Source organism: Schistocerca nitens, chromosome 1 (genome assembly GCF_023898315.1).
Source record: "Schistocerca nitens isolate TAMUIC-IGC-003100 chromosome 1, iqSchNite1.1, whole genome shotgun sequence".
In the NCBI taxonomy this organism is placed as follows: domain Eukaryota; kingdom Metazoa; phylum Arthropoda; class Insecta; order Orthoptera; family Acrididae; genus Schistocerca; species Schistocerca nitens.
Window position 1 is genome coordinate 422,997,698 of NC_064614.1, and position 72,089 is coordinate 423,069,786.

At 41.0% G+C, this 72,089-nt stretch overlaps 1 pseudogene; it reads left to right on the top strand.

Moving 5' to 3' along the window:
• The first annotated feature begins 16,608 nt into the window (after positions 1-16,608).
• LOC126251373 (RNA exonuclease 4-like) lies at positions 16,609-45,006 on the top strand (annotated as a pseudogene).
• Positions 45,007-72,089: the final 27,083 nt, after the last annotated feature.

The window sequence follows — 72,089 nt, forward strand, 5'->3', positions numbered from 1 at the left end:
AATAACTCTCAGTAAGTAAGGACGAGTACGGAGTGTGAATGATCGTAATATTTTACAGTGTGTACACCACTTCAAGAATCAGGGCAAAACAGAATTAAACATGTGAAGTATTTCTTGTGTCAAGTGTCACTTGCTATTTCAATTGCTCACGAAGAATGCAGTGTAATAACTGTCAATGGTCTAAACCTGGTGTTGGTATTTCATGTCGTTAGCTTCCTTTCTATTAGCATAAATTTATACAGCTTCGATAAAACCTTCAGCTCATGTGACTTCAATGAAGTTTCTTGTACCAGTGTCGTTCGTAGAATTATAGCAGTTCATTTTCTTATCTTAAAATATAAAGCACTGTGCGTAAGCAAAACATACAATAGCGAGTAAATATACCAGTAGAGAACAGAATGTTAACAAGTGGATGTTGCACAATCCCTACAACGAGGCTCTGCCAAGCAAACAATCTATAATTAATAACATAGTGTGACATAAACTCCATGTTCGTACACAGTATATCAGCATTTCTATATACCAAAATAAAGAGTAGTTATGACAACAAAACAAAAATGTGTAAATATGCAATCTATACGCAAAGCAGCAAATATATATCTTACATAATAAACAGATCATTAGCATCATATCAGCATAAGCAAATAAATGTTCATATGTAATCTTAATAAGTAAACATGAAGGCGCAAGCAGATAAATCACAAAGTATGACTTACATAATCATATCAGCACAACTAATCAGGTGACAATTATAGTTTAAATAAATAAGCAGTGTAGGCATATAATTAAAAAAAATATGAGATCAGTGAAAAGGCAGAGCAGCCAAGCGATGCCTAATACACATAAGTAACAACCCTGTTCATTAATCAATCAATTTCAAAATCAGTTAACACAAAGCATAAATCACGTAATCGCGAGCAGCAAATTACGTATAAAGTACGTACCTAAGTGGAAATATGTTACCTGAAAAACAAACTCAATTAATAGTTACCTTTTTAGTTTATTACTTTCTTCTTCGAAATTACATTCTTCCTGAAATTTTCTCGATAGCAAATCCTCTTAACGTCGGACACACGCATAATTTACCTGAAGTTCTTAAATATTTTATACAACTGTATCCTGAAAAAAACTGAACGTTAATAACATAATTTATCAAGTCACTATAGCTTTATACTGAATTTATTCGGAGAAATTAGACTGTGTATTTGTTTACGGCTGTCAGTGCATTTGTACTGAGCGCTCGATCAGCTGTAGGTACGCGTGACGTAGGAAGTAATTGTTTGCGGTCAACGACTGCCTTGTGCAGCGCGCAGACTTGACTGTTGCTTTGAGTATGTGCCGCCGCCAGAACACGGCGCGGTATCCTTGTATTCTCTGCGTGTTTACGTAAACTCTTAGTTTCTCAAAAGTATGTCATTCCATAAAAATTTTAACGTTCGATATATGATGTATTCCCTTAGAGCGTCGAGATTAAAGAGTTTGTACTTCGACAGTGTTATCATGAATAGTTTTGCGAACTCTATATGGACCGTTATAAAGCAGAAAAAATTTGCGACACAAGCCTTTTCCTTTGTGAGACAAACGATGAGACTTAATTAACACCTTCTGACCAACTGACAAGGTTTTTAAACGACCAGGACGTTTAGCTGATTTCTCTCTTCTAGCAGCCACAGATGCAATATTTTGTAGAGCCAGGTTGACAACTTCAGAATGCCGCGATTTCCGTGTAGGCGGAAAAGGAACGATTTCAGAAATGCCATTTGTCGGTGCTTTATTTTTTAATATCAATATCGGCGGTAAAGAAGTTGAATCATTATGGAGTTCATTCAAAATGTTTTGAAAAATATGAAGATACTGATCCCACGCTCTGTGATTATGATGACAATAAAGTCGACACAATTTATTGGTTTCCTTCATCCATCTCTCTGAAGCGTTAGATTGAGGGTGAAAAAGTGAAATGAAAATTGGTTTAATCTTACGATGCCGTAGAGTACGAAGCCAAATTTTAGAGCGAAACTGTGATCCATTATCTGATATAACCTTATCAACATGACTCACTTCTTGAAGAAAATGTTTGCTGAAATCATTTGATACTGAACGAGCTGTTCCTTTACGTAAAGATGTAAAACACACATATTTTGATGTCAATTCCACTGCTACAAAAATGTACGCAAAACCATTAGTAGAACGAACCACTGGACCGAACAAATCGACTGCAGCCATCTCCTTGAATTTCGCTGGAATGATAGGAAACAACGGTGCTCTGTGAGAAATAGTAGACGGCTTAGCCTTTTGACATAATTTGCATTTGGCAAGAACAAATCGAATACGTTTTTCCATATTACTGAAGTAGCAACTTTCTCGTAATTTATGAAAGCATTTTCTGGGACCAAAGTGTGCATAACTGAAATGTGTATACCAAATCAATTTATTAACCCACACATCAGGAATGCAAACTAACCAAACAGAGATGTCAACCGATTTTCGTTTAAAAAGAATATCATTACGAACCAAATAATACTGTCTAATCGTTACGCTTTCCTTTCTCCTCCACTTCTCCTTAATGTCCTTCCAGATTTGATCCTTGTTTTGCTCCTTAGCGATGTCCTGGAGCGAAGGCGAAATAAAATTTTCAAACGCAACACCTTGAATGTACATCAAACAATAATTGTTTTCTTTGCAGTCCTCCTCAGCACTTTGTTTCAAACCCATAGGTGCACGTGATAAAGCATCAGCAATAATATTTGAAGAACCCTGTATGTAAACTATACTAAAATCAAATTCCTGTAGATACAGCGCCCATCGTGACAATCTTCCATGTGTTAATTTTGTTGACATAAGAAATTCCAGAGCTCGATGATCGGTGTAAACCTTAGTATGTCTGCCATACAAAAATATGCGAAATTCTGTGAAAGCCCATACAACAGCCAAAGCTTCAAGTTCCGTAATCGAATAATTCTTTTCTGATTTAGAGAGAACACGACTTCCAAATGCAATAGTTTTCTGTACTACAACGCCGTTTTCTTCTATCTCTTGAAGTACGTGGGCACCTAGTCCTTTGTATGATGAGTCCGTCGCCAAACAAAAATCTTTAGATAAATCCGGATGTGAAAGAAGTGGAGCAGCAACTAAAGCATCACGAAGTTTTTCAAATTCTGATTGAGCTTCCTCATCCCAACACCAATTAGAATTCTTTCCAGATAGTTCACATTAACGAGTTGTGGCCAAATTGTCCAATCTAACAAAGCGTCTAAGAAAATTACAGACACCAAGGAAACTACGAACATCACGTTTTGTAGTAGGAACAGCATAATTATGAATATCGTCTAGTTTCTCTGGTTCAGGAAGAATATCTTCTGTAGAAATAATATGACCAAGAAATTTCACCTGAGAACGACCAAATTCAGATTTTTCCAAGTTCACTGTAATGCCAACTCTTACAAAAATACGTAATAATGAACCCAAAATTTTGTTATGCTCACTCCAAGCACGTTAAGCAATAAGAATATCGTCAACATATGAAGTAATATTAACGAGAAATAGGTAAAATTTCGTTTAAACTACGAATGAATGCTGCAGAAGATATAGTAAGTCCAAACGGTAATTTCCTAAATTGATAGCAGTTACCTAAGGCTAAAAACGCAGTGTATTTTCTACAATCAGGGTGGAGTTCTATTTGCCAAAATCTTGAGCGCATGTCAGTTGTGGATAAAACTTTAATTCCATGGAAATGTTGAAGAATTTCATCTAAATTTTGTGGACGGTCAGTTTCAGGAATGATGATATTATTTATCTGTCTGGAATCCAGAACCAAACGAATTGACCCATCCTTCTTAAGAACGACATGTAATGGGCTGGTCTAAGGACTGACTGCTGGCTCAATAATGCCTTGATCTAACATGCATTGAAGTTCACTCTTAACCTTGTCTCTATAAGCCAAAGGAATAGCGTACGTTTTTTCTCGAAATGGGGTGTGTTCTTTTACTTTAAATAAATATTGTAAGCCTTTTAGAGTTCCTGTGTGATGACTAAATACTGTAGCATGTGAAGTCAAAATTTGGTGCAATTCTTCTCTTGCAACGTCATCTGTCACTTCAGCTTTGTTAACCTTTTCATTAATTAATTCTTCACTATTAATTATATCATCCGTCGCCTCTCTGTATCTATTATCGTTGCCATGAATGAACACATTGTCGTCATAATACTCAGCGAAAACATCAGAAGTAAGAAACTTTAAACACTTTGTGTCTGATTCACATTTCGTTACACACTCGAAAAATTTCAAACATCTCGGCATTCCGGCAACAGTCAAGTTCACACTTCTTTCCTTAAAGTTTAAAATTGCCTTATATGTGTTAAGAAACTCCATACCTAATATAATTTGTGTACTGAGTAATGGAACAATAATAAAATTAGCAGAAAATTCATATCCTTGACAAACGAACTTTAAGTTGGTCTGTTGTTTGACTTCGCCGGCCGGTGTGGCCAAGCGGTTAAAGGCGCTACAGTCTGGAACCGCGTGGCCGCTACGGTCGCAGGTTCGAATCCTGCCTCGGGCATGGATGTGTGTGATGTCCTTAGGTTAGTTAGGTTTAAGTAGTTCTAAGTTCTAGGGGACTGATGACCTTAGAAGTTAAGTCCCATAGTGCTCAAAGCCATTTGAACCATTTTGTTGTTTGACTTCCACACTTTTTCCAGAAATAGCTCCTCGAATTGTAGTTTTAGAAACAGGTAACACAGGACAAGCAATAGTTCTTACACATATACGAAAAACTGATTCACTAATAACATTCAATGGGCTCCCAGAATCTAAAACCGCAGTGAACTTAGTCTTACTCACACATACTTCAATAACAGGATGTAAAAATGCGTCTACATTATTTTCCTTTTCGTCTGGCAAAATATCTCTCATGTCTTCCAGGCGTACGTAGTGTAAAGTCGTAGTGTCATTACTTTCTGAATCGTCTATATTGCTGCCAGAAGCCGATGCTACAAGTCATTGTCGATTGTTTGCGTCACGTCTTTGATTATTCGCGTCATTTTGCGGATCAGTTTCTACGATTTGCACTTGTCTCTCTGAATTTCTGTCACGTAGAGAATGCCAATTAGATCCCTCCTGTCTGTTACATGTAAATTCTTGGTTGTGTCTGTTATTAAAATTTCTATTTTCCTGGCTATCTACATGACCACTTCTTGTGTAATTTCGACTGTCACTTCTGAAATTATTGTTATATCTACTACTCTGGTTATTTCTGTAGTAAGAATTTCTATTATTGTATGAATAATTTATGTCTTGATGATACCGATTACTGTTTCCGTAAGATTGATCATTCCGGTAGGAGTTTCCGTTATTATAATTGCCTGTGTAATTTCTGTTAGAACGTCTGTTATTGTCATAAGGCTGGTATGTATTGCCCTGTCTGTTTCGTCTGTCATTTTCAAAATTACCGCTATAACATCCGTCCCGATCACTCTCACTTCTTGTTGCATCTCGTAAATGAAATAAATTATTTTCTTCAAAACCCGCTGCTATCTGTGATTCTAAGTTTCTTCTACTGTCTTTTCCTACGATTTCGCTTTCAATTTGTTTAACTTGCTTTCGTAACGCCTCAAATTCCCTTTTAACGCGTTAATTAATTTTTCCTTGATTTTCAACATGTTTATTTATATTCTGGTACTCTTCTGTTTCTGCAAATGGCAATGGAACTGTATCATCTGAATCTCTGTCCCCATTTAAACTAAGACTTGTCAATTTATCTGAAATCTCCTCAACTCTTTCCGATAAGTCACCTATTTGTTCATACTGTTTATTTACGTCTTCCGTAAGTGTCGCGACTCGGGTTTCAGCATTGACACATTTAATAGTGAACTGTTCATATTGTTGTGTTAGGTTATTTATTCTGCAATTTGGTACGGATTAATCGATTCTTTCAAATATTTCTTCCTTATCCTTGTAAATTTAACTCTGAAAATTTTTGTACTATCACGCGATCTCTTTCTTCCTGTTCTCTATCCTGTTCCTTTTGCCTAATTTCTATTGAAATTAATCTATTATTGTGAGAATTCAAAATCGGTTGTACTTCTTCTCTAATTTCTTTCTTTAATTCATCTTTCATGTTTTTGAAACATGTCCCTATTCGTGAGTCTAACCGTGTTGCCAATGTTCCCATCTCTGTTTTTAATTCAGATCTTAACTGTATTTCCATTGTTCCCATATAAGTTTTAGTTGTTCCTATTTGTGAGTCTAACCGTGTTGCCAATATTCCCATCTGTGATCCGAAATTTAATATAGCACCCATCAACTGCTCCATGTTAACTGGTTCAACATTATTTTCGCCCATAACATGTCCCGTGAAACTAACTTTCTTCGTCATAGCTGTAAAGCTATCTGTGTTCGATACTATTTAAGAATCTTCTATTGTTAATCTCATATTCTGAAAATTTTTCGATTGTGAAAAATTTTGAACTGGTTCCGGACTATTTTCCCGGCTTATTAAATTGTTTTCTACTTCATTATTCATCCTACTTTTCTCCTGTGTGGGCGAATTCGCCATGTTAACAATTTCGTCATTCTGACTATCCATCATTTTTGCCTTTTTCATCGATCGCGCAATCATTAACAAAACATACAAAACTCGTCACAATACGAAAAATTACACACAATATAACACTTTATCACCAACAATCCCATTCACACAAAATGCTTCCCGACAAACACGATTAACGAACAATTGAAATCTTCATAATTGCACAAAATTGTCAAACCCGTATACGAGACATCAAAAATTAAATTCTGCAAAAATACCATTGAAAGAATTACAAGACAACTACAAATGTTCAATTACCAAATCTACAGATGCAATATAGACTACATTTACTAAACTACAAATTACTACAACAATACTACTGTCTGCTATTTTTACTGTCAAAAGAATTCCAAGGGACGATCCGAAGCAGCGGTCGCCACGTGCATGGGGGCTTAATTATTACAAAGCAAATAATTTTAGTAGCTGTGTGTCCGGTTACGAAGTCTCGTAACCGGTTGGCCCTGAGTAGTATTACCACGCAATCTGACTGCATAAAATAACAATAAAGGATGACAAGAAATTTCCGTTAACACAATTGATTAATTAAGACCTCTGCAACTATAAAAGCTACGAAACAATAAAGCACAAGTGTAACTATTCTGTGTGAGTTTGTGTGACTCAACGTACATGTATCTGGCACGGTTCTTACTCAATACGACAAGATATTTTAAACACCATTTACAATGAACTAATTGAAAAACCAGAAATACGATAATTGCACATAGAAACCAGAATTACAAGTCTAATACATGAACACGAGCCAGATGCTTTGTTGACTGAACCTGTGACCAAGACGCATTATTATTAAGGAGACTGAAATAAAAAAAGTTTTGTTACCTCCATATATATTGACGAAAAATACACTGTGATCATTGCAACATCTTCCACATACACATTACACCAACTGAACAGCATCTACTCTCTCACCCAGCAGAACAATAACTGCACACGACATGCTCTCAAATAGTACAGCTCTCGACATCCTCTCAACAAGCACTGCCCACGGCAACCTCTGAACTACAACTGCCCTCGACTTTCTCTGAACAACTACTGCCAGTGGAGGCGGCGGAATACTCTTTGGTGCAATCTCTGTCGCTGTGACTCAGTGTAGCCACCTTTCATAGAGTCAAACGCTTCAGGACAGAAAAAACTGGAGATCAATGCAGGCCTGCTGTCGGTCCCTCGTGTTATTTAATGATCCATGTCTAGAAAACTTCAAATATATTCGAATTTTTCCTTCTGCGACGATCAGTTACACTGGTTTTACAGTAGGCTACACTTGACAATATGAAACGCAGGCATTTATTTGTTATCAACGTCCTACAATTAGTAGAGTGTACATTTCGTATTTGGAACTAGAAGAGAAAAATAAATGAATCTAAGACGTTGGCGTGCAAGGACTATGATTTTACTTTATTGTTTTCTAATTGGAGATGAAACAGACAGAGGCCAAAAAGTAGTTGGTTCTGCATCTGACTTGAGTGATGCACAAGTTGTTTTCTTTTGAATTTTCACTTTCGTGTTCTGTGAACGTGTATAATCATAAGTTGTCAACAATTACATCTCATCCCTAAAGAGAGTCGATTTACATTTCTCTGTTTTTACAAAAAGAATGAAGGAAGATCATGATGTAATGTTCTGACGATATCAAGGTCAAAAAACGAGACAGTTTTAACAATAAGAATAATTGGTAGGTTTAGCATACCCTCGAACACTGCAGGGCAGGTGAACGGATTACTGTCGACCGATGCAGGTGTGCCAGGGTGTATGCTGGGACACAGGGCAGGGAGCTCGGGCGGCGCGAGGAGAGGGAGGGTAGCAGAGCATTGTGTTCTTGGGCACAGGCAGGTGGCAGCGCAGGCGGGTCATGTGGCATTACTCCGCAGTTTGCTGCTGCCAGAAATTCACTGCTGGAAGCAAGTTCGTTACTATCTAAAGCAAGACACTCGCCATTATAGAATGTCTTGCATCTCTGAATGCAAATCTGATTTTCTCACTGCAGGTCCGCTTTTGCTGTATCGTCTCTCATATTCTAACCAGAGATCTTTTTTTCGCGGAGATAGTACTTGAAGAAATGTAGCTTTCGTGGATAGTTTGTGTTAGCATATAATTTTACCAATACCCAGTTTAAAAATTACTCTGCACTTAACAGACAGCAATAGGTTGACAAGCGACAGTATTTAAAAATGAGATTGTAATAGTTCGAAAAGAATTAAACACTGCTTTATTTTCGTAGCTCCATGGTATGTAAATACAACAAACAGAACCACTTTTATTTCTTTTCCTTCTACGTTCATTTCTGTCACAATTTCATCGATGCAACTTTGGCTGACAAACCGTTGTAAGAGATTAGCTTTTTTGGGGGTACCTCACTTCCAGTGAGTTGTAAATTAGTGTTGGCTACAACTACAAAGTGAATGATAGAAGTCTCTCACGAACTGTACGTGAAGCAACGCGTGCAATATGGAAATATATGCAGAGGCGGACAAAAGTATTTAGACACTGGGAGTAATCAGAGAAGTAAACCTTAAATGTGTTTTAACTCAAAACATATATTTTATTCTTTACAAATGTGTAATAAATATGTCAATCTGAACACATGCGGTATAACAAGTAACAAAAGCCGGCCGGAGTGGCCAAGCGGTTCTAGGCGCACTGTTTGGAACCGCGGGACCGCTACTGTCGCAGGTTCGAATCCTGCCTCGGGCATGGGTGTGTGTGGTGTCCTTAGGTTAGTTATGTTTAAGTAGTTTTAAGTTCTAGGGGACTGATGACCTCAGAAGTTAAGTCCAATAGTCCTCAGAGACATCTGAACCATTTTTGAAGTAACAAAACAGGCCTAATGTAAACAAAAAGAAAGAAAATCGAAATATACAATGGGCAAAAATATTCAGACACTCAGCAGTCAGTATTTGATAATGCGTCCCTTACAGGTATTACAGCCCTCACTCTTTGTGGGATAGAGTAAACAACCTTTTTCGTTATATCCGAACCGATATTCACCCATTCTTCTCCTATCAGTGCACGCAAAGGTGTCAAATTGCTCAAATGTCGTTTGTGTAGTCTCATTTTCTGTTCATTCCAAATGTTTTCAATGTGACTGAAGTCCGGAGACTGCTGTTGGGTAATGAGGCGATGAGGTGTGTTGTATAGGATCCACAGTTTGACAATTTCCTCCGTATACTTAGGATCATTATCTTGTTGGAAATAAAAAAGTCATCTCCAAGATCCAACTTCGCAGTACTTTTCGCAAGACTTTGAGAATATCGAAATAGACAAATTTGTCCACGGTGCCTTCAAGCTCGCCAACACCTCTGGAAGACATGCAACCCTACACCATCACACTGCCGTCTCCACCTTTGATGGCTGCTTGGATATTTTTGCGCCCCCACGCTGTGTTTGCTTGACGTCACGCTAAACTGCGACCATACACGTGGCTCAAAGTACATTTGCATTCATCACTCCACAGAATCTTGTCCCAAAAGATCACATCCTTACCTAGAAATTCTTCTGCAAATACCATCCGCTTTTCTTTGCGTTACACTTACTGACGAACGGTTTGCGCCTTGACACTCTGGCATTGTACCTAGCACTGTTCAGGCATCTGGGCACTGTTCTTACACTAACTTCGGTACCAAAGCCTTCTGCCAGTTCTGCAGCTATAGCAGGGGCCCTTGTCCGCGGGTCGTTTTTCACAATTCGAACTATCTTCCTTTTTTCGCTGTTCGTGAGTTTCTGAAGACGCTCCTGTCGTGGACGATTGACGAGAGTTTGTTCTTCTTTTCATTTCTGAAAGATGCTAAATATAATTTTTCTACTTCGGTTGAGGACCCTGCATATTTTTTCATATGATTTTCCCGCACTATGCATCCGCACAATAAGCCTTCGCTCTTCCGCTGTTGTTTCCCTACCTTTATGGGGCAAGGCGCTAAGTTGGTCTTTTTTTGACGAGACCTATGCTTTCCTGTAGTACGAGAGAGTTGCCTTGTGTACACTGACTGCTTGCTGTCGCTGAGTTGTACCTTCAGACAGCGCTTACCTTGTCAAGCGGGGTGTGTCTGTTACTTTTGTCCCACGTGGAACACACGCCTGTGATGGTAACACAGAACTAATCGTTCCAGGTAGAGGGTACGGTGACATACACATAGTCGACATCTTTCGAAATATTCCCTGCATTATGGCACTAAGCAGATACATATTCCGTGTATCCATTAGTCACAATTGACCATAGGATATGCATATGACTTGTGTCAGAATACTTTTGTCCGCCTCTGTACACTGCCTACCAGAGTAGAATCAACATACCTGGAAAACAATTACTTCCGTGTTCTAAATGAAGGGGATGTTCCACATTGCTCGGGTGTAATAGATGACAAATATATAGCCATAACTAAATCTGCTAAGACCAGCTCCTCTTGATATAACAAGCAAAATTATTTTCCAAAAATGCCTATAACACCGGTCATTCTGAATTAAACATTTAATATAATCGATGTAGGCTCAGTCGGTCGATTTCGTGATTAAAAAGTATTCGCAAGTAGCGTGTTGGAGGCAAAAATTAGTAACAGCTGAATTTCCCGTACTGGGATGGTGTAAGTTGCGTTCAAATGTTTCAAATGGCTCTGAGCACTACGGGACTTAACATCTGAGGTCATCAGTCCAAAAAAATGTTCAAATGTGTGTGAAATCGTATGGGACTTAACTGCCAAGGTCATCAGTCCCTGAGCTTACACACTACTTAACCTAAATTATCCTAAGGACAAACACACACACCCATGCCCGAGGGAGGATTCGAACCTCCGCCGGGACCAGCCGCACAGTCCATGACTGCAGCGCCTCAGACCGCTCGGCAGGTCATCAGCCCCCTAGAACTACTTAAACTACTTAAACCAAACTAACCTAAGGACATCACACACATCCATGCCCGACGCAGGATTCGAACCTACGACCGTTGCGGTCGCGCGGTTCCAGACTGAAGCGCCTAGAAGCGCTCGGCCACTCCGGCCGGCTGTAAGTTGCATTTAGTGACTTAAATTCTAAGACAAAGAAAATCACCACGAAATAATTATCCGAATAGGGTGGATATCGGTAGGTGTGATGTATATATGTACTTGTATAGGCGAACAAATAATTACAATTTCAGAAAGATTGTATGATTTATTAAAGAGAAATAAATTCACAAACTGAGCAAATCTAGGTCGTTGATCCATCCCTGGTCCTCATAAAAGCAGTTGTTCGGCTCGGTATTGATTGATAGAGTTGTTGGATAGCCTCTTGAGATATATAGCGCCAAATTCTGTCCCTGGAATGTTAGATCGTGAAAATCCCAAACTGGTTGTAGCGCCCTGCCCATAATGCTCCACACACTCTCAACTGGGGGGGGGGGGGGGGGCGGGAGACCCAGAGACCTTATTAGTCAAGGTAGGGTTTGACAAGGGCAAAGACAAGCAGTAGTGGTTCAAATGGCTTTGAGCACTATGGGACTTAACTTCTGAGGTCATCAGTCCCCTAGAACTTAAAACTACTTAAACCAAACTAACCTAAGAACATCACACACATCCACGCCCGAGGCAGGATTCGAACCTGCGACCGTAGCGGTCGCGCGGTTCCAGACTGTAGCGCCTAGAACCGCTCGGCCACTCCGGCCGGCAAGCAGTAGTGAACCTCGCCTTGTGCCGAGGGAAATTATCTTGCTGAAATGTAAGCCCAGAATGGCTTGCCATGAAGGGAAACAAAACGGAGCGTAGAATTTCTTCTACGTATCGGTGTGCTGTAAGGGTGCCGCAGATGACAACCAAAGCGATCCTGGTATGAAATAAAATGGAATTGCAGACCATCACTCTTGGTTGATCGGCAGTATGGGGGGCGATAGTCGGACTGTTAACCCACTACTGCTCCGAGCGTCTCCAGACACTTCTTCGACCTGAAATCTAATTGACTGGAGTAGAATTGTCGCCAGTGATGGTTGCTGCTTTACAGTGAGCCCCGACAACCAGCGAACATGTGTCTGGAGGCGTCCTGGACAGTGGTGGGCTACCAACCTCACTGTTCCCCACCATATGGCCTGATAATAATAAGTGACGGTCTAGGGTGCGATTTCTCTTCAAAGCAGGACTCCTTTGGCTGGCATCGGCGGCACCCTTACAGTACAACATTAAGTCAACGATATTCTACGCCCATTTTGTTCCCCTTCATGGCAAGCCATCCTGGGCTTACATTTCAGCAAGATAATGCATTCGCATACATGGAGGGGGTTTCTACTACTCGTCTTCGTGCTTTCTAAACCCTACCTTGTCCACCAGAGTCACTGGCTCTGTCCCAAATTGAGAACGCTTAGATCATTGTGGACAGAGACCTGCAACCTGCTAGGGATTTTGGCGATCTAGAGCGCCAGTTGGACAGAATTTGGCATGAAATCCTCAGGAGGACATTAAAAAACACTCTCAAACAACGCCAAGCCGAATAACTGCTTGCGTAAGGGCCAGAGGTGGACCAATATATTATTGACTTGCTCAGTTTGTGAAATTCTCTTCACTGGCCGGAGTGGCACTTCAGTCTGGAACCGCGCGACCGCTACGGTCGCAGGTGTTCGAATCCTGCCTCGGGCATGGATGTGTGTGATGGCCTTAGGTTAGTTAGGTTTAAGTAGTTCTAAGTTCTAGGGGACTGATGACCTCAGAAGTTAAGTCCCATAGTGCTCAGAGCCATTTGAACCATTTTGAATCACTAAGAAATTCCGCGTTCTGGCCTCAGACCGGCCAATCGGGCGAGACGACCGCCAGTCTCCTTCTGCAGTGCCCTCACTGGTAGCTGTATGGGGGAGCATGTGGTCAGCACACCGCTTTCCCGCTCTTTATCGGGTTCCTTTACCTCTGGACCGCTGCTAAGCAGTCTAGTAGCTCCTCAGTTGGCCTAAAGAGACTGAGTGCATCCCGTGCCAGTTCTCTCACCAAGGAAAGGCCCCTGACAGTACCGGGAATCGAAACCGGTTCCCCACATGGTAGTGAGCTAACGCCTCATCTACGGAGACGGATTCCATTACAGTAACGGATCAAATAAACCATCAAAGGGGAGTTCTAGTGGGAGATGAGACTTTTGCGCTGCTTAGCAATATACGGTGATTTTTCCGCATAGCTGTCTGATGAATATAGCAATGGTGATGAATTAAGGATTGCTGCGAGGACGACAAATGGCTGAATGCATGTTTGAATTGTTGTCGAATCCGTTTAGAGTTGTCCGGAAATCTTTAGAAGTTAAAGAGGAGACTGGGTGCCTCATGTCGTGCAGAAGAGGTTCTCTACACACTAGCACTATCAATTCTTCCGACATCATAGCAGACAGTTGTAGAGCAAGACAGGAACCTGTGCCTCAGCCACAAGTCCCTCGCAGCCAGGCGCAAGTAGCCGGGACAGGTGGCGGGCCAGCGTTTCTGCGTACATTGCGACATTAGAAAGCACGCCACAGCGAAACCTACAGAACAGAGTAGTCCGATCGGAATTACTTGATGGTTGACACCTCACGCTCCCCGCCAATGAGAGCGCTCTGCGTCATGGCCAGACATTCGCCGTTGCCTAACTTCCACAACAGTCATTTTACTTCCAGTTACTTGTCTGCTTTCTTTCCTGATGCGTTTGGATTCCGGATTCTGAGTCTAGGCCTATTATTTAGTATTTCATCACACGCCATAGCCCAGGGCTGGTGCAAGGCACGAGCGAAACGTCCGGCCGCAGGGGGCGGCCACTTTCCGAGGGGCGGCAAAGCAAATCTGCCGCTCCCTTCCCCCCCTTTCTAAAACGAAACTCCATAGACAGAACATTGTTTCTAAGGGTTTCCTTGCTAGCTTTGAAGTTCATTTCTGTTTGACAGAAGTTGTGCAGTTTTCGCAGAGTTCGTATTTCCTTTTATTGTTCGTAATGCCATAGAAATAGCTGCTTGAAAATACATTTACCACATCATCGGTCACATACTTATTGTGAGCTTCTTGCTTCTTCTTCATGGGCGCTAGTTTAACCGTAGCCTCGCTGTACCTCGTCACGTGACCTGGTTCCTGGTGCTGCCGCGTCACCAAAAAAATGTTCAAATGTGTGTGAAATCTTATGGGACTTAACTGCTAAGGTTATCAGTCCCCAAGATTACACACTACTTTAACCTAAATTAACACCCATGCCCGAGGGAGGACTCGAACCTCCGCCGGGACCAGCCGCACAGTCCATGACTGCAGCGCCGTAGACCGCTCGGCTAATCCCGGGCGGCGCCGCGTAACCACTTCGCCTTTCCAAGCAATAGGTATTGTTGCGTTCTCTGCAGCGAAAACTACAGAATTCGTTTCGGTAGTTGGTCGAGGGAGCCAAGATTGGTCAGAAGCACTTTCATTGCGTTTCGTAAGAACAGAATAATTAGTGCGTCCGAATTTCTTGTAACTTGGGATGTAATAGGTAAGTGCTTTTCATATGACGTACAATTACTATTACGCATGCACGTTATTCATAAGTTAGAATTTTTCTCCTTCAAGATTGCAGAATAGGAAAATTTATTTTTCTTATGATCTGTTACTTCAAAAACTGTAAAGTCGGCAAATAAGCACGCGAAAATAAATCGAAGAAAAGTGAAGTGTTACGGCGATGAATAATTTGTTACCCCTTATTCCATAATCAGACACGAAAGAAGTGACACATAGAAATTACGACAGATGTCGAGTGTCAGTTCTTTGAAATGAACAACCGCAGTGCAGTGAGTTAATTTATTTCGACTAGCATTAGTACCCGTCGATGCCCGGGTGTGTATTTATTACACTATTATGTTACTCCAACTCCTTATTCTTCCTCTCTCCATTGCCTTCTGCCCCACTCTTTGACCGTTTTACCTGCGTCTGTAGTGAAACTCGGCCTGAAATTCAATTTCACTTGGCTCAATTCTTACGACTTCATCTCCTGAACAGTGTATCCTACAACAACATGATTCTCCGTTTACGTGCAGTGGAACATCAGGAAATTGTCTGCGAAGTGTGTTGCAAATAAAGTCAGTACACTGACCTCAATAGTTTGTTTCACGTAATCGTTCTTTACAGACTGGATCGAAACATGTCCGACGGTAGAAAAAGACTGCCTGGCTGTGAATATAGGAAAAGACGGGCGCTGAAGGAAGATGACGATAAGAAGGAAAAGGATGCACTACAACGATATTTCAAGCCAAAGAGAGAACGACCTAGCAACGGTGAGGGTGGAAAAATAGATCCTGAAAGCACAGAAACTAGTTTAGCTACTGCAGCTACATCTTTATTATCAGGACATGACCAGAATGTTGACGAACACAGCACTGCGACCACCGCATACAGTAGCAATGCTGACGGTGGTCCACCCACAACATGTTCAACAGACTTCGTCTAGACTCAAGACCTGCTTTGTTACGAAAGCTCCGAGATTGAAACATCAGGCAGAATTGAAATTAGGCGATCCGATTCAGAAAATACCGGAGGAACATCAGCCGAGGTGCTCACCACCGGAAAAGGGATTGAAGGCGAGCTTAAACTGCAAGGCACAATTGACTCAGATCCCGGAAGATGGCAGGAAATTATTACCGACTGCATTCGAACGACTTTGGTCATGCGAGGTCCTCCCGAGCGCATTAAGGAAGCTGAAGAATGTCATAAAAACGCGGACCACCGGCGTTTCAGCTCTGTGCACTACAGCTATTCTTTGAAGAATTTAGAAGAAGCAAGGATGCTGTGTTCTGCTTTTGTTGCAAATTTTTTTCGTCAACTACAGTAAAAATTGCAAAGAACGGTATAAGAGACTGGCAGCACCTTGCTTCGTATCTCGAAAGTCACGGGAAGTCTGCCAAGCATTTTAATTCACATAAAAAATGGATCGTGTTTTCCTAGGGACCGAAAAAGTCACGAACTGTCATCGTCCATTATCAAAGGCTTCTGAATACCGAAAGTGAACATTGGAAAAATGTTCTTGAGCGCTTAATAGCAATAATTCATTTCCCAGGTCGGCAATGTCTGCCTTTCAGAGGAATTATGATGGGAGCACCTGCACAGAACAAAGCAAGGTGAGAACAGGGGTCTTCATTATCTTGGAAAAGAAACACAGAATGACCTAATTCATGTTATTGTATCATCTAAAACTCACAACATTCTGTTAATGATGAAATCTGCAAAGTATTACAGTATAATTCTATACTGCACACCAGATATTCCAAAAGCTGAGCAGATGACTGTTGTGGTACGTTTCGTCCAGGAGACAAGATTCGACGGGGTATACGATGTCAGAATTCGGGAGCATTTCCTGGGATTTCTTCCAGTGCCCGATTCTTCAAGCTCCACTTTGACGCAGGTTATACTCAAGTTCTTGGAAGATAAAAAAATCCTATTGTGTAATATCAAAGGGCAAGGATACGACACTCGAGCAAACATGAAAGGAAAGAAGTCTGGTCTCCAGAAAAGAATTTCAGATATGAACAAGAGAGCATTTTAGGTACCATGTAGCAGTCACTCATTGAATCTTGTTGTAAACGATGCCACTATGTCTTCTAAATATGCTGTTTCCGTTTTTTCGACAGTGAAAAGCTTGCATGACTTCTTATCGTCCTCCATTCGACGTTGGGATGTCTTGAAGAAGTATCTGCCTAACCTGTCACTGAAGCCACTGAGCGTTGCTAGGTGAGAAAGTCACATCGATGCACTTACTCCCCTGAGGTTTCAAATTGGAGACGTTTATGATGCACTGGTTCAGATATCAAAAGAATTCGATAGTATGACCGCTCGCGAAGCAACGTCACTTGCGAATCCAAGAATTACACCTTTATCACTTCTCTGGTAACCTGGTACGACGTTCTTCTTCACATCAGTGTAATCAGTAGGACCCTCGAGATCATTGACATAAACGTTTCTTGGGCCGTGGAAATGCTTGAAAAAACGAAAGCATATTTTGGGACCTGCAGAACAGAAGAAAAGATTGTGTCTTTCTAGACGAATTCCAAAGAATTGGCTAGAGAATTAGAGCTAGAAGATCTAATGTTACCACGGATAAGTGTTTCCTGGCGCAAAGTAAGAAGCCAATACACTTTACATATGAAGGAGGGGATAAGACAACAGATGACCCAACAAAACGTTACAAGATTGAATTCTACTATTATCTTTAAGATATAGTAACCACATCTTTGGATGAGAGATTCAATCAACTAAAATCTCATTGTGATTATTTTGATTTTCTCTACGACATCGGCGAGCTGAAGAATGCACCTCTTGACAGCCTGGACACAAAGTGTAGAAACCGCGCAGCGATTTTGCAAGATCATGAGTCAAGCGACATTGATGCACTGGACTTGATGGAAGAATTAAAAGTGCTTTCAACGTTGTTGAAACCTGGAATAGGTCCAAAAGAGGCTCTGAAATTTATAGGAAGACATAATTTTTGCCCTAATGTTAACATTGCTCTGAGAATTCTCCTAACACTCCCAGTGACAGTTGTGAGTAGAGAGAGGAGTTTCTCAAAACTGAAATTGATAAACACATACCTCCGATCAACGATTAGCCAAACTCGTTTGAATGATCTTGCAACAATATTGATTGATCACGAGCTTGCAGAGGACTTAAATTACACAGATCGTGTGAAAGAGTTTGCACAAGCAACAGCCAGGAGAGCACTTGCTCGCGAAAGGCAAATGTCCCGAGTTCGAGTCTCGGTCCGGCAGACAGTTTTAATCTGCCAGGAAGTTTCATATCAGCGCACACTCCGCTGCAGAGTGAAAATCTCATTCTGAAAAGCCAAGGAGGTTCGATTTTTCTAGTATTTTTTAAATTTTTTTACTATGTCCAGTTTCTTGGTTATTTACTGTGTTGTTTCTTATTTTGTTCAACATTAAATAGTTATTGTAAATATATTTTGTTTTCCGTTGAATAAATTATCTTCTCACAACCATTGAAAAATGTTTATTTACGTTAACTGTAAGTTCATGCAGCGCGGGATTAGCCGAGCGGTCACCTGGCACGGAAACTCAGCGTGTTCGGTCAGAGAGCTGATTGGCATCTGTAATAAAAAAAACTGAATGAAAGGGTTAACAACGAACTTAAACGGATGTCATGTGACGTCCGCAACGATCGAAAAAAAAACAACAGCGTTGCAGATATGGAGTGTGTGGCTGGTCCAGGCGGAGGTTCGAGTCCTCGAGTCCCCCTCGGGCATGGGTGTGTGAGATTGTCCTTAGGATAATTTAGGTTAAGTAGTGTGCAAGCTTAGGGACTGATGACCTTAGCAGTTAAGTCCCATAAGATTTCACGCACATTTGAACATTTTTTGTAAATTCACAAGGCTTATTAAAATTAGCTAGATTTCTTCAATCAGATTTGACTCCATTTTTGAGCTGGTGTCCAGCGACTGTTTTGTAAAAGTCTGTAGAGAATGTCACCAGTCAGTCGCAATTTTTGTTTTTATTTTCCAGATTTACATAGATTTCGGGACAGTGTGGCTATTCTTAATGCTTTGAGTTATGTTTACATATGTACCGTCATGCTGAACGTTACTTACAATATGACGGTTTACATGTAATCACATATTCTACATCTACATCTACATGATTACTCTGCAATTCAAATTTAAGTGCTTGGCAGAAGGTTCATCTAACCACAATCATACTACCTCCCTACCATTCCACTCCCGAACAGCGCGCGGGAAAAACAAACACCTAAACCTTTCTGTTCGAGCTCTGATTTTTTTTTTTTTTCATTCCTACCTATGTAGGTTGGGCTCAACAAAATATTTTCGCATTCGGAAGAGAAAGTTGGTGACTGAAATTTCGTAAATAGATCTCGCCGCGACGAAAAACGTCTTTGCTTTAATGACTTTGTAGGGAAGCAGCCTACTCACGCCGTAGTAAATTCACATCAGTCTTTCAATTGTGTGCCAGCCAGTCCGCTGTAACTAGCTGACGTCATAAATGTTGTGCAATACTTTAAAAATCAAGTGAATAACCTGAAACGGTTCTAGCATGTCAGGAGTAATACTAAATTAATATGTGTTGAATATCAGTTCGATAACTTTAACCATTTTCGAAATTTGGACGTTTTTCTGTAAAAATCATTGGCGCAACAGAAAAGACCTAGAGACTTAAAAATTTATATTTAGATTCCTTTTCCATAAGAATTTAATAGAAACAGTACTTTGGATCTCACAAATTAAGATTTTAGTTGAAATTCATAATTTTCTGGTTTTTGTTTTAAAAATTAAGGAAGCAAGATAGATTAAGTAGGCTAATAACTAAGGCTAGGATGTTTATATTTAAGTAGAATGGAGATCCGCTATAACCATGAAGATGTGAGAAGTTTCACTTGAATAACTATAAAACTATAGCGATAGCGTATCTCCAAAGGGCAAGTTCAGAGCTCGTCTACTGCGTGCAGTGTAATTAAATTAATTCTCTCGCCCAAAATATTTAACTTAGTCACGTCAAACTTTTATTATGATTACTTACCTGTGCGTTGAATGCAGATTTAAATTGAGAGTTTCATCGGCCATCAGCAAAAGAAGCTATGATTTATTCGGCAACTTAAGGTGGTGCATTACTAGCCCAGCGGCTAGTCGGGAGAGCCGATTTGATCAGGCGTTCCCTTAGCCGTCCGCACCGCGGCTTTCTATATAAGAACGCTGCGCGAGAGAGTAAGGCCCCAGTTCTCTCCAGACGCTGAATAGCACACCATCTGTGTCGGGAGTCGCGTCGCGTCGGTATCATTGCTATAAACAGCCTCGGATGCCGTATTAAGTTACTCAGGATACGCGTAACCATGAAATCATTTTCGAGTGAGGTGTTAATTCTGGGATGACATTAATTATCGATTTTCAGTTTGCGTATGTCGTATTTTCACGTGCCGCCGCGGGACAAAGATTCTACCATTATTTAGCGTGGCGTTTGATGAGCATTATCATCAAATTATGGCGAGAATTCACTTAAACATTTAATTTGGACAGTTATAGTAGCATCAGCGCACTAGACTCTGAACTTCTCTGTTAGTCAGATTGTGTGGATTCTTTTTTTTTTTCATCTGTGACTTTCAGAAAATAGAGAACTTTTTTTTTAACGATCGTTTTTGATTATGAATCCCAGACAATTTCCTAATTCCTCAGAGCTTTAAGCTGTAGCTCTAAGTGTATTTCTCAGATGAAGTGGACACTAGGAATTCTAATTACAGGCTTCACGTTTTGCTAATCACTTTCTGGTTGCCAATATTGTAGTTAGAGAGCCAGTGTTGAGAAGGGCAAAAGACAGCATAAATAATAGGAACATTTAACAAACAATAATTCCACCCGCCGCCCCACATATGGTTAATCGGCCGGGAAAACAAACAAAACTTAAATAACAAAATAAATTCCTACCAGCCGCCCCACATACGGTTAATCGGCCGGGAAATGCATAATTTCCACATTACATTTAAATAACAACAAATATTCCACCGCCGCCCCACAATTGGTGCATCGGCCGGGAAATGCATCTATTCTACATTTAAATTATTAACTATGAATTCCACCGCCGCCCCACAACTTCCATCCCAACTCGCGTATCACATCTGCCACACTCTCTCCCCTATTACGTGATAATACAAAACGAGCTGCCCTTTTTCGCACCCTTCCGATGTCCTCCGTCAACCCCACCTGGTAAGGATCCCTCACCGCGCAGCAATATTCTAACAGAGGACGAACGAGTGTAGTGTAAGCTGTCTCTTTAGTAGACTTGTTGCATCTTCTAAGTGTCCTGCCAATGTAACGCAACCTTTCGCTCGCCTTCCCCACAATATTATCTTGACCGGATTATATTAGATAAGCTTCACAAGAAATTACGTGATGCCGCATTTTTCAGTGCTACAATTCATCGTTGCAACTGAGTGATAAGTATAACAACATAACGGAATGTAGTGCCACAGCCCAGTGATTAATGTAGAGACTTGGCGTTTAGAAGACTGTAGATCTGAATCACGTTAAATACAGGGACTTTCTTTAAATTTCTAAAACTAATCAGAAGATCTCTATTATTACTTTTATTCAGTTAATTGGTTTAAATGTAACTTTTTCATTTATAATACTTTATCTTGTCAATTTCGTCATCGTATTGACCTTTTTTTGCTATTATTTGTCTTCCTGTAATTCTTCTTTACACTGAAAGTATTAATTAAAAAACGCCTTTAGTCACAAATTATCGTGTTTTATTAAATACACGATGTATTTCGGATGCTATGGGTCCAACGTAAGGTGTAGCTTGTTTTCATAGATGACTTATTTTTTCTTTTGAATGAGGTGAACTGCATAATCTTGTCATGAAAAGGTTCGATGTTAGGTTATGAATTTCGTGAGTCAAACACAGAAAATAAGTGCAACACAGTGCAAAAGACGAAAAGTGTAAATGTACCTCATAATCCAAGAATAGCACTTTTAACTTTGTAGCACTATTACACATTTTTTTCTCCATCCTGTTCATACATGTCACTTCTCTCAAGAGGCACATTTGCATACACATGCTTGTAAAAACCTCACAGATGTTGTCGTACAGAGTATGTATGATCAAAGATGAATTTCTGCCATATATATAATTATTAAACAATTGACCTATCCAGGGAATAACTTTAGACTAGGTCTTTAAAACTACTAAAATAACTGGCTTGCGAAATCTGTTTGTTCATTTAACATAGATTCTGGTTTTTTGATTTTATGGAGGTGTATCTCCAGTTGTTCTAACATATCTCATCGGTTCACAACGCAACAGCAGGTGTTCCCAGTGTGACGGTAGTTTCAGGTAATTAATGATAGTGAGAAATTAAAGTTTTCTGATTAGCTTTCATAGCCGTGAACAAAGGAATCATGATTTTAGTTCTGCTGCAGATTGCTGTATTGCACATCGCGACGTTGCAGCTAGCTTAGGTTAGCTTAGGACAAAAGTATAAATCAATTGCTAGAAAACGTGTCGCCCGTCGCAGTTCACTCATTGGTCACTTAAAATCAGCTTCCGAGCAGCCCATCACCTGTTTCCATTCGCACACCTCGCAGCGGCCGCTTCCAACATTGCTTCGCATTACACATTAACAGTATTTATGAAATGACCCGCCACGTTCGTGTGCCGCCTGTAACCGAGCGGTAGGCGGCAGCCGATTTGGCAACGCTGTAGTGACAAGTGACAGACGTCAACTGTCAAGAAATTTTAATCGGACTATAAGCTGCACTGCGCCGCCCAACCTGCGCCTCCTATATCCCAGTAATCGCCCTGCAGCAAGATGCAATCTGCCAGCAGCGAGGCTGTAGCGTTAACGTACACAGGATTTTGTATTGTAGTGTATCATATGGTACAAATGTAAGCCGTTTCAAAGTGCTAACGTATTGAGGATGTCTCGAAAACATTTCGTTTTAGGTACGATTTGGTATTAGAAATCACACGAGACTTGATATCGCTATTTAAAGGCTTCACTTTTCTGTTGCATTTTGTGTTATGCTTGTATGGTATGAAAGTCTGTCGTTCCCATGATATGGCAGGATGTCGATGAATCAAGAGCATGTCGATTTGGTACAACTTGCCATAGTTAAATGTCAATAATGACATTTTTGGTAGAAATCGTCTATCATTTAATTTGGACAATGCGGTTACTTTGAAGCAGTAGTGTAAACGATAGTGTCACAGACTATAAATAGAAAGTTGGCAGGTTTGCATCATCTGCTTCCAACTTTTTCTAAAGGACTCGGTGACTTTCTTATGAATTCAATAGAAGTTTTATCTGCATTACTAAGTGTCATGTATTTTAAACAATGTACCTGCTGAAATTGTTCTTGCACAGATGGATGGGCGTCACTGCCAGGGATGATAGGGGGGACGCTTCCCCCATTTCCCAATATTTTTTGAAAAGCAAGTTCAATTTTTTGAGTTGAACGAATATATCCAAGTTAAACTAACTGCACATGCTAAAAGGTCTTATGCAGTAAGAATTAATGTACATATTATTTTAAATCGCGAGAAACGGCAGTAATATGCCCAAATTTTTATAAGAAGGCAAAAAACACCGCTGTGGCTGTTAGAAGTTACTTATTAAAAACACGACCAGTTTCACACCAATTTAGGCGCATCCTCAGGTGATGTAAACTGTGTCTACGACATTATTTACAGGGCAGCGTTGAATAACGTCGTTTACACCATTTATATCACGTGAGGATATGCATAAGTTGATGTGAAACCGGTCGTGGTTTTAATTTAAAAGAACATTCTACAGTCAGAGCTGTGTTTCTTGCCTTCTTATAAAAATGAGGATCAATGGTTTACAGGATTTCCCAATTGCCAGTAAATCACGTCCACTTGTATTATTCACAAAAAGGGCATTGCTCAAAGTTTTAACGCGTTGTGTTGGTATGACTGTGGATGATGAAACAAGCTGAATTTAGGGCAATATATTGTACACAAGAAGCATAAACACGCTGTCGATAAATTTAAATTTTAGTGTTATGTAACTTTTTTATACTCGGTAATCGCAAAACAAACTTTAATCCGGGCTGAAATTGGCATGCTTTAGATGTTTTAAATGCCACTGAAATACATGGTGCGTGACATTCAGAACGTTTCAAAAAGTGTTTTACATCTTAAGTTTTTTCAATTTTTATGAAGGCTATTAAAGCCATCGACGAATCCTGAATCTTCTTCGTGATTTTCTCCTGTCTTCTCTGACAATTTGCGACGGTACCTAACGGTTACTGTTGAGTAGTTGCTCTTCTAAACAGCAGTCCATACGAGCAAACGAATTGCGTCTTTACCTGTGGTTTCTCGTACTTTAGGCGCTGATGCTATGTACGGCTTTGTTTAAAAAGAATAGCTCGGTGTAGTCATAGCGTCAAGGCGAGCACGTCTGCTGTCATGCCCCACAGCTAATTCGCTGCAGATAATAACCTGTAGGTGTGATCCCGCAGTCAAATAGTCTATGCACCGACTCAAATTCCGAATTAATAAAATACACAGAAATACCAAACTAGGTTAAATGAATAATTTAATAAGAACGGCTCTATTCTAACGTCTGTAATTGATGTAGATGGCAGAGAATTATACTGAATAATGTACATTCTAGAATGGCCATCGTAAATGAATGGGAAGTGGACTTGTGACATTGAATTAAAATACAGACAGAAAATGCCCTTATCAAATGAGTAAAGTTATGGTGAGAGCGTTACGAGAAGGATAGCAAAATCCCAAACTAAATAGTCATCAAAAACTCGCGGAAACTAATTCCATTCCGTGATCACAATACACGTAAGATTCTCCTGCTCAAAATAGTTCAGAGTTCACGCCTTACGAAGAATAGTTACTCAACTCTGTGTATTTTCAGTTCCGTAAATCAAGCGGCAAAAGTAAGTGTCCTACTCTGGATCATATTGCGACCTCTGGGAATATAAAGACCCTTCAAAAGGTTGAGTATTGTAGCGCCCGCTCACTGCCCTGAAACAATCACCTATGCGACTGAATCGCGCACGATACCCTACACAGGTGTGTCTTCTTCTAGAGCGCGCCACCAGTTGCATATTCCCGTACAGGTCAGACATTATACTTGAAAGTGGCTTGCCCGGTATCGGCAGATAAATACGATATTGCAGTGCCTGTGTTATTCTGCATGCATGTCCACAGGAACTTTGCGTCGTATTCAGAATAACACAGCCACTGCTTTATCATATTTATCTGCCGATATCGCGCAAGCGACTTTCAAGTACAACGTCTGACCTGTATGGGAATATACACAATAGATGTACGAGTACAAGTAGTAGATGGATTGTTAACGACATATGGAAATTTGGGTCTGGCGGCGATTCGTGCACTGTAAGCCCCTCGCGATAAGTGGGTAATTTGGGTTCGAGTCCCCAACCAGGACAAATTTTCATTGTGATCATTCCATTCTACAGCTGATGGTAGTCCTTATTCGCAATTGCAAATTGATTTGATGTGAAAATTTACATGGGTGGTAATGTACAAGGGGAAAGGGGGGAGATGAGGGCGCCAAATGGTAAGTCGCTTTTGTGGAAAAATGTTCTCGAACCGGACCTGGTGCAGGGAGAGAATAAACAGAATAAAAAGACATACAAGACGAACTACATTTGAATAGAATTTAAATACAATGTGCTTTTCGAAATGTCTTTTTAGTGTTGAACCTGGAATACTAGAGGAAACCATTATACATTACATTTAATTAAAGCTACAAGGTGTTCACTAAATTACAGTCTTTACCAATAAATTAGAGTTTTGAAATGGAAAAAGTGGGTTTTGTGGAAACATCCGAAATACGCCAGTTCCATCTAGCGCTTGAGCGCAAACAATTTGTCGGAGAATAAACCCAAACTCTGAAATTTGTAGGATATTTTGTGCTCTCATATTGAATAGGATGGTTACCTACGAAAAGCTGATATTTTCTGAGTTATAAACAAAAAAGCACCAAAAAATGAGACTTTTTTACTGTTTTGCATTTTTCAATGTTGCGTCACTAATTTTGTTGGCAAACCTTATATTCGGATTCAGCGCAAAAAAAAGAAGGAAAAAAAGAGGGTGGAAGAAACAAAAACTACCTGACAGTTTCCCGCTAGGGGCCCTTTTGAATACAAATTGATCGTATTATTCTGGCTAATTCAAACTTTTAAACAGAGGTGCGTGTTCCACATGCAATTCCGTGGAGTTTAAAATACACAAAGACGGAAAAAAATCCGTAGCACTAGCGGCTGGTAATCCCTGGTTAGATTTGCACTTCGCTCATTACATTTTTCATTTTTACCGACGCCATTTAAATATAAAATTCATCATATATATGCTAATTAGCAAATATCTAATAGTTATTTTCGTGAAAAATGCCCGGTTTCTTATTTCTAATTTCATATCACACACAAAAGGCCAGTTTTCGAGCCAAATATAAACTCTTAATTTTGTTAAAGATCGTTAAATTAAAACACAAACATTACGGATTAAATTCCTTTTCATCTTTTCAGAGAAATTTTCATAAAACGTGCACCTTCGTTTAAGATTTTCTCAGGCCTGGAAATTGAGCCAGCGCCACCCGCGTGCGAGACGAGCGTTCTACTACTGTCACACGGCCTGTCGAGGATAATCGACCTCGCTTTAGCATATTAATGACGATCGGAAAACTTCAGAGTTGTTTTTATCGAGAATGTTTGACATTTGCGTCGAACTGCTTTGGCTAATAGATATTTGATTTCTGAATTTCACGTACCATAAATTTAAAAAAAAATAAAAAAAAGTGACTACCATGTGTACCCGCTGTTAGTTGTGGTTGTCCCTCACTTGTTTACTTGTGAATGTGTGAGCTCGTTCAGTATCGCGAGACGTCCCACTGGCCACTCCGCAGTGTGTCTGGAACAGTCAGGCGCGTCAAATTCACGTACCAACCCGACCGATGGGCAATTAACGTCCAATTTCGCGCGTCAGTGGCCTTTATGGACCCAAAAACCCGTTCGCCTCGAAATATAATTACAGGGAGAAAATGAGTACTGGAAAACGTGGGAGGGCCACTTTCTGGAAAAAAAATTGACAGTTACTCTAATTTAATTTGAGAGATTTGATTTCGTTAACAGGTTTTAACTAGGAAAAATGACGCTGACTTTATACAGAGTGTAACACTTTCAGGTAACTTTCATCACACGTAGATGAACAAAATATGCCGTGTGGACGTGGGACAGGAAACGCTTGATTTCCACGTTAAAGGTCATATTTTACTTCTCTTCATAATCACATTAAACAGGGGAAATACACAAGAACCATCACAGTATTAAAAACTTTTCTAAATTAAATATCCCTTGGAGAATCGCTTATTGTTTCGCAGCCTACCACAACACGGGCTTGAAGACTGTACATTCTGTACCGGGGTTCCGTATTACCTTTTGTTTGTGGGGGCATTTGATAGCTCTTGTGTACGAAAACCTGATACAAGATTTATAGAATATTCGTGCCCGTATTGCATAGGATGTGAAACAATACGCATTTCTCCAGCGATAAATTAGCGCATCAATGATTCAATGTGACAGTGGATTGACGCTTGTACTCTAGCTAACGGAGGGCACTTTGAACATTTCAGTTAGGTAAGTGTTTCAAACTGTGCTGATACGTTCTTTTCCTGTATGTGTTCCATGATACATGTGATTATGAAGAGAAGCAGAAAATGAGTTCTAACATGCAAATAAAGCGTTTTTGGCCCCGTTTTCATATAACATTTTTTGTTCCTCAATGTGTGAAAAATGTTTCCTGGTAGTTGGACATGCCCTTTTGTACACCCAGTGTACCGGAATATTCTCACATTTTTGTTTTAAGTGGTGACCTGATACCTGATGATGTTTCACTTGGAGTATTTATTGGTAGCATTTGATTCACTTGCCAAGTATTGAGGATGGAGTGACACAAAAACTATTAGTTTCCTAGCCAGAGCTCCATCACTTGTTTCTTGGAAGTCCAGAGCATTAATCATGATCATCCGCACCTTAGAATCGCTTTTTCTGAGACTCTCTTAATATAATGTCAGACAATTTAGCACACAGTTTCCGCGATGTTGTGCTTTTCATTGTAAAAGAGGGTAAGTGGTGTTTAATAATATTATAAATACTGGATTGAAAAGCATTTACTGCCGGATAACGAAAACACCTTAAGTAGCGGTGCGAGATGAAGTGTGGATACTTAATAAAAGAATTACACTTCAGGATTATTAAAGGGGGCACAGAAAGTAATCTAGACAAATAAAAAGGTAAATATTCGTTTGTTCAAAATCGTGTACCTCCGAGAGCTCTTGACCGATTGTTTTGAAAGTGAATTCTAATACTACAGGCGTGTTTTTGGGTACTTAATTCTTGTTACCAAAAATCTCAAAATGTACCTTCAAATTTATACTCGTTATTCTAATAGAGTGTTTAGACACATATAAACTACATACTTTCGAATACAGCGTTGTTAGCAAACAGGACAGTTGCATTTATGGTTGATTGGTTTATGATTACAATACTATTACAAAATCTGAATTTGCAATAACAATAAACAAGGCTCAAGGTCGGGGGAGATGGACAGAGCGGTGAGAGGAAACGGTCATAGAAAACGGGATGGAGAAAATGGACAGAGAGGGGCGGGGGGCAGCAGGAGGAGATGGAGTGGGTAGGAGAAGAAGATGGACAGAGAGAGGGAGAGGAAGTGATGGACAGAGAGAAGAAGGAGGAGATGGACAAGGAAAGGGAGAGAGGGAGATGGATAGATATGGGGGAGAGAAGGCGATTAGGACGCATATTCATATTTCTTTCTTTTCAATTTAAGTAGACCGAGCAACAGTAAAGCATGGCTGGAAACGGCTAGTATCAAACAATTGGAAATATTTTAACATACATTCATAGCATTGTGTAAATTCCACTGAGCTTGTCTGAAGTATGTGGATTTATAAAAGATCTGAATCGATTTTAATTAAACTGACTCATTAAAGTCATTAACGTCGCTTCTATGCACAACAGATAAACTTCATTAAGACAAGAACTCAATGGTATTTGTTGGTACATGTAATGATCCAATACTCATTGCAGTAATTAATTTTATTTCCTTTTCCAAGCACTAGTTATGTCATTGGAACAGGTTTAAGCTACGAGAGGGGATGAAGTCTAGATCCTCATAGACATTATAAGAGACACTCAAATGAAAAAGTGACAGATGGGAATAAGCAAGTAACTGTTAATTATTTCAAAAGTAATCGACATAACCATATAGTATTCCACTGTAAGACAAAACGGTCAATGTCTTAATGGAAAAATGTTTGCAGTTACCTATGGATGCATTATTGTCCGAAGAAAATCGGTGGCTACGACCCCAAAAATACGAGAATCCCATGTGGAGGGATCAGACTGTATGGGGGATGTGTAATGGCTTCCCAGAGAAATTTCTGCCGCGTACTCGAAACAGTCTTGGCTAAGTGTTACCATTCGCAAGGACGACTGTTCAGATACACGTTCGGCCATCCAGATTTAGGTTTCCATGATTTCCCTAAATTGCTCAAGGCAAATTCCGGGATGGTTCCTTTGAAAATGGCCGGCCGGTGTGGCCGAGCGGTTCTAGGTGCCTCAGTCTGGAACGGTGCGACCGCTACGGTCACAGGTTCAAATCCTGCCTCGGGCATGGCTGTGTGTGATGTCCTTAGGTTAGTTAGGTTCAAGTAGTTCTAAGTTCTAGGGGACTGATGACCTCAGATGTTAAGTCCCATAGTGCTCAGAGCCATTTGATCCTTTGAAAGTGCTCGGCCGATTTCCTTTCCCATACTTGAAACATTCCGAGACTGTGAACGGTAGTTAATCAAGTCGATGTCAACGGGACGTTAAATCTCTTCTTCCATCGGTCCTTCGCTTGAATGGCTGTTCATAATCGCTACTTTACATGCTTGTATATAATGAGTCACATTCCTCACTCAAAACCGTTGCACATTCCAAAGAGTATGATCTAGCAAGCGTTTCGTACAGCTCTCAGACTCTGATGTTATGGAAACCCTATTTAAGAAATACATCAACAAAATGAAATGACAAAAAGGAAACTTAAATGTACGCTATCATAATACTTCTAGACAAAACTGTTTCACATCCTCATTCGCTCCACATGATTAATATCACATTTAGACAATGTGCCACACCCCTTTCTTATGATAAGAGATATTGCTCATATTAAAACATGTGCAAACACAATCTTATGTTATATATTCTCTTAACGCTGAGCTTACCTGCCTTAAATTGAACCTCATTTTTCTTCTCCTTATCATGGGTTAGAAATTTTGTTTTCTTGTGTAAGTGAAATTTTCTCTTACCTCTATAAACGGATATAATAATCTGCCTCCGAAAGGTGTTATTTGTAATGACAAATAAGGAAAAAATGAGCATAGAATTGGTATGTTAGAATTTCGGAGGAATGTGTGGAATGATAGGATCGTCTCTGTAAATTAATGCTCGTCTTCTGACTGACATCCTTTACCTGTCACTTCCTTCTTCACCTTTCCTCCTCCTGGCCTTGTACGGTAAAGACGTGTATGTTAATATAAGTGTGTTTTAACAATAATAGCCGGCCGAAGTGGCCGTGCGGTTAAAGGCGCTGCAGTCTGGAACCGCAAGACCGCTACGGTCGCAGGTTCGAATCCTGCCCCGGGCATGGATGTTTGTGATGTCCTTAGGTTAGTTAGGTTTAACTAGTTCTAAGTTCTAGGGGACTAATGACCTCAGCAGTTGAGTCCCATAGTGCCCAGAGCCAGCCAACAATAATAATCACAAAATTGATTTCATACAGTGTTTGATACTTCTTATCTCCCCTTTGTATGTTGTCAGCAGGTTTTTTAGTGTAAAAGTGGGAGAGTCTTGCATTGTATGACGGAAATAACCTTCTTGGCCGAAGTTTGCTTGGTCACCATTCCGGCCGTCTCACTGTTCTTTAACTTGCGAAGTCCGATTTGCCAGTGTGAACAATATTGACTCACTTGAGATATTCAAAAGTTCTCAGGGTGCGAAACTATGAAACCAAGCCAGTTGGTCCACTAACACTTAATATTTCCTTCAGGCTTAGAATTTTCAGTTACTCGTTAATTTAACTCTCAGGCTTTGGAGAGCTAAACTGCCCGTTCCGTTTACTAAACCTATAAATACAATATAAGCTCCGGCAAAAGAACGACTGACTTGCTATGACACTTGCAGTCAAAGAAAAACACAAAGAACACTGGACTCACACCACTGCATGTCGACGAGGGTCCTGGTCCAGCTGAAAACATCGACCCCACTTGTGGCATCAGCATGGAGAGGCTCCATGTGGATAGCCTGTACGGTGGCAACGTTGAGTTGAGGCTGTGGGTTGACATCAGGATGCTAGCTGGTGATTGCTCAAGGGAACATCAAAAATAGTCATCCATTTTACTATCAAATTTCCTCTTCCGGTTCTTCACCAATTAACTTGTTAACTTGCAATTAATTTGTGAAAAACTAGACAAGGAAACTGGACGAGGAAGCTTTGTCGCCATGTGCTGAAGTCGACGTCCTTTTTATTCAATTCCAATTTTTTTGAACAAACTGACGGAGTGGTTATGGAGAGCTCATCGTCCCCAGTAGTCGCTAGTTTTGTATGGAAGATTTTCAAGACACGACGCTGCGGACGGCGTTTCTAAAACCTGTAACAACATAGTTGATATTACCCTAAACTCATCTGACCAGAAATCCTTGTCTTCCTTCCACTTCACTTCACTGACCCCCTACTATATCTAGATTGAGCCTTTGCATTTCCCTTTTCAGATTTTCTAGTTTCCCTACCACGTTCAAGCTTCTGACATTCCACGCCCCGACTCGTAGAACGTTATCCTTTCGTTGATTATTCAGTCTTTTTCTCATGGTAGCCTCCCCCTTGGCAGTCCCCTCCCGGAGATCCGAATGGGGGACTATTCCGGAATCTTTTGCCAACGGAGAGATCATCACGACACTTCTTCAATTACAGGCCACATGTCCTGCGGATACACGTTACGTGTCTTTAATGCAGTGGTTTCCATTGCCTTCTGCATCCTCATGTCGTTGATCATTGCTGATTCTTCCGCCTTTAGGGGCAATTTCCCACCCCTAAGACAAGAGAGTGCCCTGAACCTCTATCCGCTCCTCCGCCCTCTTTGACAAGGCCGTTGGCAGAATGAGGCTGACTTCTTATACCGGAAGTCTTCGGCCGCCAATGCTGATTATTTATCAAAATTTAGGCAGTGCGGGGATCGAACCCGGGACCGAAGACGTTTTGATTATGAATCAAAGACGCTACCCCTAGACCACGGGTCTACCTTTAACTCTGCCTTACGTCCACTTTTACCTCCGTCTTTGAGCTTCTCATGGTTAAAGTTGCAATGTAAGCGCTGACGAGTGAAGAAAACGTTGATGCACGATTATAACTTCTGATTGTATCGATTGCTCACGACGTCCTTGTCAGACGGACGCTTGTCCAATGGCATCGGTAGGTTTGGGAGGCTGAACGGAGCCTGGGACTTGCATGTGGGGCGGGTCGAGAATGGTTGCGGTAGTTGACCTTGGCTCTGTTTCCCTGTCGAGCGCTGGGACCAGCTACGGTGACGACTCGACTTGCAGCCCTTCACCTTGGAAAGTCGATTGGAAACGTCAGGTGATGTGATTATTGCTACCATCTTTTCGAACATCGGTATCGCAAATGCAATATACTTATGTAGTGAAATGTGTCCGCTCGATAGAGAAAATTCTGTAGTGGATATTTCTCCAGCTAAACGACATTAAGAAATGTACTTAATACTTATTTTCACTTGGGTACTTTTGTCACGTTAAGGAGGCGACACCAATAACACTTGAATTGTGGTGTGAACGTGCCATTAATGATTTTCATGTGCACCTGTCTGAAGCTGCAAAAAATGACAGATTATCATAAATGGTTCCCATCGCCATATAAGTACAGTGTGTATTTGAGATGAATGCAGAAATAGGGTCGGTGGAGTGTGTCACAACAAGCATATTTCACATAGAAACCCATGTCGGCATCCGTTGGCGTACGGCGCTAGGCGTCGTTGAACAGCGGTGGGGCCGCCAAAGAGGGCAGGCACACGATATGTCATCCAAGCCATCGTGGTAGTAGGCCTGCAGGGCAAAGGTTTCGGTGTATTTGTCATATCAAATAGAAGAGACGTCGGGTTGAAGTTTTATGACCTTCATTTGCAAATACTGTAGTCGACATAGCTGCAGATATTCCAGGTGGGACAACAGTACGGGTTTCCCGCCTCTTACTGGGACGTGAGCGCGTTGCTTTTGGCTGTGCACTTGTCTGTCTGATAGGTGTTGCATAGAGGGCAGCATGTGGGCACACTGCGGAGTCTGGTTCGCCCTGTGTCTACATCTACATCCATACTCCGCAAGCCACCTGACGGGGTGTGGTGGAGGGTACCTTGAGTACCTCTATCGGTTCTCGCTTCTATTCCAGTTCGTGGAAAGAAAGATTGTCGGTATGCCTCTGTGTGGGCTCTGATCTCTCTGATTTTATCCTCATGGTCTCTTCGATAGATATACGTAGGAGGGAGCAGTATACTGCTTGACTCTTCGGTGAAGATATGTTCACGAAACTTCAACAAAAGCCCGTACCGAGCTATTGAGCGTCTCTCTTGCAGAGTCTTCCACTGGCATCTGTCTATAATCTCCGTAACGCTTTCGCGATTACTAAATGACACTGTAACGAAGAGCGCTGTTCTCCGTTGGATCTTCTCTATCTCTTCTATCAACCCATCTCGTACGGATCCCACTTCGGTCAGCAGTATTCAAGCAGTGGGCGAACAAGTGTACTGTAAGCTACTTCCTTTGTTTTCCGACTGAATTCCCTACGGATTCTTCCAATGAATTTGTCTGGTTTCTGCTTAACCGACGATTAATTTTATATGGTCACTCCATTTTAAATCAATCCTAATGCCTACTCCCAGATAATTTATGGAATTAACTGCTTCCAGTTGATGACCTGCTATATTGTAGCTAAATGATAAAGGGCGTTTCTTTCTATGAATTCGCAGCACATTACACCTGTCTATATTGAGATTCAATTGCCGTTCCCTGGACCATGCGTTAATCCGTTGCAGATCCTCCTGTATTTCAGTACAATTTTCCATTGTTACAACCTTTCGATATACTACAGCATCATCCGCAAAAAGCCTCAGTGAACTTCCGATGTTATCCATGAGGTCATTTATATATACATTGTGAATAGCATCGGTCCTATGACACTCCCTGCGGCACACCTGAAATCACTCTTACTTCGGAAGACTTCTCTCCATTGAGAATGACATGCTGCGTTTTGTTATCTAGGAACTCCTCAATCCAATCACACAATTGTTCTAATAGTCCATATGCTCTTACTTTGTTCATTAAGCAACTGTGGGGAACTGTATCATACGCCTTGCGGAAGTCAAGAAACACGGCATCTACCTGGGAACCCGTGTCTACGGCCCTCTGAGTCTCGTGGACGAATAGCATAAGCTGGGTTTCACACGATCGTCGTTTTCGAAAGCCATGTGTCAGTTTGTCACCAAACGGGGACACGCTTGTGTTTGTTACTGCGTGGCCGGCCGTGGTGAGCGAGCGGTTCTAGGCGCTACAGCCTGGAACCGAGCGACTGCTACGGTCGCAGGTTCGAATCCTGCCTCGGGCATGGAAGTGTGTGATGTCCTTAGGTAAGTTAGGGTTAAGTAGTGCTAAGTTCTAGGGGACTGATGACCTCAGTTGTTGAGTCCCATAGTGCTCAGAGCCATATCTAACTGTGTGGAGTAAATAGGAAATAAAGCGATGTTCTTGGGAGGAAAAGGCAGACGTATTTTGCTTACGTGTCAACGGATGGAAATGCTCACGTTGCCCAGTGTTTGTACATTCGGCTGATTCTGAATCGTCGAGTGCCAGATCCATGCACATTTACTGCCTTCCACAGGTTCCCACGAAGGACAGGTTCACTTGAGCTACGTTTTCCACTGCCACGTTCTCGTAATGGCACATTTACATTTAAGACCTAATTCGAACCGTGGTGTATCTTTGGTGTTGTAGGTGCGAAGGCCTGGCGGCGCTGTCGTCAACGCACAGTGCGTACACCAGGACTTGAATAGGAGGTGTTAGCACTGCTAGAAAACACACTTTCAACAAGCTCGTGGCGTGTTGCACGGGAAATGGGAATAAGCCATTCCACAATTTAGCGCGAGTGGCATGAAGATTTATTTGAACCCGTACCGCCATCAGAAGGTTCACGCCCTTAAGGCAGACGATGTTACTCGTTGAATTGAATTCTGTCAGTGTTTTTTTTTTTTGCAAAGGTGCGCCATTTAACCTGACTTTACGAACCGTGTACTTTTCACGGATGAGGCACCCTTTACACGAAAAAGGATGTTCAACAGCGACAGTCAACACGTGTGAGCACGGAAAACTGCAAGCCGCCTTTATTCGTGGTCATTAAAATAGCTTCGGATTCAACATCTGGTCCGGCTTGGTAGTTGATAATCTGGTCGGTCCATACTTGCTCCTCACGCGAGTTAATCTCCGCACGAGAAATTCTGCCAGAGTTGTTGGAACATGTTCCACTCAATGTGCAGTAGCGAATGTAATACAACACGATGGTGCAGTTGTGAACTTCGCACTTGCAGCGCGAATTGGTTTGGATTAAACCTTTCGAGACAACTGTATAGGTCGCGGCGCGCTAGTGGCATGGCCTGCAAGTTCCCCGTCTTACCGTTCACTGATTCTTTTCTTCTAGGGCCACCTGAAACCTATTGTCTGTGAAACACCCGTTGATACTGATAAAGAGCTGACAGCGCATTACGGCAGCCTCCGATGCAATTTGAAAGATTTCGACAGTAACTCCATCGTCGTTGCACGGTGTGCATATGAGAGGGAGCGGGAAATTTCGAGCACTTTTTGTACCTGTTTTCAAATAAAGGTTATAAAACTTCGCCGCGACTTCTCATTTACCTTGTGCCACAAATCCATTGAAAACTTGCTCTGCAGACCTGCTACCATGATGGTAGGGATGGCATTTGCGTGTCCATTGGCGGTGCGCGATATTCTTCAACGACGCCTATCGCCGTACGCTAGGGGTTGCGGACATGGATTGCTGCGTGAAAAATTGTTGTTATGACCCACCTTACCAGCCCACTCATTTTATATATATTCTTCGTTTCAGGCAATAAGTTTTGGTTTTTTTTAAAGACGCTGACCATGAAAGCTTAATAGAATTCTTATATTCGCGTAACGTAGGAAATGTGTTAACCACACTTCGATATTTCGAAGATAGGTCCTTTCTCTATTAAAAGACTCAGTAACGATAGAGCACTAACAATTCTCAGAAAATATCATTGCCGATTGAAATGGCTTGTGCCGGACTTGTTGTAGAAGACAGACAAAAAAACCATAGACTTTTTAATAACGACAATAATTCACCTTTCTCTGTCATAAAGCATTTATGAACAAGAACAGAAAATAGTTTACCATTCGAAGTAACTGTCTTGATTTGGCCCTTCCGGTAGAAGAAACCGAAGCTAGATAGTTCGCCTAGAATGACTAGTTCACTATCAGATAAAGTCTACGTCTTAGGGCCATAAGGTGAGACGACAGTCTCTGAGCACAAACACGGTAACAAAATTAGAATTATATATTAATACCCTCAGCTGCTGACGGGCGTTTGATATATACACTCCTGGAAATTGAAATAAGAACACCGTGAATTCATTGTCCCAGGAAGGGGAAACTTTATTGACACATTCCTGGGGTCAGATACATCACATGATCACACTGACAGAACCACAGGCACATAGACACAGGCAACAGATCATGCACAATGTCGGCACTAGTACAGTGTATATCCACCTTTCGCAGCAATGCAGGCTGCTATTCTCCCATGGAGACGATCGTAGAGATGCTGGATGTAGTCCTGTGGAACGGCTTGCCATGCCATTTCCACCTGGCGCCTCAGTTGGACCAGCGTTAGTGCTGGACGTGCAGACCGCGTGAGACGACGCTTCATCCAGTCCGAAACATGCTCAATGGGGGACAGATCCGGAGATCTTGCTGGCCGGGGTAGTTGACTTACACCTTCTAGAGCACGTTGGGTGGCACGGGATACATGCGGACGTGCATTGTCCTGTTGGAACAGCAAGTTCCCTTGCCGGTCTAGGAATGGTAGAACGATGGGTTCGATGACGGTTTGGATGTACCGTGCACTATTCTGTGTCCCCTCGACGATCACCAGTGGTGTACGGACAGTGTAGGAGATCGCTCCCCACACCATGATGCCGGGTGTTGGCCCTGTGTGCCTCGGTCGTATGCAGTCCTGATTGTGGCGCTCACCTGCACGGCGCCAAACACGCATACGACCATCATTGGCACCAAGGCAGAAGCGACTCTCATCGCTGAAGACGACACGTCTCCATTCGTCCCTCCATTCACGCCTGTCGCGACACCACTGGAGGCGGGCTGCACGATGTTGGGGCGTGAGCGGAAGACGGCCTAACGGTGTGCGGGACCGTAGCCCAGCTTCATGGAGACGGTTGCGAATGGTCCTCGCCGATACCCCAGGAGCAACAGTGTCCCTAATTTGCTGGGAAGTGGCGGTGCGGTCCCCTACGGCACTGCGTAGGATCCTACGGTCTTGGCGTGCATCCGTGCGTCGCTGCGGTCCAGTCCCAGGTCGACGGGCACGTGCACCTTCCGCCGACCACTGGCGACAACATCGATGTACTGTGGAGACCTCACGCCCCACGTGTTGAGCAATTCGGCGGTACGTCCACCCGGCCTCCCGCATGCCCACTATACGCCCTCGCTCAAAGTCCGTCAACTGCACATACGGTTCACGTCCACGCTGTCGCGGCATGCTACCAGTGTTAAAGACTGCGATGGAGCTCCGTATGCCACGGCAAACTGGCTGACACTGACGGCGGCGGTGCACAAATTCTGCGCAGCTAGCGCCATTCGACGGCCAATACCGCGGTTCCTGGTGTGTCCGCTGTGCCGTGCGTGTGATCATTTCTTGTACAGCCCTCTCGCAGTGTCCGGAGCAAGTATGGTGGGTCTGACACACCGGTGTCAATGTGTCCTTTTTTCCATTTCCAGGAGTGTATATCAACGGGGACAGGTGAAAATGTGTACCCCGATCGGGACTCGAATCCGGGATCTCCTACTTACATGGCAGACGCTCTATCCTTTTTTATTTTTTTACTTTTTTTTGTTTTGTGTGTATGTGTGTGTGTGTGTGTGTGTGTGTGTGTGTGTGTGTGTGTGTGTGTGTTTGGTCGTTGCGGACGTCACATGACATCCATTCAAGTTCGTTGTTGATGCTTTCACTCAGTTTTTTATTACAGAGGCCAACCAGCTTTCTGACCGAACACGCTGAGCTACAGTGCCGGCAAAGTCCATGGTATAAACGGTCCATCTGAGCCACTGAGGGCACAGAGGATAGTGCGACTGCAGGCACTATCTCGCGCAAGGCCCCCGCGAGACCCCCATTCTCACCTTATATGTCCACATACTACATTCGTAGTGTCCTTACGCAACACACTCATTACTCTCATTACTCATGGAAGACATTCTTACCAAGTCCCGTAAGAGTTCTGGTAATATGTGTGCATCCGCATAGAAGAAGAAGACGGTCAGGGCCGGACATGTCTGAAAGAACAGACACCATATCCATACAAGTATATAGTTCTGGCAATACCGGCCATGACCTTCTTCTTCCGTGCGGATGCACACATATTACCCGAACTCTTAATGGGACTCGGTAAGAATGTCTTCCAAGAGTAATGAGTGTGTTGGATAGGGATACTATGAATGTAGTGTGTGGACAAATAAGGTGAGAATGTGGGTCTCGCGGGAGGCTTGCGCGAGATAGTCCCTGCAGTCGCACTGTCCTCTGTGCCCTCCGTGGCTCACATGGATAGAGCGTCTGCTATGTAAGCAGGAGATCCCGGATTCGAGTCCAGGTCGGGGCACACATTTTCACCTGTCCCTGTTGATATACACTCCTGGAAATTGAAATAAGAACACCGTGAATTCATTGTCCCAGGAAGGGGAAACTTTATTGACACATTCCTGTGGTCAGATACATCACATGATCACACTGACAGAACCACAGGCACATAGACACAGGCAACAGAGCATGCACAATGTCGGCACTAGTACAGTGTATATCCACCTTTCGCAGCAATGCAGGCTGCTATTCTCCCATGGAGACGATCGTAGAGATGCTGGATGTAGTCCTGTGGAACGGCTTGCCATGCCATTTCCACCTGGCGCCTCAGTTGGACCAGCGTTCGTGCTGGACGTGCAGACCGCGTGAGACGACGCTTCATCCAGTCCCAAACATGCTCAATGGGGGACAGATCCGGAGATCTTGCTGGCCAGGGTAGTTGACTTACACCTTCTAGAGCACGTTGGGTGGCACGGGATACATGCGGACGTGCATTGTCCTGTTGGAACAGCAAGTTCCCTTGCAGGTCTAGGAATGGTAGAACGATGGGTTCGATGACGGTTTGGATGTACCGTGCACTATTCAGTGTCCCCTCGACGATCACCAGCGGTGTACGGCCAGTGTAGGAGATCGCTCCCCACACCATGATGCCGGGTGTTGGCCCTGTGTGCCTCGGTCGTATGCAGTCCTGATTGTGGCGCTCACCTGCACGGCGCCAAACACGCATACGACCATCATTGGCACCAAGGCAGAAGCGACTCTCATCGCTGAAGACGACACGTCTCCATTCGTCCCTCCATTCACGCCTGTCGCGACACCACTGGAGGCGGGCTGCACGATGTTGGGGCGTGAGCGGAAGACGGCCTAACGGTGTGCGGGACCGTAGCCCAGCTTCATGGAGACGGTTGCGAATGGTCCTCGCCGATACCCCAGGAGCAACAGTGTCCCTAATTTGCTGGGAAGTGGCGGTGCGGTCCCCTACGGCACTGCGTAGGATCCTACGGTCTTGGCGTGCATCCGTGCGTCGCTGCGGTCCGGTCCCAGGTCGACGGGCACGTGCACCTTCCGCCGACCACTGGCGACAACATCGATGTACTGTGGAGACCTCACGCCCCACGTGTTGAGCAATTCGGCGGTACGTCCACCCGGCCTCCCGCATGCCCACTATACGCCCTCGCTCAAAGTCCGTCAACTGCACATACGGTTCACGTCCACGCTGTCGCGGCATGCTACCAGTGTTAAAGACTGCGATGGAGCTCCGTATGCCACGGCAAACTAGCTGACACTGACGGCGGCGGTGCACAAATGCTGCGCAGCTAGGGCCATTCGACGGCCAACACTGCGGTTCCTGGTGTGTCCGCTGTGCCGTGCGTGTGATCATTGCTTGTACAGCCGTCTCGCAGTGTCCGGAGCAAGTATGGTGGGTTTGACACACCGGTGTCAATGTGTTCTTTTTTCCATTTCCAGGAGTGTATATCAACGCCCATCAGCAGCTGAAGGTATTAATATATAAATCTAATTTCATTCTAGACGGCTGCAGGTCATCAATGGTGTCTATTCTTTCAGACATGTCCGAAAGAAAAGATACCATCCTATAAGTATAATACGGTAATAGGCCGAGAAGCCAAAGCCAGGCAAGTTGAACGTCGAGAGGCCAGGTCTCGGCACGGGAAGGACAGAAACTGCTTTCAGCTGTTCCTAGCTCATTCCCCAGTTGGTGCACTGGCGTTTACTGCCAGATACGGGCTGCGTGATGGCTGAAGTATCGGCTAGCGGATGAATTGGTCGCAGACGAAAGTGGCCGCCACGTGATGTCGCGGAAGACAATAGGTCCATGATAGCTGCGCCTCCTAGGAGTAGCCAGCTGCTGGCGAGTAGGGACGGCGCTTATCGTTGAAACAACTGGTTTTCTATTAGATCGGCATTTTGCACGCCATTTTAACCTGACTGTTAGAACAGTTCAAAACAACCAGTTTCCGAAATGTCCGATTTTCGTTTTTTATGCGTATTATTTCCTGTAATAAACGTAGAAACCGGATAAAGATTGAAACATTTTGATTCCCTCCGTTTCAAGATACATAGAATAAAAATTTGAATTAAATAGGCAAATAAAAGAAAACTTAATCCGTCCGCCATTTGTTGTTTTTATCGAAAAGTGATAAGTGGTTTAATATACAAAAATCACCATATTTCTCCTACTGACTAAGTTTTTGAAACTCTGCTCAAAAATGAAGTTGTGATCAGGGATAAAACAAATAGTCGATGCTAAAGGGTAAAAAACTGAGGTTGAACAACTCTATTTTTCTTATTAATTTGTCCGTTTTTAAGGAGATACAGACGTTATCTAGATATAGGTAGCAGATCAGCTACTTTCTATTTTTATTACACGTTATAAATGTATTGTTGTTAAATTTTTAATTTATCACTGTTACCATAATTTCTTTCCCATTTTATCATTTCATAGAAATGGCAGACAAATCTTGACTCCTTTAAAGCAAATGAAGTATTCTGCTTCATACCTACGTCACTTAGCAAAAATATTTCCACACTAGGGCTGGTGCTATTCCGCAATAAAAGTGATATCCGGTGACGACAGCGAGAAACTGCCTTGTGGACCAGGTGGAGGCCAAGTGCTGCACACTGTACGTACACGCGTGCCTTAAGCCAAGACACACGGCAACAAGGACATTATTGTCTTAGCGATGCTGTACGAATTATTATACCATGTGTTTGTTCTTCGTCTCCGTCGGCATTGTTATTAAAATAGCACTGATCAGTTTTCCCATTTTCTACTATAACGCAATATTTCGAACAAATACGAATTTAACAAATAAAAATTACTCCTTTTTTTAAAAAAAGTCTAATGATTTAATGACTAATTGTTATTTCGGTTTTTTTCTCGGTTATTAATAAAAAATAAGAAGCACCTATTATAACCGGGACCAAACAAATACCGAAAAATACCGGTTATTGAAAACTAAAATACAGGCAAAAGTTTGAAGCAGTCGGTTTTTCCCTTTACTCCGGCCGAAGCGAGGACGCTGAGCCGCTGTGGTGCTGTCTTCAGTAAGACACCTGGTGTTTTTGTTGTTGTCGTATGTACGAGCACTGTTGGGCACTTGTTGTTGTTGCCCTTGCGCTCTTGTGTATAGGCAACTCGTGGTGCTATACTGTTATGTTGATGGGCTGTATGACCAGACATAACATTAACCAGTATTTAACAGGCTACCTAGATGGGACGCGAGTTCATTTGTGATGAAACGCGTTTGGTGAACTATTAGACAATATTACTCACAAGGAAAACCTCGCCAACAGAAGTTTAACAATTTAGAAATGCATAAAAATTAAAACTGACCTCATAAAAACTAATAAAGCAAACTTTAACTATCTTCGAATTTACGGGCCTCAAGAAAGTGTGCCAAATTTTTGAGAAATGTTCAAATGTGTGTGAATTCCTAAGGGACCAAACTGCTGAGGTCATCAGTTCCATAGAATTACACACTATTTAAAGTAACTGAATCTAACTTATGTTAAGAATAACACACACAACCATGCCCGAGGGAGGACTCGAACCTCCGACGGCAGCGGCCGCGCAATCCGTCACATGGCGTCTCTAACCACGCGGCCACTCCGCGAAGCAAAATTTTTGATTAGCAACTCCTGAGGTACAATAAAATTAACTGCCGCCAGAAAGGAACTTCAAAAAACACCACAGTATTTAAATAAATGGTCAAAACGAATCGAAGCAGCACTTTGTGAACGATCGCTACTATCAGTCGCCATATACAACCACACTACCACCTTGCAAGTGGCAAGCTAAACCACTGTACGTCAGTGGCATGCTCTCTGCTCGACCATCCACATGCAGATGCACAGCACGTTCCGTTCATATGCTGCGTCGTTGCTGCTCAAGAGCGATTCACACTAGATATCAACAGAGAGCGGTGTTATGGCACGTCAGGGAAAGTCAAGTCTTGTTAATTCGGTTAGCTCAGTATCAAACGGTGGAAGTGAGCTTATGAGATACCATCCGTGACACAAAAAGTCGGAGGATAGTATCGGATTTGACAAACTAACAACGATGAAGCTTATCAAAGGCCAAAGCAAACTTTCTAGTGTACGTTTTTGTGTGTTAAAATGCTTAGAACTGAAACAACTGTTCGAAATATCGGCATTCATTTGCTAACGAAAATGTAGACACACAAACACATCAAACTAAGTCGTTTGCTCATGTCCATTTGTACATACCGGCTAATCTTGGGATTTGCTTCTGGGGTTTTGATCAGGTCTTGACTAATACTTATACTGTTTCATGGGAAAGGTTTTTCAATAAAATTTATAAATATTTGGTGCAAATTGTCTGAATTATGATGAATTAAGGTTAATTTGTGAAAACTATGCCAGTGCTACCTAGTGAACAGCCGCCACAACTCGAGAGAGCAACAGTACCGCGGGAATGCAGCAGGTGGTATCTAGTATGCAGTGGGTGAGGTAGTTTAGTGGTGTTTTGGTGTTGACGTGTGATCACGTGGTTAATGCAGTAGATGCTGCTTTTCTTTGGATCCTAGATTACTGAGAGACATAAACTTGTTTCGTCAGGATATTACTAGTGCTGAGAATAGACATCAAAATGACCCAGGTCAATAATAGTGGTGTGAAACACAGGATCGAAGCGAAACTTAGACTAGTGGAAGCAGTGTGAAGTCCACAAAACTGGATAATAAATTTACAGACAAACCTCTAAAAGGTGATGACTACAAAAGAATTAAAATCGACCATGTTGACTCTGCAGAAACAGTGGTCAAAGGGCCTAACAATACCGCTGACAAATGTTTTGAAGCCATAGTAAAAAGAAGCCGCACAACTGTCTCAGTTCCAGGGGAAGTACAGTAAATCCTGTTGTCATTGCTAAAGCAGCTGATTTCAATACTTCTGAAAGCAATGTAGAGGACTATCGTGGCACCAATGGTTCTCGAATGACAATCAAGATACACTTTGTTGAGAATGGGATTTAATCCGTGAGAGGAGCATTTTGTTGACAACTGGTCAAAGAACGAAAGCTCCACAGGCCAAGTTCCGAAATTCCAGAGGCAGAAGACGTTTCAGCATGCACATAAAGCGGAAATGAAGAAGCACACAAAGCTTTGTGGTAGGTCCACAGACTCTTAGAGAATTTTAATTCCATTGAAAAATAGAAAAAATGATGTGATACGCGATTAAATTAACGGACATTTGAGCCAGAAAGGAGGAAAAAACATTTAAGAAGGAACGCACTCACGGGAAAATGGAAAAAAAGAAAATTATTTAGGAAATATCGCAAATGGAAAACAGGATAATGATGCAAATGTCAAAACTGCTGTCGAACAGGCTACATCAGTAGCTGCACACATAATTCTAACAGGCTGACAAAGGAGCTTGCTCTGAATTGTGAAATAGTTGGGACTGATGACAAAACTGATATGGTTGCCTGAGTGAGCTTAACTGATAAATTTAGAGAGTGTGTGGACGATAAATACTTTGTTCCAACAGAAACGTTCATGATAGAACGTGAGTCAGTGAAATTCGACCAGAAAACCTTAAGAATGGTGAAGATTTTAAGCACGTCCAAAAGAAAGTAGCTGAACTTCTACGATACTGAGTGTTGGTGGGTCATGCGCTGCGAAATGACTTAAAAGTTTTATGTTTGAGTCATCCACTAAGATATGCCAGAGACACTCAAAGGTTCAAACCATTCACAGAGAGTTGGCCAAATCCAAGCGACCGGAGCCTGAAGAAACTTTCAGAAGAAATTCTGAATGTCAGTATACAGGAAGGTAAACATAGTTCAGTGGCAGATGCAAGAGCTGCACTGCTGCTGTATATGATATACCTGAAGAAATGGGAAAAACTGTTCAGAAAGTCAAGAAGAAAACATGCCTCTAAAGACATAATCATGTCTTCTCAATAATACCTGAAAATAAATTTACTTTTGTTAAAAAAACAAAGTGGTAGAGTATGTCGTTACAAATCGGAAGATTATGGGGTCGTGTCTTGCTAAGTCAATTTTTTCACCGTACCTTTTAACCTCAATTATTTGGAGGTACGCACTTCGAAAATGATGAGGGTTTCAGACTTACAGTTTCTGCTTTCCTTGGATTACCAATCATAATTTGCGCACTTAATTCACTGCAAATTCTTCGAGCAACGAGCTGCGAGTTACTCAGCTTTGAAGTATCGTAATAAATGTGGCCAGTAACGAAATATAACCACCTTATCGACAGGCTGTTTTGTGAGACTTCTTATTCGAAATAATCAAATATTTTTAACCATATGTTTCCCTGCAATCGTTTGAGAACAGTTGCATAGATAAAAAACCGTGGGAGTCTTTTATTGTTTTGCAGGCCATTGCATATAACTTCACTGTGAGAGTGCTTTATTGTATTGTGCTTCAAGTAAAACGTTCTCCGCAAAACAACTTCAGCAACTTTGCCTTATTTACATAAACTACGTTCCTTCAGTGGCGCAACAGGTGACGCAACTTTCAGCTTTCTGCTTTCCTTGAAACAAACCTACATGTGGACACTATTCATTGTGTGCCACAACGAAGAAGTCTGACATAAAGAGTCCACCACAAATAACTGCGACAGTGAATCCCTACATTGCACCACAGTACGTATTAAGCTTCACAGGAGAAGTGCTGTAACGCTAGCTAAATAACATGTACATCATGCGTGAGTTTTCATTTATTTGTCCCACCTCAGCCAGCCTCCACCTAAATTGAATCCACACACACAAACAAACAAACAAACAAACAAATGATTCGATACGATATTTACATAGGTTATAAACACAGTACATACATCGCGATGCGCTCCCATCAGTGCCATGAAATATCGCTCCAAACGGCAATTCAATACGGAACATACAACATTGAAACCTCCAGGCAACTTTCTTCCTATGCACTACTCACTTTGCTTAAGTTATATGAAAGTGATGATGTTTAGCTACTTAATGTTGTCTCTGAAATTTATTTTAACTCTAAGCAATGGCCTGCAAGCAAAATACAGTACACTCTTTGACATAAAACTTGACCGGCGGCCGGCCGCTTCAGAGGCTAAGTCCGCGCCGATCGCGACATGGGACAAAAAAACTGGCCAACTCGCCAATTCTCTAAGTCCGGTTATCTGCACAATCTGGCAACACTGTAGACTGCGGCACTTCCTGGAGGAAAACTTGTCCCATGATAGAGACACCCTAGGCTGATTACGCCTGTGGTCTAGCGGTAGCGTGCGTTGTTTCTGTTCATAATGTCAGTGGATCGAGAGCAGCTGGCATAAAATATTTTTATAGCCTCTTCTGTCTGAATGCTGAAGACGTGAATGTAATGGTAGCGCAGATTCAATCTATTTCGCTTTGTGACACACCGATATCAAAATTTTATCCAGTAACGATTTTGCGGCAGATTTCCTGCAGACTGTCCTCCTCTGGACGCCGTATGCGGCAAAGCTCCGGGATCCATTTGCTGGCTACTGGCAGCGGCCGTGGCGACAGGAGCGGCGCTGCACTCCCCCGTTCTTTATCGAAAGCGCCTGCTACCACTCATCGCTTTTGATGATTTAAAACGCTTTATTATTAAATGTTGCTCCACAGAAAATTTCTACAATTTCCATTCACGCTCAAAAGCAACGGAGACAGACGCCCTGATTAGTAGGCGGGTATTATATTACATTAATCGGCAAGAGCTGAGTATGGCCCGAAATTAATTTTATAGACTGGGACGAAATTAAACCACCTCACTATATTCGATGAATTTATAAATGCTTCATACCTCGTTTCTTTTCCTTTCAAACTCAATTATTTGTGCAACTTTTGGTCAATGTTTGGATGTTTTCGTCAAGCCAGAGTGAGCGTCTGTGGTGTAAAGTGTATTACAGTTCTTGTTTCATTCCTTATGGTAAGTCTATGCGATAAACTGTGTGAATACCTTGCAATGCATGCTCTGTAGCAGTGCAGGAACACTGCACATTTGGAGTTCCATGTATGGGTTCATGAAGTATTTATTGTTGATCGGAAGTGATAGTTAAGGTCATCAGATTTAAACCAGAAAAATTTGTCGTTTTGAAGGTTTCAGAGAACGGAAAGGAATTGCTAACGCCGGTGTTAGAAAACGTCTACAGTTAAATGCTATTGCAAAAATTTAGAAGAAGGGAACTATATTAATGAACATGTGCACTTCATAAACAACCTTCTGACATGTTAGACCTATATGACGAACAAAGCTCAAATTTATATCGTTGACAGTCGGTTTGAATCTTTTCAGGGTCTATTTTACAGTGAAGCACCTTGGAATTTGCAAAGCAGAAATCCATGATATTAACTTAATTTACTAAGTCTAAATTGGACGAAGATTGATGTTTAAAGACATTCTTCAGATTTCGCATAATAAATTTTTACTAGCAGTTTGCAACTCCATTAATTAAAATGGAAAATAAAAGGGTGTAGACAGCGGATTCTACCGTGATTCGAATTGCTATGTCTTATAGTACAAGCACTGCAACGCACAAGGGAACCTCTGAGCTAACGACACACTGGCGGCCAGAGGCGGAATATAGTCACTGCGATTTTGCCTGAGCCTCAAAACGCAACCTTAAACACACGAACAGAGGAGGTGGAGATTACTGTTTTAACGTCCCGTCGACAACGATGTCATTAGAGACGGAACACAAGCTCGGATTAGGGAAGGATGGGGAAGGAAATCGGCCGTGCCCTTCCTAAGGAACCATCCCGGCATTTGCCTTAAGCGATTTAGGGAAATCATTGAAAACCTAAATCAGGATGGCCGGGCGCGGGATTGCACCGTCGTCCTCCCGAATGCACACACAAACAGGTGTTACTTATGTGAAGAACGCCGTTCTTGGAGTCCAGAAATTAAATATACTTTCTAATTGTGTCATCTTGCAGTGGATTATATCGTACGAGTCTTCGATGTGGAAAACGAATGTCAAGTGAATTTAGCGAGGTAACGCCGACCTACACCCGGAAGTAAATGCACTATCTGAGTGTTGACAAATACTTGCTACGACGCTGCCATTTCTAGGCTCTCTGACGAGGCAGCTCTTCAGCGAAATGCTTGCCGTGATTCTCCGATACGGTTCTTCAGAGTGGAGACGCGCGCGCACGTTTGGCTTTTATGCGGCGTTCTCCCCTGATGGTTTCTGACGTCGCCTTGTGGGCTATGTATACATATGAGACATTCAATTATCATTAATCCAGAATGATACAAGTTTCAGCTTCCGGCGTGGAAGAAGGCTGTTGACGCCGACATTATATCATTTCAACGTAGGGAAAGCAAAACGGATCATTCAATGTTTCTCATTCAACATAAAGCATGTGAGATAATTTTCCGTAACGTTCATAATCATCTAAAAATACAAACGAAGTAAAATTACACCGGAAGCTTATTCGAATTGAATATAACGCTTTGCACCTCGATGTCGAATTTGTCCACTTGCAATCTTTTGCAGCATACACATAGAATGTCATGATTACCACGAGAATGAAGAAATATGTTGGTAAGGATGGAAGCAAGAAGAGACGCAGTCAACAAATATTCTATTCCTCATGGCATTCATTTCATTTGACACGTAAGAAGAGGTAAAGCGGGAATTTACTTTCGTTAACACGAAAGATATGCCGCACATATTGATAACGAGGAAGTCTGCGTCTTCATACGTTTCCTCCTTGAAATCTGTATGCTCTATTATATACTAAGTAGCCCGATCGTTGTTTCAGTAATGTTACCCTCTTGTTTGACCCCGTAACGATGAACAGATTCCAAATGCATGTCTCCCTTCCTGGGTTGTTTTTTGTGTTTTATTGCTTGGAATTCCTGAAGCAGACCACTGTGCCTCCCCCCCTCGTGGGTTAGGTCTCAAAACTAAACCGCTTTGTATCAAATGGCATAATTTATTCAGACAGCATCAGCATAAGACTATCAAACAAAGCCTTCAATTTACAGTTGCAGCACTCTAACCAGCACTGACCAAAGTGTAATCCACGGTCATGGTCCTAAATTACCAGCTGTCTGCTACTGTGGCAAAGTCCGTACTACACTTTCGATTCCGCAGCACCTTTTTATCTGGTAACACTGTGTAGTTGCACAGTTGTGCTACCAGGTCTGTCCTCACACTGTCAACTTTATGTATCTCACTTCTCCTGTAGCGTAGATCACGAGGAGCCGAAGTAAATGAGTGTATTCTGCATGACGTAACATTCAGTATTCCCTTCTTTCATAGCCACTCTTCATGTGCATCGATACCAAATAGGAATGCGAAAACTCTTGCGAGTGAGAGAATGACAATAACAATCGTAACAAGAACAAGCAAATAATGAATGATGTTTATTCCAACGCAGAACGAGAATGGCTTTAAATATAAAAATCTGTATCTATATCTATATCCATATCTATTGATCTTTGAGTTGGCACAATGCAAATATTCTTAGCATTTAGTTACTGAATTTAGTTCTGGATGTTTGCAGAGAAAAGGAAAAGTCGGTACTTCTCGCTAGTGTAATATAATGTGAACCAGCAACTACCCTTTCCTTAGAACACGACTCAAGCAGGTCCTCAAGTAGGTAGCAAGGCACTGCTGCATTCTGTTCCCTGACATTGCTCTGATGACGGTTAATGCAGATAGTTCCGATTATGAAATACAAAACGTATTGCAGGTTAGTTCCTAGGATAGTAACATTAAATTTGCGTTGTAGACGGCACATGAACGTGACGACTATCCATATTACTCATCAATATAAAAAGACAATATTTTGGGAATTTAGCAGGATTACTCAAAATGAATTCTGAAATTGGGTGACTGACTGCACAGGTGCTAAACGTCGTCAAGAGTATACGATGTCCTAATCGCATTAGGAATATGAAGATCGTCTTCGACAGCTCGCAACTTTCACATTGCTATCTCCACCCTACTCCAGACAGCCCTCGGTGGAGTTGCACTACGTTGCCGATGTTATGGAAGGCCTTCAAACCGACAACAGACCACATATTGAAAAATACAAGCGAATTCTCTTGCAGCGTAAGCTTATTGTAACTAATCTAAAAATTATTGGAGAGGAACATTGTCCTATTCAAAAAAAGTAAAATGTTACACACTGTTGACGTCAAACGGACATTATCTATGTCTTGTCTTGTGTCCTACTCATCTATAATATCAAGTGCACTATGAAAATGATTATATATAATGGATGATAGGGTAATGCATTGATACCAGATGGTGGGGGCCGGCCGGTGTGGCCGTGCGGTTCTAGGCGCTTCAGTCTGGAACCGCGTGACCGCTACGGTCGCAGGTTCGAATCCTGCCTCGGGCATGGATGTGAGTGATGTCCTTAGGTTAGTTAGGTTTAAGTAGTTCTAAGTTCTAGGGGACTGATGACCTTAGAAGTTAAGTCCCATAGTGCTCAGAGCCATTTGAACCATTTGAACTATTTAACACAAAATGACATTAAAAATTAAAGTTATTCACGAGCAGCTAGTTGAGAATATGTATGAACATTAAATGACACGACGAACTGAAATAATATGACGAAGAGTTCAGCGCTCACTGGGAATAGAGCCCCACACATATCGTTGTTGACTACACACAAAGAGACGTCAGCTACCGAATTTTTCTCCACCAGCTGCTCAGAATAGCATCTTGAACTTACAGTCATCTCGCAAATAGTTCTGTGTCTCACTGGCAGTTAAAAACGTCAGATATCGTTAGTGTTGACAACGAATGAAAATACATTAAAAATCAAAATTATTATCCACCAGCAGATAGGTGTTTTCATGATAGAGCTTGATAATACATAATTAAATCTTTAGTGCCGGGCCAGGATTCGATCCCATTCACGCGTAATATGTGAAGGTGTTGAGGAATCTGCAGTTTTGAACAAACAACAAATTGTAGCCGAGCTGTATTGCCACGAAGGGATCAAATTCCGCGTTAAGGGCGGTCTGAGTTGCATTCCCAGTTTAGAACCAATTTTATCGACATACAGAAGCTCAAATAAAAGATGGAAAGATTAGATTACATTAGATTAACTCTTGTTCCATAGATCATGAATACGACATTTCGTAATGATGTGGAACGTGTCATTTTAATGAAAGATTTCTTTAAATACCATGATTCAATTTCTTTACAACAATGTTTTACACTCTCTCTCATTGCTTTTCATTTCTCTCTCTCTCTCTCTCTCTCTCTCTCTCTCTCTCTCACACACACACACAAACACAAAACACACACACACACACACATTCTTTTTTATTTTTATTTGTATGTTGTGCTCGACTATCGGCGAGGCACGAAAACGCCTGTGAATGACTTTCTTAGTTTTGAGTACACTTACGAAAGAAATATAAAAACAACAATGAGAGTTACTGATTTATGATGCTCAGTTTGCAGTCAGTTCTGAGTATTATTAGTAACTACGCTCCAGTCCCTAAACCTAGTTACAGAAAGCGAATCAGACGCATTACGTATTCCAGGCCGTAGCAGCCGCGACTTGGAGACACCAGCTATGGTCACTTCCCAGACCGCTGTAGGATCACATCGGTTCGTCTTCTTCCTGCTGGTACTGTAACTGAGATTTGGCAACAAGGCAACGTATGTTTGGCAACTCTGTGATCGACGAGTTACTTCCTGGTGTGCACGGAATTAAGCCTCAAAGTTCACTTGATTTTACCCGTCATTTCCATTGAATAATCTGAGTTATTATCGCTTGAAGGGTAACAAAAGATTGAAAATTTACGGTTTTCAGCCCAGGAAAGTCGTTGCAGGTGGAAACCGCAACTAATCTCGACCTACAAATAGCGGTTTACGAGTTCTAGTTACTATTGCCCTCGTAATAGGAAGCTAAGACCCATACCTCCTCGCCAGCTCTGTGGTAACGTGCTGACCTGTGAAAAAGCGTCTGTTACGGTTCGCAGTTCCAGTCTCACTGACTGTAACGTTTTTATCCCTTCTGTGAAAGAGCTACAAGCAGTCAGATCAAACATCAATAAGGAAATCGCAAGAAAATGCTTTCAGCTCATAGTGCAATGTTGAAAAACTTACAATGCTGCACAACAGGTAAGGCCTCTTTCCGCTGCTGCCAAGCGAATTTTGGGTTTCTAGGAATACGTAACTATATTTATGAAATGCCACATTTGCATACCTCTTGAGTATGACACAGCATACCAATTAAACACAGACCCAATCAAAATCTAAGTGAGTAGTATTTTACTAATTCGTGTCGATAGAGGCATGCTTGTGTACAGATACTTTCGTCGTAAGGTTACAATGGTTAGTTTTATTTCATTTCTTATAATACAGTGCACAATTTTCGTAAGGTTTCCTTTAGTGTTGTTAAAACAATAGTAAACATGAGAGAGAAATTAATCATCAACGATATATGCGAATTCTCTGATGTTACCTATGACAGTCTGACAATGCACATGCAGTTTATTGATTACATGCATGTAGAAAACTTGTTCTGAGTTAAAGCTGTCAAACAAAGTTTGAAGAAGAATAAAATATCACTACCACACGACGGCTTATGTAGAAAATACTTTTCTGACATATTATGGCACGATGCGCTCTCCCTGCACATCTTCGAAATGCATCTGCTGCCTGCTGTCTATTAAACCTGAATAGAACAAAATGTCACAGTAGTTAGCCCTTTTTCCACATGCGACTACTTTGGGTTGAGAAGTGAAGGGAATTATGTTCAAAGCTCCATTAGATTGATACCTTCAGCAGAGAGCAGAATTGCGTTTTAAAAAATGTAGCACTGAATGTATTCGAACTCGCGACATCTTATCTATGCTACAAGCTGACACGTAGCTACAGCAGTTCCAGAGCTCGGCAACTATTCTCCAGAACTTTTGGATTCCACAGCACTGTGAGATTATGCATATGGCCAGGTCTTGACTTCTGAGAGACAAACAGTTACAGCTTTTCTTTTGGACTGAACGACGTTTTCTAGTAACAGATAGCGCAATAGAATAGCTCAAGTGGAAAGGAACACTTCCTATTTAAACTTCTGCATCCTACACTGTTGGCAGTTGTGTGTAGGTGGCAGTTACGTGATTTTATTTCTGTGATTAAAAAATAGTCGAATGTATGCACTGGGTAGCCGAGGCAGCTAGTTCATGGTGATTCGGTCAACCAAGTAAATGAATTTACTGAACATGCTGCAAATTACTGCAGGGAGCCTGTGTGTCAGAATTCTCATCCAGTGTGGCGCAACTGCGTTACGATAGAAAAATGACTCGCAGAGAAGAGGATTTCGTGGTCTGTTGGACGGATGGTAGGTTGTTATACCTATGGTCTGGGTTCGGTTCCCACTTCCGTCAATGATTTTAGATAGGGAGAGACAGATTCCATTCTCTCCTGGCTACACCAAGTGAAGGAGATATAATGGCTGCGTGGTCTGAAAATTCACATTAAAGATGATATTCCTTCTTTACCAAGTAGACGGTAGGTTGAACCACAATAAAGTCTGGAGTGGCGACATGTAGAAACTCATTCACCAGTAACCTTTCTTATACTAGTTATTTTTAGTTAGATATAGATTTTTAGTTAGATATAGATATAGATATTTTTTATTTCAAGTGACGACACAAACGCTATGTATGGTCACAGGACACTTATTCCATCTTTTATTTGAGCTTCTGTATGTCGATAAAATTGGTTCTAAACTGGGAATGCAACTCAGACCGCCCTTAGCGCGGAATTTGATCCCTTCGTGGCAATACAGCTCGGCTACAATTTGTTGTTTGTTCAAAACTGCAGATTCCTCAACACCTTCACATATTACGCGTGAATGGGATCGAATCCTGGCCCGGCACTAAAGATTTAATTATGTATTATCAAGCTCTATCATGAAAACACCTATCTGCTGGTGGATAATAATTTTGATTTTTAATGTATTTTCATTCGTTGTCAACACTAACGATATCTGACGTTTTTAACTGCCAGTGAGACACAGAACTATTTGCGAGATGACTGTAAGTTCAAGATGCTATTCTGAGCAGCTGGTGGAGAAAAATTCGGTAGCTGACGTCTCTTTGTGTGTAGTCAACAACGATATGTGTGGGGCTCTATTCCCAGTGAGCGCTGAACTCTTCGTCATATTATTTCAGTTCGTCGTGTCATTTAATGTTCATACATATTCTCAACTAGCTGCTCGTGAATAACTTTAATTTTTAATGTCATTTTGTGTTAAATAGTTCAAATGGTTCAAATGGCTCTGAGCACTATGGGACTTAACTTCTAAGGTCATCAGTCCCCTAGAACTTAGAACTACTTAAACCTAACTAACCTAAGGACATCACTCACATCCATGCCCGAGGCAGGATTCGAACCTGCGACCGTAGCGGTCACGCGGTTCCAGACTGAAGCGCCTAGAACCGCACGGCCACACCGGCCGGCCCCCACCATCTGGTATCAATGCATTACCCTATCATCCATTATATATAATCATTTTCATAGTGCACTTGATATTATAGATGAGTAGGACACAAGACAGGACATAGATAATGTCCGTTTGACGTCAACAGTGTGTAACATTTTACTTTTTTTGAATAGGACAATGTTCCTCTCCAATAATTTTTAGATTAGTTACAATAAGCTTACGCTGCAAGAGAATTCGCTTGTATTTTTCAATATGTGGTCTGTTGTCGGTTTGAAGGCCTTCCATAACATCGGCAACGTAGTGCAACTCCACCGAGGGCTGTCTGGAGTAGGGTGGAGATAGCAATGTGAAAGTTGCGAGCTGTCGAAGACGATCTTCATATTCCTAATGCGATTAGGACATCGTATACTCTTGACGACGTTTAGCACCTGTGCAGTCAGTCACCCAATTTCAGAATTCATTTTGAGTAATCCTGCTAAATTCCCAAAATATTGTCTTTTTATATTGATGAGTAATATGGATAGTCGTCACGTTCATGTGCCGTCTACAACGCAAATTTAATGTTACTATCCTAGGAACTAACCTGCAATACGTTTTGTATTTCATAATCGGAACTATCTGCATTAACCGTCATCAGAGCAATGTCAGGGAACAGAATGCAGCAGTGCCTTGCTACCTACTTGAGGACCTGCTTGAGTCGTGTTCTAAGGAAAGGGTAGTTGCTGGTTCACATTATATTACACTAGCGAGAAGTACCGACTTTTCCTTTTCTCTGCAAACATCCAGAACTAAATTCAGTAACTAAATGCTAAGAATATTTGCATTGTGCCAACTCAAAGATCAATAGATATGGACATAGATATAGATACAGATTTTTATATTTAAAGCCATTCTCGTTCTGCGTTGGAATAAACATCATTCATTATTTGCTTGTTCTTGTTACGATTGTTATTGTCATTCTCTCACTCGCAAGAGTTTTCGCATTCCTATTTGGTATCGATGCACATGAAGAGTGGCTATGAAAGAAGGGAATACTGAATGTTACGTCATGCAGAATACACTCATTTACTTCGGCTCCTCGTGATCTACGCTACAGGAGAAGTGAGATACATAAAGTTGACAGTGTGAGGACAGACCTGGTAGCACAACTGTGCAACTACACAGTGTTACCAGATAAAAAGGTGCTGCGGAATCGAAAGTGTAGTACGGACTTTGCCACAGTAGCAGACAGCTGGTAATTTAGGACCATGACCGTGGATTACACTTTGGTCAGTGCTGGTTAGAGTGCTGCAACTGTAAATTGAAGGCTTTGTTTGATAGTCTTATGCTGATGCTGTCTGAATAAATTATGCCATTTGATACAAAGCGGTTTAGTTTTGAGACCTAACCCACGAGGGGGGGAGGCACAGTGGTCTGCTTCAGGAATTCCAAGCAATAAAACACAAAAAACAACCCAGGAAGGGAGACATGCATTTGGAATCTGTTCATCGTTACGGGGTCAAACAAGAGGGTAACATTACTGAAACAACGATCGGGCTACTTAGTATATAATAGAGCATACAGATTTCAAGGAGGAAACGTATGAAGACGCAGACTTCCTCGTTATCAATATGTGCGGCATATCTTTCGTGTTAACGAAAGTAAATTCCCGCTTTACCTCTTCTTACGTGTCAAATGAAATGAATGCCATGAGGAATAGAATATTTGTTGACTGCGTCTCTTCTTGCTTCCATCCTTACCAACATATTTCTTCATTCTCGTGGTAATCATGACATTCTATGTGTATGCTGCAAAAGATTGCAAGTGGACAAATTCGACATCGAGGTGCAAAGCGTTATATTCAATTCGAATAAGCTTCCGGTGTAATTTTACTTCGTTTGTATTTTTAGATGATTATGAACGTTACGGAAAATTATCTCACATGCTTTATGTTGAATGAGAAACATTGAATGATCCGTTTTGCTTTCCCTACGTTGAAATGATATAATGTCGGCGTCAACAGCCTTCTTCCACGCCGGAAGCTGAAACTTGTATCATTCTGGATTAATGATAATTGAATGTCTCATATGTATACATAGCCCACAAGGCGACGTCAGAAACCATCAGGGGAGAACGCCGCATAAAAGCCAAACGTGCGCGCGCGTCTCCACTCTGAAGAACCGTATCGGAGAATCACGGCAAGCATTTCGCTGAAGAGCTGCCTCGTCAGAGAGCCTAGAAATGGCAGCGTCGTAGCAAGTATTTGTCAACACTCAGATAGTGCATTTACTTCCGGGTGTAGGTCGGCGTTACCTCGCTAAATTCACTTGACATTCGTTTTCCACATCGAAGACTCGTACGATATAATCCACTGCAAGATGACACAATTAGAAAGTATATTTAATTTCTGGACTCCAAGAACGGCGTTCTTCACATAAGTAACACCTGTTTGTGTGTGCATTCGGGAGGACGACGGTGCAATCCCGCGCCCGGCCATCCTGATTTAGGTTTTCAATGATTTCCCTAAATCGCTTAAGGCAAATGCCGGGATGGTTCCTTAGGAAGGGCACGGCCGATTTCCTTCCCCATCCTTCCCTAATCCGAGCTTGTGTTCCGTCTCTAATGACATCGTTGTCGACGGGACGTTAAAAAAGTAATCTCCACCTCCTCTGTTCGTGTGTTTAAGGTTGCGTTTTGAGGCTCAGGCAAAATCGCAGTGACTATATTCCGCCTCTGGCCGCCAGTGTGTCGTTAGCTCAGAGGTTCCCTTGTGCGTTGCAGTGCTTGTACTATAAGACATAGCAATTCGAATCACGGTAGAATCCGCTGTCTACACCCTTTTATTTTCCATTTTAATTAATGGAGTTGCAAACTGCTAGTAAAAATTTATTATGCGAAATCTGAAGAATGTCTTTAAACATCAATCTTCGTCCAATTTAGACTTAGTAAATTAAGTTAATATCATGGATTTCTGCTTTGCAAATTCCAAGGTGCTTCACTGTAAAATAGACCCTGAAAAGATTCAAACCGACTGTCAACGATATAAATTTGAGCTTTGTTCGTCATATAGGTCTAACATGTCAGAAGGTTGTTTATGAAGTGCACATGTTCATTAATATAGTTCCCTTCTTCTAAATTTTTGCAATAGCATTTAACTGTAGACGTTTTCTAACACCGGCGTTAGCAATTCCTTTCCGTTCTCTGAAACCTTCAAAACGACAAATTTTTCTGGTTTAAATCTGATGACCTTAACTATCACTTCCGATCAACAATAAATACTTCATGAACCCATACATGGAACTCCAAATGTGCAGTGTTCCTGCACTGCTACAGAGCATGCATTGCAAGGTATTCACACAGTTTATCGCATAGACTTACCATAAGGAATGAAACAAGAACTGTAATACACTTTACACCACAGACGCTCACTCTGGCTTGACGAAAACATCCAAACATTGACCAAAAGTTGCACAAATAATTGAGTTTGAAAGGAAAAGAAACGAGGTATGAAGCATTTATAAATTCATCGAATGTAGTGAGGTGGTTTAATTTCGTCCCAGTCTACAAAATTAATTTCGGGCCATACTCAGCTCTTGCCGATTAATGTAATATAATACCCGCCTACTAATCAGGGCGTCTGTCTCCGTTGCTTTTGAGCGTGAATGGAAATTGTAGAAATTTTCTGTGGAGCAACATTTAATAATAAAGCGTTTTAAATCATCAAAAGCGATGAGTGGTAGCAGGCGCTTTCGATAAAGAACGGGGGAGTGCAGCGCCGCTCCTGTCGCCACGGCCGCTGCCAGTAGCCAGCAAATGGATCCCGGAGCTTTGCCGCATACGGCGTCCAGAGGAGGACAGTCTGCAGGAAATCTGCCGCAAAATCGTTACTGGATAAAATTTTGATATCGGTGTGTCACAAAGCGAAATAGATTGAATCTGCGCTACCATTACATTCACGTCTTCAGCATTCAGACAGAAGAGGCTATAAAAATATTTTATGCCAGCTGCTCTCGATCCACTGACATTATGAACAGAAACAACACACGCTACCGCTAGACCACAGGCGTAATCAGCCTAGAGTTTCTCTATCATGGGACAAGTTTTCCTCCAGGAAGTGCCGCAGTCTACAGTGTTGCCAGATTGTGCAGATAACCGGACTTAGAGAATTAGCGAGTTGGCCAGTTATTTTGTCCCATGTCGCGATCGGCGCGGACTTAGCCTCTGAAGCGGCCGGTCGCCGGTCAAGTTTTATGTCAAAGAGTGTACATCTCACAAGTCGTCTGTCTATAGATGACGGTTCCTGTGCAAAGCTAGGCCGGGTTGCTAGTAAAGGAATATACAGAAACTGTTTACCTTATCCATTATATATTTTTTTGTGTAGCAAATAACATCATCAACCGACTTTTTCACTTAAAACTCTTATTTAATAAAGTTGCTACAGCAATTTGTACATAATGTAGGTGACATCTCAGCTCTGTTACTGTTAAACCTAAAGCATTTATTGCTTTCAGATATCTAGCTTCACTTATGAAAACATACTCACCGGAAGAAACATCCAAGTCGTCGTGCAACATGTGCAATTTGCCACGAAAACAATGCAGAACAAATAAAGATTAAGAAAACATAAAAACAAAAAATCCATTACTATAAGATGAATGAATGTTGTGTTTGTTTGGTATTGAGAACCAATTACTTGTGACTTTACGTGTCGAGAGCCGTGAGACAGCGGCAGTTTACATTATTCAGTGGAATTCTTGACCGACATAATATTGTCTGTAAATCGACTGCGGGCAATCCTTGACCATTTCTTACTCATAAGTGCAAAGATTGTATTGTATATAGTTCTTTCTAGTCAGGCGTGAAGGATGAAGGACGCTCATAGAACTGGACTCGTGGAGATATTAATCCTATTGTCGCAGCAGCCATTAGAGTCACTCAAACTTAATTTGCTATTGCACGACAATTATATCAGATTGAGAGTATTATCATAGCAAATAAGTGTAATAATTATGAAACTACATTATTTTAAGTCAAAAGGTAAATGTTATCGACAGTAATTATTGCTATAGAGGTATCGGACAATGATATCTGAATGCTTCCTGACGAATCTGCAGACAAGGTCTATACACCCAGAAATTTATTAATTCGTGAACAACTTTCTGTGAATTTCCTACGCTACTAGACCCATGTTTCATTTGTGAATTGCATTGCACGTTTACGTTTACGAAATTTCAACTTCCTGATTTTTCAGTGTTTAATTTCCAGAATTACACGTTATCTTAATGAAAAAATCTGGGGCCTTTAATAAATAAGAGTGTAACACAGTTCCTATTACGGGCTTCTAGGAATTTGGTAAGGAACCCATGAAGAACCCATGAAGAACCCATGAAGAACGGATCACTTTCAAATATACCGCTTTACGAAACACACAAGCAAAAGAAGGCGATGTCGTCATCACCTTTTGTGATCATGTCATCACATAGTTTTTCGTCCGATTAGACCAGCAGCTGCGAAAAGCGGTACGTTCGCAACGAGGAACGTTGACTGTGCTCCATGCACACGCCGCATTCTCGACTGTGAAGAGGAATTCCTTCATCACGTAGAAGACAACAAGTGATGAATTCTCGAAATATTGCTCATTCTATGAGCTCCTGTAGAGCACACTGGCCAGAGCCTGTTGTGTTCATTACGTGAGTACCGTGAAGACGGAAATTTGGAAGTAGCCCGATCTACAGACTTACTTCACATCCAAATAGCACATTTCCGGACGTAACTTTCTTGTCAAAGTTTTATCTATTATAACGCCTCTACAACCCCACAAGCTTGCAACAGGCATTGTGAAACACCCAGTGTAGGTGGGAGTCTGTTAAACTGAACAGCGATCGACATTCAAATTGTGTCAGCACTTAAGGCAACTGAAATTGCTTTTCAGAGCTGTAGCTATCTAAATTAAGCAAAATCTGTTATATCAGAAATGGTAACCTCTCTCTAATGACCAAGAATCACTTGTATTGGGTTATTCTAACTTATGCGACTGTTATATTGCAGAGTTTCACTTTTTACACTTTTCCCAGAGTCGTACCATATCTTGAATTATCAGTTAATAAATTTTGACTGGTCTCGCAGTAGCGTTCTCACTTCCCGAGCACGTGGTCCCAGGTTCGATTCCCGCCGGGGTCAGGGATTTTCACCTACCCCAAAATGACTGGATGTTGTTGCGTCGTCTTCATCATTGTTCATCCAGATTACGATGGGAGGAAGGCCACGGCAAACCACCTCCATTAGAACCTTGCCTAGTACGGCGGTGCGGGTCTCCCGCATCGTTCCCCTATGCTCTGTCAAGGAGCATGGGACTTCATTTCCATTCCAAATTTTGACAATGTATCCTTCGTAAAAGCATCTCGTTCCGATTACTTGCTTTACTTATCTATGAACAATCACAGTTACAAATTGAAAATAGAAAGTAGATGTGCATAACAAATTAGTTGTGGTGATTGTTGCAATTTAACATTATAGACGAATTTAAAATGGTTCTCATTATATATGATCATTTTGTACATTGACATAATGCAGTAAATGCTCCATGATGAATAAATATAAAACAATCGCAGATAGAACAGCGTTCGGCTGGTTTGATTACTTAAGCAAAAAAACCATAAACAAAACTCAAACCATATAACGCGTTAATTTCACATAGCAGTGATGCCATCGGAAACAAGGCATGCAACGTCCCTCTTTAAACAATAGACAGAGGTAAATCACATGCTGCTCAATGTCTGACATGCTGAACTTTGAAACCAACATCAAAGCCATGTGACAGATGGACTAGAACCGACTCATTGTCGTTACACGCTATGTACAGTGGAACTGACAGTCTTTGTTTTTTACTTTAACCTATATTCAGTGCAACCAAGCACTGTTTTTAACAGCTGATCGATCTAACATATCAGCATTACATATACAGCACTGCAATTAACATAACGTCTGCGAAATTCTCATTACTAAAGCGACAGTTAACGTTTTAGCAAGCTGCCTAGTAAAAGCTCAAGAAACGAAGTTTGAAACATTGTATTTAGAGTTCATTCTGTATATACTTTTCACAAACACCAACTGCATCTTCAGCGAATTCCTCATTTTTGCTGCATTATGTCACATCTGATTCATGATTCGAGGAGTAGTGGAAGGCAACGTATCATTATGATAGGAAGCATTTTGGTTTCAGACAATATGTCAAAAATAATGTCAAATGTTTTTCTGCTATTATCAGAAATTATATGCTGTTTTGTACACCATGTCCTGGTCTCACACAGCATAGGCTCTTACGTTTTATGGCCTATTTAATACTGTAAAGATGCTGAAACAATAGTGATACACAAAGCAAGACTTACATGACAACGTTCTTTTTTTAATAAACTGTTGTAGTCAGTCAGATAAATTAGCGTTTTGTCGCCTCAGAATATATGTCGGCCTTTCATGTAGTTTTTATGTGCGGTTCGACATAAATTCCAGCCTTCTACATCTACATCTACATTTATTCTCCGCAAGTCACCCTACGGTGTGTGGCGGAGGGCACCCTACGTGTCACTGTCATTACCTCCCTTTCCTGTTCCAGTCGCGTATGGTTCGCGGGAAGAACGACTGTCTGAAAGCCTCCGTGCGCGCTCTAATCTCTCTAATTTTACATTCGTGATCTCCTCGGGAGGTATAAGTAGGGGGAAGCAATATATTCGATACCTCATCTAGAAACGCACCCTCTCGAAACCTGGCGAGCAAGCTACACCGCGATGCAGAGCGCCTCTCTTGCAGAGTCTGCCACCTGAGTTTACTAAACATCTCCGTAACGCTATCACGGTTACCAAATAACCCTGTGACGAAACGCGCCCCTCTTCTTTGGATCTTCTCTATCTCCTCCGTCAACCCGATCTGGTACGGATCCCACACTGATGAGCAATACTCAAGTATAGGTCGAACGAGTGTTTTGTAAGCCACCTCCTTTGTTGATGGACTACATTTTCTAAGCGCTCTCCCAATGAATCTATGAATCTCAACCTGGTACCCGCCTTACCAACAATTAATTTTATATGATCATTCCACTTCAAATCGTTCCGCACGCATACTCCCAGATATTTCTGCACCGATTCTCAAGACGATACAATAAAAGTTTACTACAAACATCTACAAGTGTATTTGCTACATTCTGCTACTGAAGTTTTCATCTATATCATGACTATTAATATTCTGATAATAGCTCTTATTCAGAAACACTAATCATGCCCCTTCCACACCACAATTTAGCTAAATTTAGATTCAGCTATAATAAATCGATGTTTCGGCGATTGAAATTTGTGCATAACGATTTTGTTTACAGTCATATTAGTAACTGACGTGTAAAATGCATGACACATTCCAGTGTCTTGAGTCATCAATGACCACAGATTTAGAAAGGCAAGGTGGAAATCTACAATGAATAGCATTGTGTGAGTGTTTGCTTTAAATGTGCATCCTTTTCGAGTCAAGGATGGAAGCGTTCCTTCGTTACTACTCACTGAGGAAATTGATAGTAGTGTACATACTAACATAAAACGAAGTTACGGTGTACATAGATGGACAAAAGTAAGAAGCAGAGTGTCATTAGTACTTACTGAATTTCCACGCCTACTTTCAAGGGGCCTTCATCAACAAAATCGTAGTATTTACATAATATTCTGAATAGTAACACCTCTCGCAACTGTTTTCTAACGTATCGCTCGTTAGATTCAGCATATAATGTAATTAGACGCCGCTGAGGTTTGGATGTAATGTATTTGTTACTCTGAAAATGGCTACATAATATAAACTGTTCAAGTAGAGATTTAAATAAACAAAATAAATAGTCTCGGTGGAAACGGTGTTGATTTCTGTAATTTAATGCCCCGGTCTCGAAAACGCATTAGTAACATTTAAAAAAATCAAATGGCTCTGAGCACTATGGGACTTAACTTCTGAGGTCATCAGTCCCCTAGAACTTAGGACTACTTAAACCTAACTAACCTAAGGACATCATACACAGCCATTCCCGAGGCAGGATTCGAACCTGCAACCGTAGCAGTCGCGCGGTTCCAGACTGTAGCGCCTAGAACCGCTCGGCCACCCCGGCCGGCGTTTAGAACTAAATATCACTTCATTTCACACAGGCGCTGATGACTGCACAGTTGACCGCCCCACAAACCAAACATCATCATCAACATCACTTGCTATCACTGTTTCCATGCAACCAAATACTGCAAGATACTTAACGTTTATAATCCGAAGATCTTGACCGAAAACAAGGTAAAAAAGAAAAATTAACACTAGGTCCGTAAGTCACTTTGAGTTGATATCCTCCAATTAGCCGATCAGAACGTTGTTTCCAACACAATAACGTTACGCGCTGTCTGTCTCGTTTATAGTCTAAGCGTTTCTCGACCTAGTCTATTGTTGTTAGTTCTGAACTACAGAGAGTCGCCTTCAAGCACTAATGAATTCGTTTTAATCATTTTGCAGTAGACTGGCTACACAGTCTAAACACATTCATACGCTTTATTATGAAATAATGGATTATTAATTGCTAGAAATAAGTTCTGTGGCGTTGATTATATTCTTATCACTAAATTAAGAAAACCGACATTAGATTAAGAAAGATTTATAATCTGTAACTATTGTAAATGAAACTTGGGTGCTTTGAAGTATGCGATCTGTCATATTCGACTCAGTATTTGTCTGAATGAATAATTGTATTTTAGGTATACTGTTTCTCTTCTCCTTAAATTTTTGATTATTTAGAAGCACGTCATTTAAGGACCGTAAAACGTTTACAAATTCCGTTTTGGTGCTTCACTTTACACGAAGCGAAGGTTATTGAAACGACAGATGACAGTCGCAACAACTGCAGAGCCTTTCCACTGGTGAAGTGCACTATATGGATAAATTTCCTAGCTACAATGATAAATTGAACACTCATACTCTGATGGTGTAAATTACGTACTCTAGAAGATAGAGAAGAAACAGGAGACTGCCTTTACCACGCTTGTCCGTCCTCTTTTAGAATACTGCTGCGCGGTATCGGATCCTTACCAGATAGGACTGACGGATTACATCGAAAAAGTTCAAAGCAGGGCAGTACGTTTTGTATTATCGCGAAGTAGGTGAAAGAGTATCACTGAAATGATACAGGATTTTCGGTGGATATCATTAAAACACAGGCGTTTGCCGCTGCGGCGGAATCTTCTCATGAAATTCCAATAACCAACTTTCTCCTCCGAATGCGAAAATATTTTGTTGACACCGCCCTATACAGGGAGAAACGATCGACACGATAAAATAAGGGAAATCCGAGCTCGTACGGAAAGATATAGGTGTTCGTTCTTTCCGCGGGCTATACGAAATTTGAATAATAGAGAATTGGGAAACCATCTAGCAGGCACTTAAATGGAATTTACAGAGTACCCATGTAGATGTAGATTGTTGCTGAGGGAATTTAATTTGATACAATTGCAAATAAACATGAAGTTAAATCAACTAAAGCGAACCACTGTTTTGTGAATCTCATTTTATCAAGTTTACTCCCCGAATAACTTAATGATTTGTGATTTACCAGTGTTCTGCAGATCATGAAAAATATAGGTTACGTCTGTACATCATGTAATCCCAGAAAAAACTTGTCACAATTTCTGTCCTTATGTATTATAATACTTCAAAAATTCAAAACACTTGTAAATTTTAATGACTAACGAATTCCTGTTTAATTGGCCTTTGAATATACGTAACTGAAGGTCACATGATGCTACTACTGCTAATACTGCCCCGTAGTTCAGTGCCTTCCAATGCAAGTCTTTCAACTGGACAGTTCTTAGGTGACTTGCTTATCTATTGTGGTGATTGTTTTAATATCATTCTTTCATAATAAACAATTTAATCTGAACACTGCCAAAAAAGTTCTCTGTGAGAATTGTTTTCTCATCGACGTCTTCGTATGCCTTTTTTCACCTGGAATTAATGTTGTTAAGCGTTCATATTTTAAAATCCCACCAAGGTGCAGTGTATGTAAGGAAAAAATATATATTGTTACAGTTTCAAAAAGCATTTAATGGTTGTCCTCGTATTACAATAGTATCCATTTTCACAAACCTATCTGCGACTCATTCCAGTACATGTAGCCTCTTCCACCACGACAAGGTAGGTTACTATACCAGTCTCTGGCTTTTTCCCTATCAATCCCTAACGCTTTGATTTTAGACTTATTCATTTATTCTCGATTGCTCATGTTAAATTGCTATCACTGTGCTAATGAAAAATTATATTTGTAAAAGTTTTATATGTCTATTTCCAGTTACGACCAAAGAGAAGGTCCAAAAGCCATACTCTGATAAAGTTAAAAAAAAATACATATATGTTATTGAAGGAGTAATATACTGCTATGGCAACACTGAAACTTCACTGTCATTGAAGAGACACTCTCGTGACGGTAGACTGTCAGTTCTGTAAAATACTGCAGTTTACTTTTTTATGGTAACAAATATGTTCTTAAGTTATTCCTAACTAACTGAAAATCCATTAAGGCAAAAAAAATCCACACATTGGGATATTTAAGGATTTAATTGGAAAGCCAAACGATAATAACACTAATTTTTATTTAACTTAATGTTATCTGTATAGTACGGATTGGTTGAAGTCAGCGACTATATTATAAATTCATGCAATAATTTTTAGTGCTCGAGGCACTTTTTACTAACATTTAGAAGCACAATACGTTTCGGCAGCATGCTGCCACTATCAGGTGCATTACAGTTACATGTATATTTATGTGACGTGTGATAAGGATTATTTGCTGGCAGTGTCACTGATGTTATGTATCGATAGTTAACACTACTCTGTAAAAATAATTTATTTTAGTGTATACTTTAAGTGAGTTGCACGTTTAAATGAATTCATTGAAGTCTTTACTTTTATTTTCGCTGAAAATTATGTTGTCTGATGCACAGAGCACAGCAACAAACACGAAATCCTCTGTTAGCACTTTCATATTCAGATGTTTACATTTCAGTGTCTCTTAACTGCTAAGAGAAACTTACTTCTGTTGCTAAGATAGTACAAACAATTAAGTCACAATATATTTTGTATAAGCATATTTCTGTTATGGCACATATTAAATATTTTTTGCTTGTACAGCAATATTATGACAGTATTTTTTCTGTTAAGTCTTTATATTAATAAAACAATAATTTCATATTAGGGAAAAGTTTGAAGAAATTTCCACTGTGACTTTCTGACTTGTCATTTAGCAGACTGTTATCGTGTACTATCACATGAATGAAAATTTCTAGTTCTTCGTACGTCAGTTGGTGTCCTGTGTCCATTTTATGTGATGTATGAAGATATTTTGCGAATAATTTTCGTATATTTAATATACATTATTCAAAATTGACGAGGGATACGAAATGAACTAAAAATTTTCAATCATGACACAGTACATGGCAACAGGCTGTTAACTAATAAGCTATAAGGTAACAATGTAACTTACGAAAAGTTAACTAAACAAGCATACTGTCGTAGCATTACTGAATAGGCAAGAAATACCAAATCAACATATTATTTAATATGTGCCATGACTTAAATATGGTTATACAAACAGATTGTGTTTTCATTGTTTGTTCTATGATAGCAATTGAAACAAGTTTATCTTAACAGTTAAGAGTCTTCGGAATTTAACATCGGAATTTTGAAAAGTGCTAAGTTTTTGTGATGTATTTATTACTGTGCTCTGTGTCATATAAATAAATTTCCAGCTAAGATGTAAGTAAAGACATAGATTAAATGATTCAAACAAGAAACTCACTTTCAATATTCACTAATAATAAATGAATGTTACTTTACAGGTTAGAATTTCGGTTCATATCCACGCTGGCACACCCAACAAATAACCTTCATCACATTTCAGATTAATGTACGTGCCACACTGATGCAGCTGATGATGTCAGCATGCTGACGAAACGCGTTGTGCTAATAGTTATTGGTGAAACTTGACAGAAACAGTAAAAATTAATTTCATAAAAACCATACTTCCACTTTTTTCTGCGTTATACATGCTACGAGCGAACTAGATAACTAGATACAGACGGAATTTCAGTACAATGCAAAATTCTTATCCACAGCTTTATTTATGCTATACAAGTCACTTAGAGGTGTGTGGAGAAGTGTACTTCGTGTACCATCGTCCAGTTCAATTAGTCATCGAGACATCCGTATTTAGCTTTTCCGTTATTTCTCGAAAATGGTTAAGGAGAATTTACAGGTGGTTCCTATCAGTCGATTTTTTTTCTCATCATTGACCTATACGAGCATGTGGTTTGCCAATAATAACTTAATCGTCTTTGCGACATTGGAAGCGAATTTTCCTTTCTTTCCCGTTCCATTCGCGAATATGGCACGGAAAGTATGATTGTCGGTAATAGTCCGAATCATTTCGAATTTCTTTAATTTTACAGTCATACTCACTTGGTAAGCAATATGTGGAAGAAAGTAGTATGATACTTTTTTCTTTTTGGGGCGTACGTTTTTGGAATTGCAACAGTAAACCAACATGTGTTACGTAATGCCCCTTTTGTGACGTCTGTTAGTTGAGACGATCAGCATCTCCGTGTCATTCTCTCGTTTAACATACTAACCCTGTACTTTATGTGTTTATCCTACTTGGCAAGAGCGTGGAATGACGTAAAACAGTCAAGTATTTGTCAAAAGTTGCTTGTACCAACTGAAGGACGAATTATAAGTAGCCACTACGAACTCACGTCCACAATTGATCGATGATCCTGCAATGGAATATTTATTACTCAGCATAACGTTGTATACGTCAGTGTTATTCAGTGTAAACAACCACTCCCAATGGATTGCTTCACCTTTTTGAGTATTCCAGGACGTCCTCAAAATACGACGCAGGCTGAATTGACATATTATTCAAATGCGTGCTTATCGAGATCTGGCGAGATGTTCCATGTATCTATAGAGGTTGAAACTAAAATTATTTTACTTTTAGTAATTGGATCCTGTGTGTGTGCCACAACTTCTCATTAGCAATGTGAAAGCAAGTACTATTAAATTCCGATTTGTTCGAACGCGATGAATTACCTCGAAGGTAACGGTGTATTGACATACAGTCAGCAAAGGTTCAGAAAATATATTTCTTGTGAAACACAACTAGCTCTTTATTCGCACGAAGTAATGAGTGCTATCGGCAGAGGATCTCAAATTGAGTTCTCATTTCTAGATTTCGTCACAAGAAAAATTTATCAATTTGCGCGCTTGTGGAGTACCCCTTCAACTATATGACTGAGTCCGAGTTATCCTCTCAGAAAGATCGCAGTACTTAGTAATCGACGGAAAATCGTCGAATAAAACAGAATTTATATCCGGCGTTTCCCAAGGAAGTGTTATAGGCCCTCAACTGCCCCTAATCTACACAAACGATTTAGGAGATAATGTGACCAGCTCTCTTAGATTGTCCGCAGATGATGCTGTCAGTTACAGGCTAGTAAAGTCCACAGAAGATCAAAAACCATTGCAAAATGATTTAGACACGATATACGAATAGTGATTATGGTCTCTCAATAAGAAAAAATATGAGATCATCCACATGAGTACAAAAAGAAATCCTTCAATTTTCTATCACATAATAAATAATACAAATTTAAATGCTCTCCATTCGACTAAATACCTAGGAATTATAATTACGAACAATTTCATTTGTAACGATCACATAGATAATGTTGTGGCAAAGGCAAGTCAATGACTATGTTTCATTGGCAGAACACTTAGAAGACACAACAGATCTACTAAAGAGACTGCCTACACTAAACTTATTCGTCCTCTGTTGTAGTATTGCTGTATTGTATGGGATTCTTACCAGATACGACTGACGGAGGACATCAACAAAGTTCAAAGAAGGACAGTTTGTTTTGTATTACAGCGAAATAGGGGAGAGAGTGTTACGGATATGATAAGTTAGATGGGATGGTAATGACTGAAACAAAGGCGGTTTTCGTTGTGGTGAGATGTCTTCGCGAAATGTCAATCACCAATTTTTCTTCTGAGTGTAAAAGTATTGTATTGTCGCCGGTCTAAATAGGGATAAACGATCATTATAACAAAATAACAGAAATCAGAGCCCGTGCAGAAAGATATAAGTGTCCATTATTCCCACGCGCCATTAGACACTGGAACGGTAGAGAAATAGTCTGAAGATCGTTCGAAGAACCCTCTGCCAGGCACCTGAGTGTCAATTGCAGAGCAGTCATGTAGATGTAGATGTAGATTTAGATTTCAGTATCTGATCTATAATCGCCGTACCTACGTTACTTTTGAAAACGAACATGTTTATGCATATTACTTTTTAGGTGTGTGATTTTAATTAATTTTAATTTGTATCACCCGTGTGTTCGGCGTACAAAGATGCTCAAACTGGCAAACATACCAAACAACTATGATTTTACATGATACTTACGTTTTTTTGCAACCATTTTTCCTAATGTGTATACCTTTCCAGGTGAATGTCAAGTAGCGTCCAAAATCGCTGCGAAAGTACTCTAATTCGTTTGGCAGTAACATTGTTGACGAGTCTGTTCGCTGAGCCAGTCACATTCGCGTGGCCATATGTGAAACGCATCTCACTTTGTTCGCTAAGTGGATAACAGGCCATTACGTAGATGCTACAGATTAAATTCGCTGCGGAGCCAAAATCCGTTTAGGAAAATTTGTAAAATTAGTTGCAGTGAGTCTGTTCCTTTTGCTGTTAGAAGCGACTTTCTCGTGTATGTCACTATTGCATCTACTGACTTTGAACTTATTTTTTGTGCATCAAGAAGCACACCACTGAACTAAAGTTGTAAAACAACCGAAGGCTATCGTAGACTGTCGTAAGCAGACGTACACTTCGTTAGTTTTCCTAGTAGCTATGATCAGACAATATCGGTAACTGCGTTACCTGTGCGTTAGGTGTGTTGCATACCTATCGGGGGTCACCTCATTTCGATCGCTTCTTTTGCGCATGCGATCAGTCTCTTACTAGGTTCCTTTAGAAACCAGAAGTGATGAACCGTTTACAAACTGAGTCAGGATGTATAAATGGCCGCGTAACCTATGAAACATGTTTGTTCTACACAGCTATACTCCCATCTATTACTTAAAAATAAACAATATTTACAACGAAATTGAAATTATAAATGTTTAGTTCTATTTTTATTCCGAAAATAGTTGATTTTCAACGTGAGGCTGGGGGATGTTGTAGTAACAATAATAGAAAACAGATTTATCATATTGCATTAGAAATTACAATTTCCTCAAAAAAAGGTAAAATTTAAAAAATTCAAAAGAAAAACATTTCAAATATCGCTTCAAACCATTCGTCGAGCTTACATAAAACATGTTTCCGTTATTCATAAACAACTTTCACTCTTATCAATAGCAACAGGAAACTCTTGTCTATGATTACGACGAAGAATATTCTTTTGAGTACTAAATAACAGCATTAATGTTATAGATATTTTTATGTTTGCGCATGTAAACTGTACTTGCGTCAAAAGTAATTGCTTTAGTTACATAAAAGCGCAGACGTTACGTGATCAACTTGTTTTTATTACTCATAAAACGCAATTTATATTTTTCAGCGATACAAAATAATCAATCAAAATAGTCAGTTGACTAACATCGAACGATATGCGGTTCTAATTATGTGCAAAACAAATAGAAGAAAGAGAGCTCACAGGATCTCAATTTCTCTGTCCCGTATTCATGTATGTTTCTTTGCTCTACCAATGATACCAATAATGCCGGTAATTCCTTATTTACTACTTTTTTGGGTGGTAATATTCTGACACTTGCAAACTTTTTTTTGGGTGGTAATGTTCTGACACTTGCAGACTCTGCGTCTTATATTTATAACTGCTCTACGCGTAGGATTAGTTCTTCTTCTGAGACATTTCAATATCTTTGAACACAAAGATATTTTTATCATCTAGAAAAGCTTATGGTCTGAGCATAGTACTTCGTAAGTTTTCAAATCGTTTTCAGTTTACCTTTTCCAGTGAGAATGTTACGACTGACGTCTGACACTGGGCAGGGTGCCGTAGATCAGTATTCTCGGGCGTGACAGAAACGGTTCATCTGCAGATAAGCTTTGTTCTGGTGTTCAAAATTATAGCGAGCTATTACCACGAGATCAGGAGCGCGTACAAAAGAGGAAGGTACGAATAGTCACAGGCGTGATCGACTGGCGACAGTAAGAGAAATGCTGAACAATATTAAATGGCAAGCGCATCAACAAGCGCTTTAGTTCAGAAACTACGAAAATTGTCCAGCTGGTTTCGTACCTACGCCCCCTGAGAACGTTAAGATGACGTTTCGCAAGTAGTAATCGGAGAGAGCCTTTCAAGCACTCATTCTTCTCACTCTCTGTCTGAGAATAGAATGGTAAGAAACTTCAGTAGATCGAATCAGACAACAAGGATACTGTTGCGAGTCACTGTTTATTTTCACAACGCCTTTTTAAGGTTCAAACTTTCATCATCAGGGAAATTTATGCGGATTAATATGGTATGCATGTGTTGTAAGATT